This window comes from Lathyrus oleraceus, chromosome 5 (assembly GCF_024323335.1).
Source record: "Lathyrus oleraceus cultivar Zhongwan6 chromosome 5, CAAS_Psat_ZW6_1.0, whole genome shotgun sequence".
NCBI lineage: Eukaryota > Viridiplantae > Streptophyta > Magnoliopsida > Fabales > Fabaceae > Lathyrus > Lathyrus oleraceus.
Genome location: NC_066583.1, coordinates 61,412,286 through 61,484,374, shown reverse-complemented (window position 1 = coordinate 61,484,374; position 72,089 = coordinate 61,412,286). Strand labels below are relative to the sequence as shown.

At 33.9% G+C, this 72,089-nt stretch overlaps 3 protein-coding genes and 1 pseudogene across 5 annotated transcripts; 2 read left to right on the top strand and 2 right to left on the bottom strand.

Moving 5' to 3' along the window:
- The first annotated feature begins 10,553 nt into the window (after positions 1-10,553).
- Positions 10,554-13,249, top strand: LOC127085335 (probable beta-1,4-xylosyltransferase IRX9H). 3 transcript variants are annotated; one of them, XM_051025859.1, is made up of 3 exons: positions 10,554-12,002; positions 12,087-12,323; positions 12,421-12,755. In XM_051025859.1, the coding sequence occupies exons 1-3, from the start codon at positions 11,059-11,061 to the stop codon at positions 12,431-12,433; spliced, it is 1,194 nt and encodes a 397-aa protein (XP_050881816.1). In that variant the 5' UTR covers positions 10,554-11,058; the 3' UTR covers positions 12,434-12,755. The 3 variants fall into 3 exon arrangements, with proteins under 3 accessions (XP_050881816.1, XP_050881815.1, XP_050881814.1); XM_051025858.1 differs by having other exon boundaries at positions 12,087-12,331; positions 12,421-12,564; XM_051025857.1 differs by having other exon boundaries at positions 10,557-12,002; positions 12,087-12,327; positions 12,421-13,249.
- Positions 13,250-29,637: 16,388 nt separating this feature from the next.
- On the bottom strand, positions 29,638-30,539 carry LOC127084225 (uncharacterized). The gene has a single exon (XM_051024639.1). It carries the CDS (start codon positions 30,406-30,408, stop codon positions 29,710-29,712), a length of 699 nt encoding a protein of 232 aa, XP_050880596.1. The 5' UTR covers positions 30,409-30,539; the 3' UTR covers positions 29,638-29,709.
- Positions 30,540-44,555: 14,016 nt separating this feature from the next.
- LOC127084642 (tocopherol cyclase, chloroplastic) lies at positions 44,556-48,243 on the top strand. Its single transcript, XM_051025131.1, has 10 exons — positions 44,556-44,967; positions 45,041-45,285; positions 45,418-45,497; positions 45,798-45,874; positions 45,951-46,120; positions 46,470-46,567; positions 46,848-46,955; positions 47,461-47,577; positions 47,672-47,821; positions 47,909-48,243. The coding sequence occupies exons 1-10, from the start codon at positions 44,714-44,716 to the stop codon at positions 48,083-48,085; spliced, it is 1,476 nt and encodes a 491-aa protein (XP_050881088.1). The 5' UTR covers positions 44,556-44,713; the 3' UTR covers positions 48,086-48,243.
- Positions 48,244-54,595: 6,352 nt separating this feature from the next.
- On the bottom strand, positions 54,596-58,306 carry LOC127087706 (bark storage protein A-like; annotated as a pseudogene).
- Between the last annotated feature and the right edge of the window lie 13,783 nt (positions 58,307-72,089).

The window sequence follows — 72,089 nt, the reverse complement described above, 5'->3', positions numbered from 1 at the left end:
GCCCATTAATATTTTAAGACATTTTTTCAGGGCACTCCGACTCATTTTTATGACACTGATCTCAAAGGAACAAAGGCCCAGCTCACGAATGGCCCAATCCAGAAAATGGCCCAAACTGGCCTGTTCGCTACGCGTTCGCTACACGCTCGCCTAGCGAACGTTCGCTACACGCTCGCCTAGCGAAGCTGACAGACAACAGAAAATTTCGGGCTTCATTCTGAGCCCATTAGGTCATGAAAAAGAGCATTATAAATACCAGCACTTCAAGAACGAAAGAGAACGAAAAAGGACGAAAGGAGAACTCTAGCAAGCAAACCCTGATACTCATTGGAGGCAAACCTGGAAGGAACTCGGCGGCACCAAGTTCTACCTCCGCCCAATTCAATCCGATTTGCCGATTCGAAGTCACAACTCAGCTGCTAACAGGTTTACATTGCTATCATTGTTTTATATTCTTAATTTGCATATGACTTTATGATTAGATTTATGAAATACCTTAAGCTTGGCATGTGAACTTTAATATATACCATGCATACCTTAAATGATTAATCGTGTAATTGCAGTAATGAGATCCATAAGGCATAAAATTGGTTGAGATTATACTGATATCATATTCAAAAACCAGCAGCGCTCGCTAGCACATTGCTAAGCGAGCCAGTAGCGAGTACTCGCTAGGCCTTCGCTAGGCGAAGCAGGGGCGAATGGAACAGCGGCTGTTTCATTTTTTTTTTTGGCTGTTCTATCTTATGTTATTATAATTCTGCATCATTTGGTTTGAGTTCATGATTGTTGTGTTTATTTTATGGTGCAACTTTCAATTATATTTTATCTCGATGCTCTAATCCGTGTGTTGAATTGTGTAAAGGTTTACATGTTTCCAAGGAAATGGCCGGTTAGGCCTTCCACTTTATTTGTGGGATACCCTTGTGAAGAGCTGCCCTAAATTGCTTAATTAATTTTAATGTATTAGTTTTAATGTATTATTTTTAATGTATTGATTTTAATGTGGAGATTCATCCTAATCACCTAATTGACTTTAAAATATGACCTTTAAACATGTGATTTTGGACCTCTCTTTGCTGCCCTACGGTATTACGGTATAACGGTCATGTCCCGCGAATGTGGGGATACCCTTAGCAAAGACCCTTCGATTAAATCATCATGTCCCTTTAAAATAAATCATAGTCCCTCGGATGTTGCCTTCGAATATATGATTTTGTCCCTCGATGACCCTTCGGTGTAGCCTACGGTTAAATGATGATCGTCCCTTCGAATGCTAAGGTATCCTTACAACTGTTGCCTTCAATGACCTATCGATGACCCTACAATGACCCTTAAACATCCAAAGGGTAAAATTACTTACTTCTCAATAGTAAGGACAGTTTTACCCTCATAAGGATAGGAAACGTTCATAACGACCTTAGGAAGGTATAACTCTCAATTACTGGATCATAACCTAAAATATTTTCAACACCTCACACCTTTCAAAACCTCTTTTGGAAAATCACCACTTGGTATACATTCATACTAGAATCATTACCGAGTTATATTTTTTTCAAACAACTTTCAAAATTAAACGAGATAACCACTTTGTATACATTCATACGAGAATCATTACAAAGTTAAACTCTCTTTTCGAAACATTTTTAACAATTCACCAACACTTTTCAAACAAAAATATAAGTGATCCAGCAATTAAGAGCCCATGGATAACCATGGATACAAAGGGTACTAACACCTTCCCTTTGTATAATGTACCTCCCGAACCCAAAATCTATTGAGGTCTTTCCTGTTCTTTTCCACCTTTCCTTATTGGATAAAAGAAAAGTCGGTGGCGACTCTTGCTATCCGCGACATTGCGATAAAAAGCAAAACACCCCAAGTCAGTTCAAGAGGTCACAAAATCAATCCCTCTAATTCATAAAATTCTTGTGCTATTGTTGTTAATCTTTGAATGCTGATGATGTTGAGCTTTGAATCGTGCAATTCCATGCCAAATTAAGTGAGATTCAATGGATTAATGTTTGGTTGATGATTTTTCTTTTCTTCGATTCATGCATGTTGTGTGGTTTCTTGTTAAATTGATTGTGGATTCTTGTTATATGATGAAAGATCTACCTATTGTTATGCTTAATTTTGAAATCTGGGAAAATTGTTCTTGAGTGATACACTGTTCATGATGAACACGATGAAGAAGATGATCCAGGCTTTAGGCAACGCTTTTGATTCCAATTGCCACAGAAAACCGTTGCTCATGTGTTAGGATAGAGCTTGAACGTGATTGGTTCATGCATTTGCCATGAGCGCGTTCTGATTGGTCCATGCTTTGACCACGTGCGTTGACTGCCAGCGTTTAATTGAAACGCTACGTTTTGCAGCTTCAGCACGCCAATCCATTTTGAATGATCCCTGCTTTCGATTCCCAGCGGTGCACATTAGTTCAAATGTTTTGTGATTTTTTCCTTTTCCCTCCATTATAATTCATGCCTTGGCTTCATGTTTTTTTAAATTTTCTCCACCTTACAAAATTCATATCTAATTGAATAATGCTCCAAAAAATATGAGGATTTTTGCATTGCATTCCATTTTGTGTCTAGTATTTTATGAACATTTTTCCATAAATTGTGCATGGCTGGAATTGTTTTTGTGCTAGGGAATGTGAACATGTAGCATATCTTGACATTGCCTTGCCATATCTTTTGTGAAATGATGGTTGTTTATCCAATGGTCATGAAATTTTACATGTGGAAACTAGACTCATTGTTTGACATTTTGGTGTTGATTTGGTATTTTTACCATTTGTGGTTTCTGTTTTATGATCATGTTAAGGTAGGTGTGACAATTGGTGTCACACCTTGTGATGTCCAACTTGACTAATTTGTTTGCCATGCCAAATGAATTCCAAATGCCTTGATTTTTTATATGATGCTTGATATGGATGTTGTGAATGCTCATGATTTTTGGTGGAATTTTTGGATTGATTTCTGATTTGATTGAGATTTTTATTTCTGGATGGTCATATGTGAGCTTTTGAATTGCATTGATTTTCATTTGTTTGTGAAATGCTTGTTCTTTACCCTATGAATGTGAAACTTTGCACACTATTTATAGACATGTTGAATGTTGTTCTGGCTTTGGTTTGAGGTTTTTACCATGATTCATTTCTGTTTTAGGCCTATGCTAAGTTGGTGTGCCATTTTGTGTCACACATGTGCTTGTTATGCTTGCCTTGACTTATACAATATGATTACCATGCCTAATGTTGTCCAATGCTTCTAATTTTTTGTGTGATGATCATGTTGTATGTTCTGTTTACTCATGAATTTTTCCAAGATTATTTGAATCATTTTTGAATTAATGTGCATTTGTTCATTCTAATGTCACAATGTGCTCACAACTTGCATACCTTACCATACTTGGTTCATGAAATGAATTTGGTGAATGATAATGATATGGGACCTTTTGGATTGTGTTCTTGATTTATTGAGGTTGATTCATGTTGAATTTCATGTTCTGTTTTGGATTTTTTCTCCATCTTTGACCCTAGGCCTTGACCTAGTGGTTGGTGACTCACAGTTGAGCTTTGATTTCAGGTTAAGAAGTACATTGCTATGATGGGATTGATTCACTCTCTTGAGTTGATTAAATGATTGATGTTGACTAACCTTGAGTTGTTTTGTAGGTTGATGCTTATGTTGTGCCCATTGGCTTGCGCCCTGCACACTGTTGCATTGCTTGCTTATCTGTCTGATTGTGTGATTGACTGTCTGTTTGGTTGTTTGAATTGTATACTGATTGGGTTAGATTTTTTCAGGTACCTAAGTTGCTTTAAGTTCTTTTGAACTTGATTTTGCTTTGCTTGGTTGCTTAACCATTTGAGGTATAACTCTCTGACTTCATGTAGTCTGGAAGACCTGTCCTGTTACTTGGGCAGACACCTGTCTGAAGTCCTCCTTAAGAGGCAATGCTTGTGTATGTTTACTTTTGTGCCAAGCAGGAAAAGACCTCTATGAGGCAATTGGCAGATACAAGAGATGTGTAACCCATCTCCTGTTATTCAGTGTGTCATCCACTTTGCTCACACCTTGTGTTGATGCATTGTGGATATTAACCCAAGATCCTTGTTGTGTCAGTCATATGTGGATAGAAGAGTTCCTACTTTCTGAACTCCCACACTTTCATTTGTCTGAAGCTCTCCCAGGCCAGGGATAAGAGCTGTGAGGTCTTACCCTCACTTCCCATTTCATCTGCTTCACCCTAACTCTCAATGTTAGGGTTAAGAGCTAACCACACCCGATTCCAGTTGGCTTGTGTCTCACAGCCTAACCTTGTATGAGCCCAATTGTGTGCATTTAGTGTGTGTGCTTGCTTTTTGTGCTTGTATGTTTTTGCCTGTGCTATTTAGGATAGCTTGCTCCCTGTGCAAGTTAGATAGAAACCTCAACCTAGGACCATGGTGAATTTACATGATAACTATTAGGCTCGAGTCAGGCTCCCTTCTAGTTTGTCATTTCCCAATCTTTGGTTAGGTTAGAAGTTTTTTCCCTGCGTAGGGGAACTACGTCGCCCTGATCCTCATACCAGATGAGGTACGTAGGCAGGAGATGAGCTGATCTCTCTGGGCAACTTTTTGTTTTGTTTGTGTGAGTTGTTTCTCCCTTTCTGGTTGGAGTCTGACGTAAGTCCAGCGATTGGCAGTTGGTTTCCTGTGTGTGTTTGTTGGTTCGGAGTCTGATGTAAGTCCAGCGATTGGCATTCGGTTTCCATGTTTGCCTGTTTGTGTGGAGTCTGACGTAAGTCCAGCGATTGGCAGTCGGTTTCTTGTGTGGTTTTGTTTGGCGTGCGTTAGCCGAGCTACGAGTGCTCTGATTCTTCTCCGGTCAGAGAAGATACGTATGCATAGGATGCGACATCCTAGCGAGCACGTTTCCCCTGTCCCGAACTACGTCGACTCTGATGTCTGTGCTTGACAGACTACGTAGGCCCAGGATGCGATATCCTGCCGAGTTCCGTTTCTTTTGTCTTTCTGTGTTTCCTTCCAGCCTTGTGTGTGCAGTTTTTGAGCAGTTTTTAGCAACCTTATCCTTTCTTTTGTGCGTGGATCCCGTCGAGTACGACGGATGCGTAGGGGTGCTAATATCTTCCCTTCGCATAACCGACTCCCGATCCCATCTCTCTCTGGTCGCGAGACCATGTCTTTTCCAGGTTTACTTCGAGCGTTTCCTTTCCCTCTTTTGGGATAAATAACGCACGGTGGCGACTCTGTGGTTTCGTTTTCCCGCCGGTTTTTCGCGTAATGCGACAATTCCCAACTCAAATGTTTGGAGGGATCGAGTTAGCTCATCCACTCTCATATTGCAAATGTCTTGAGATTCTTCTATGGCTGTCACTTTCATGGCAAATCTCTTAGGAAGTGACCTGAGTATTTTCCTCACTAGTTTTTCATCTGACATCTTCTCACCCAGGGCTCCTAAGGCATTAGTAATTTCAAGGATATTCATATGAAAGTCATGAATATTTTCATCTTCTTTCATCCTCATATTTTCAAACTTGGTAGTGAGCAGCTGCAATTTAGACATCTTCACTCTAGATGTTCCTTCATGAGTGGTTTTGAGAATATTCCAAGCATCTTTAGCCACCTCACAGTTGTTCACCAGTCTGAAGATGTTCTTATCAACCCCATTGAATATATCATTCAATGCTTTAGAGTTTCCAAGGGCTAGTTCATCCTCCTCCTTGGTCCATTGTTCCTCAGCCTTCTTATCAGTTGTAACTTCTCCTTCCTTAGTAATAACTAGATGTTCCCAGCCTGTTAGAACAACCTTCCAAGCCTTATTATCCAAAGATTTTAGGAAGGCTACCATTCTAGGTTTCTAGTAGTCATAGTTAGATCCATCCAGAATTGGTGGTCTGTGAACAGATCCTCCATCTTTATCCATAGTACCAGAAAGTAACGTCCCTAGATCTCACCCAGAACCAGAGCAGGATGCCTGCTCTGATACCAATTGAAATTCTGGTATCAGATATAAGATGTCGAAGGTAATGTCACGACACTAATACCTGAACAATATAAACAGGATAAAAGATAAAGAATAGTAATACAAGTGACACAAGCAATTGTTAACCCAGTTCGGTGCAAACTCACCTACGTCTGGGGGCTACCAAGCCAGGAAGGAAATCCACTAAACAAAATTAGTTCAAAGACTCTCAGTAAACAACTTCAAGTTACAGTCTTTTCACCTAATCTCTACCCGTGTGACTTCTATCTAAGAACTCTTAGATATGAGATCCTACTCACTCCCCCTCAATCACAGCAGTGATGTAAAACAAATATTACAATGAAAAGAAGACACTCTTCAAGAACACATACTTGATCTTGCTTAAAAGCTTCAACCAAGTAGACATACACTCATGCTTCAAAGCTTAGAGTGGACAAATTACAACTCAAAAGTCAGTCCAATTCAATCATTTATGGATGAATGAATGACTCACAATACACACGACCACACAAGACTAAAACCCTTATTCTCTCTCAATATTTCGTTCGTTATTTCTTGTGTATTACAACCAGGTTTTCCATGCCCTTTATATATAAGTGTTTGGCTGGGCTTGGACATCACAAAACCCTAAAACTATTTTCCATTCATACCTTCTCATGACAGCTGATAATATCTCGTTGGAAAATAAGTCAATTTGGTTGTAACTACTGATTGAATGGCGCGTTCAATCATCACATCAATCACACAAAGATTAGCATAAAAAACGCAATCACACAATACCTAACATTCAGACTGAATGTTCTGTATACAGATGTCATGACATCGGGTCTGACATCTCAGTAAAATCGTGCATATCCACATTTTAAACACCCTGCAGGAACATGGTATCTCATGTCAAGACAACACTTGTGACAACTTGTGAACACTCTAGGTTTTACCAAAATTGCTGCCAACAAATAGAACCAACAAAGCCAACAGTCGACTTGCATCTACCTTATAGCAGTCGCACAAGCCATAGTTGCTAGTAAGTTTCATACTGCAGCTATCAAACCGTAACCACTTAACAATTCACTGGACACATCATCTGTCAAGCCTTTTAGTACAAACGATAAGCTGATCCTTATCAGTCTACAAGAGTGCCAAAGAAAGATCAGTTATCTAGATAATAATTATTTTGAGAAACTAACAGTTAACTGTCATGACAAGAGACCAAAATTGAACCTTGATGCCATACACAACTCCGTTCATATTTCAGATTTACGACATGCTAAGCCAACGAAATCCAACCATCCTATATCATGATCTGTTCATGATGTGCAAGCCGACAATGGTTAACATCCGAGAACCATTCGGCAGGCCAAGGTTCCTGGCAAAAAATCCAAAAAGCATAAGCCCTGTAAATCCAAAACAAAAAGAACTCTTAACATTTTTTGTCATTTGACATTTGAGTTTCCATTTGTAATAACCTATCGCCTTTCATTTGAATTTGCGATTAATTTGGATCAGAATTTCAAAACAGAACCAACTAACAAATAAACAAACGAAACTAATCGATTATCAAGTTTACACTCAAAAACCTGTTTTAACATAAACTACCAACTACGATAACAGAATTTCCAGCTGTAACAACCTAACTAACTAATCAATCCTAACCAACTCCAAAAACTAACTGATTTTTATTAACCTCCAATTATTTTTTTAACTAACCTTAACCACCTTAACTAACTCCTAACTAACTTTCTAACAGAAGTACCAACTCCTAACAAACTCTCAACCAACCTAACAGAAAATCAATAGAAGGGGTAAAGAGGAGGAGAGGAGGAGAAAAAGGTATAAATATACCTTCACGGTTCAGATTGAGGGGCTGATTTTTCTTCCATCTTCTCCAACCTTCAACAACCAGCTCCAATTACTCCAATCAGACACACGAATTCATTTCTTCACCACCTCCAATCAACCTTCACTTAGAGCACATCCCTATCCTTCTTCGAAGTCCACTTATCAGTCACTTATCACCAGATACCTAATTCTGTGACTTCGGTCACTTTATTCCATTCACCTCCATCATACAGTCATAATCTACCTTCCTTCACTCCATGTGATATATCAGTTATCTTTGAGCCAAATACACTATACCTTTGTGCTCCATCTTGTACCTTCTTGTGAACCAAGAGTTGTTTGGCTCTCATCCCAAACACCTAATTCCTCTCTTTTTGGTTGTTCCAATACAGTGATGTAAGTGCTCTACGCCATCACTTGTCGGTTCACACCTGTTTACTCTTGGGTTCACGTTTTCATCCTCTTTTGGACCTCAAATCACACCATTCTTTGGTTCAAACCATACTTCGATCACGTTTCTTTCCACCTCTTACTTCTAGTTCCTTGAACTACGAAGCTCTGAATTCCTCATTGCACTATGAGGATACGTAGGCATGAGGGCCCTAATCCTCACCGAGCACTTTATCTATTTCACTTCCTTTCCCATTCTTTTACGAGTAATCTTTAGATAACACCTATTCGAGCGAGAACAATCAAAACGGTTCCCATGGAGTACCATGGATGTTTGGGGTGCTAATACCTTCCCCTTGCATAACCGACTTCCTTACCCAGTATATCTCTTTCCCCCAGGTTTTATCGATGTTTTCTCTTCCCTTTGGGATAAATAAAGTTCGATGGCGACTCTATTGTATGTTCGAGCGTGCGATACGTTCGGGTATATTTCCTCTAGCTTCACCTCCATAAAGCCCAACTTGCTTGGTATCTCTCACATCCCAATCTTTATTGGCACCTTCAAAGCCCGATCATACTTGGCACCTCCATAAAGTAACTTGCTTGACATCTCTCAAAGCCCAATCTTTATTGGCACCTTCGAAACCCAGTCTTTATTGGTACCTCCAAGAAAAATAAAAGTCCAACCTTGGTTGACACCCTATAAAGCCCAATCATCAATGTCATACTTAAAAATATGCTTCACCAGTAACTCAAAACCCTGATTTCGATTGATAAACCACAATGGTAATTGGTATTTTAAATTCTCAACCTTCACCCGACCTTGCGTAGCCCATACATACCATAAACCTCGATCCTACATCGATATCTTGCATATAGTAATCATCATTACACATCATTACATCACTAAAACTCGTACCATATCCATTAAGGTAAAACATTACGTCATACAAAATCAAACATGCATACAAAGCATAAGCCAAACTTGATACCTTGCACGAAAGGTCCAAATCAATAATGTACCTTCGAAGAGAATATTACCGACACAAATTTCCAGCTGAAGCAATTCATACGTTCTTTTATGAGTTTGTAACCTCACTTCTTTCACCTTTTTTACGCCTCAAATCATTTTCCATAACTTCTCATGCTTCTTTCGATGATTCAACATCACTAACCTTTTTGAAATTGTCTATATCAACACATTGATGGATCATAAAGAGAGCTTTATAATCTTTCTTCTTCAATTCTTTGTGTGTAGTCTTTTATTCATCTGTCACATTTGCTGCAAGCGGCGTCACTCCTTCCTTCACAAGATCCCAAAGATCTTGATAACAAGTGACAACTTTTATCTGCTTGCACTAATTCTCATAATTCTGATTCTTCAGAATTGAGAGACCCGCCTAAAAATGCCCATTTAGATGATTCATCACCATCGTGTTTTGCTTCCCACGAATTGCTCAACCAGACTCTAGATACCAGATGTTGAAAATTCACCAACTTCCCTTCAAGAAATTCACCAAAACGTATGGAGAATTTCGAACCGAATCTTGATGAACAAGAATCAATCTTTGCGATTGATTACTCCTCTTGTTCTTCACTCGAGTGAATCAACCAACTTTGATTGCAAGATTTCGATGCACATTTGTAAAGGAAGAAGAAAGTAAAATTGAATTTTTGGGAAGAAAATTAAATTTAGGGTTTACGAGAAAAGGAAGAAGAGGAAGAAATTCTGCAGAGTTTTTCTCTGCTCTCAAATTGAGAATTTTATTCTTTGCAACTGAAAATATGTGTTATTACAATCAACGAGGGTTACTCTCTATTTATATATTTTGGGCTTGCTTGCTCCCTAAGCAAAACCCAATACCTAAGTCTGCTAACACTGCAAAATTGAGCACAAGTAAAAATCCATGTTGAGGCTAACTTCTCGACACTTCGACAATTAGGTGTTTCGGCAACAACATATTTCAACATCATGAATTACATTCTCACCAATAACGACCAAATCACGTCATTTTAGGTATAAAATTCATTCACACTCTACAACTAATTTTCGTTCACTCACTCACTTAATTTTGGAGTGTTAACCCTGCAGATCCACCTCCTTTCTACTCCATCAGAAATTCAATCCACGACATTGAAAGAATGAAGGGTTGTATCAATAATGTATTCCATCATTTCACTAAACATTTATGATTCCTCATCTTAACAAAATTTGAAAGTTAAAAATATGTGTGAACATTTGTGGTGTTAAACAATATTCTTTTCCTTAAAAGAAACATTATTCTAAATAGTATGCACATGTTTGAGACAAGGAATCAGGGAAAGAGACATATCATTGTCTGCCCCATTATATTTTCCCTTTTATTTTTATTTTTCTCCACCCGAAGGATTTTAATTTTGAAATTGCATCCTTTTAGATTAGATCTCTTAAAAGTAAGCACAGAATCTCGAATCTAAATCTCATTCTCCTCATATCATATGTCACCACTCATTTCTCTTTTCAATGCCACTTGGTTGCAATGTTGGAATAATCACGCGCCTCCATTCTCCTTCGCTGTCATTTAGGTACTTCATCTTCTTCCATTCTTCATTCCTAACTTGCTATCAAACATTGCTACCTCCAATCTTTAACTCCCAAGAGTTTGAACCTAGCCACTCTTTGGTGACCTCATTGAAGCATTTAGCTTGATATACATTGCTTTCTAGTTAGAATGGAACTTCATGTTTTCCTTTTGCAGTGTCTTTTTATTCTTATATTTGGTACTATAAGTCTATAACATGTTGGTTACCTAAATACATTGGTGAATATGCACTTGTTAGTTGTTAGTTTATGACAAGTTTGGAGTTAAAGTTACTCAACATTGATTTGGAGTTATATGTGAATGGCATGGCATCTATTAGAAAAACATTGTCTCCGGTTTCTCGGGCCAGAAGTGTAACAAATCTAGAAGTCTGTTCAGTAACTTCCCCTTTGTCTAAATCCTCATCAAGTCCTCAGAATTCTCTGCTATCGGAAGGACTGTTACCTTCTTCGGTCACCTCGTTGGACTCGCGTGCTCTTTTGCTTGGTGTTTTCTCACCAAGATCTTTGACGGCTATTGAGAGATCAAATTCAAAGCACAAGGGACAGGTTTGGAGGAAAGTGCTTTTCCATTTTTTCATATGTTTCATGGTTGGTGTTTCTATTGGACTCATCCCGCTCGCATCAACCAACTTGTCGTTGAATCTCATGGCAAACCATCAAGGTTTTTCTTTTGAGGTAATATCCGAAGTCGAAAATTTGAAGATAAATAAGACACCATTAGTTGATGAGGATGTGAAGTTTGATGCTACTTTGATTTCACCATTGCAAGAACAAGAACTAACAAATGGTGTAGCATATAATATCTCAGATAGCGAGTTCACTGACGAAACATATTTGGAGTCTCGAACGCTTCTCATTGTTATCACGCCGACTTTCAATCGTCCATTTCAAGCTTATTACTTGCATCGTTTGTCACAAACTTTGAAATTGGTTCAACCTCCTTTGTTGTGGATTGTTGTTGAGATGAATTCTCAATCTGAAGAAACTTCTGACATCTTGAGGAGTAGCGGGATCATGTATAGGCATCTTGTCTGCAAAATGAATGTAACCAACACAAACCATAAAAGCATTCTTATGAGAAATGTCGCGATAGCTCACGTTGAAACTCACCGTCTCGATGGAATTGTCTATTTTGCAGACGATGATAACGTCTACTCAATTGAACTCTTTCAGCAAATGAGAGAAATAAGGTATGTTTAGTTTCATGATACTACTCGAATTTTGTTATGCAGAGAATCTTTAGCATATCTTCTTTCCTACAATGTTTTTCGCAGGCGATTTGGAACATGGACTGTTGCAAAACTATCAGAGGATAGAAGTGGCATTGTCTTTCAAGGGCCAATTTGTAATGGAAGTGAAGTGATTGGGTGGCACACAGATAATGAATCAGATAGGAAATCTAAAAGATTTCATGCTGAAATATCCGGTTTTGCCTTCAACAGTACGATACTATGGGAACGAAAACCGCTTCTTGAACGTATCAGGAAGTTCGAATCAGCCAAGGAGAATCTGTGGGTTGGTAACAAAAATGCAGCTTACTGATTAATCCAACTTGAAACGATGTTTTGAAATCAATTGTGAAACTTGTTTTGTTTTTGCTATATGTAGGTTAGCATGTTGATTGAGCAGGTTGTTGAAGATGAAAGTCAAATGGAAGGCCTAATGAGCGACTGCTCGAGAGTTATGGTTTGGCGTATCGATCACAAGTCATCTCATTCCTTCTATCCTCGCAAATGGATTGCAGAAAACAACCTAGATGTCATTTGGAATCATCCACTTGTGTGAAGATTTTGATCAAGAAATGGTCAGCACAGTATTTTCCACCCTGTTGTAAGTGAAAACTCGAGTTTCTAAACTAATACTTTTAAAGTAGATTAATGTGATTCATTTTATGTGTCGAGTTTTACTGTGTAGATGTTTAAAACAATGTCAGATTTCCAGTATGTTTGTTGAAGTTAATTTAAGGCCGAATGCCAGAAAATACATGCCACATATTTTTGCAATTTGTGGCTGAACCTACATTCTTACAAGTCGTTTTTTAAGGATAGGTTAAACTCGGTATAAGAACCGAATACATGATTCAATTCAAGATACTTTGCTATATATACTTGAATCATCTCTATGTTCTGAAATCAAGACTCATCATGCTAGTGTCTGTTTATCTTCATTCATCTTCGGCTACTCGGATTCGGATATCCCATTGTCCATGACAGTCCACCGATCAATACTGCATTTTGGATTCATGTACCGATGTAAGAATTAGATCAAACCTCTGACCACTTGTTTAAGTTGCCCAAATCACTTAATCCTTACTACCTAGACGAACCACATGTTGGTGTGTACTGATTTGTAGTTTTTTCATTTGAAACTTTATGTAATATATATATAAAACTTTGACTTTCACATTCTTAAATTTGTACCAATTACTGTATTACAATCTAGTGGTTTGGTTGTTAGGATAAATTATGTGGCGGTCAAGATTCGAACTCTGATCATATTTTATTAAAGTTTGTTGTGAATATGTTGAGATATGCATTAATTTGAGTAATATTATAGTGACTCATATCCAATGAGGATTTGACTGCTAATACTTCCATATAAATGGAATATTTGTCAACGACATTAAAAGATAAGAAAAGGAAAAATGTAATAATTGTTTGATCAGAAAAACAATCCATCAGAGGTCTAAATATGTGAAATTCTGTTTTTTCATGGGATAAGTGTTGGATCAGATGTTGAGACAACTTGTTCAATTTCTAAAATCGGATTAAGAACAATTTAAGAACAATTTGATAGGAATAATAAACAATGCAGAAAGTTGTAAAATAACTCAGGAGATTGGTAATCCAATTCAATGAAACCACACGAACGTTTAAGGGGCACACTACCAAGAAAGGAAATTCACTATTTTGAATTAGAACAATTAATCTTATAAGAACCTTCAAACCCTATGAAGTTTCATGTCTCTCACTAATCACTAATCCTAGTGACTTTCTATTTAGGCATCCCTCTAAATATGAGAAGCCACTCACTTTTTTCAACCACTAACCCCTATTGATCAACCTCAATAACAAGTCTAGTGACTTTCTATTTAGGCATCCCTCTAAATATGAGAAGCCACTCACTTTTTTCAACCACTAACCCCTATTGATCAACCTCAATAACAAGTCTATGTGACTTTCTATTTAGGCATCCCTCTAAATATGAGAAGCCACTCACTTTCTTCAACCACTAACCCCTATTGATCAACCTCAATAACAAGTATATTGATGGTTGAATTTACAACGCAACTAAGACAAACCAACAACTATGCCAAGTTACTGAAACATAGAGTGATGTACATAAAGATTCAACATTAATCCTTATTATGACATTAACATGGAGTATAAGAAATACTTTGTTCTGAGGCTCATAGATTTAGTGTCTTGGAATAAAGCTTTACAACTCAACTAACAAACCTTAAGATATGAAAAAAGGCGATAGAATTGTGCACAAATAAAGACTTAAAAGATAAACCCTAACACTAGATATCTTCAAAAGGTACACACCCAAAAGTGAGGTTTGAGTCTTTTTTAATAGAAATGCAATTTTGGACTTTTTCTTTATGGATCTTTGATTTAAATTCATCCAGAATAATAGAGAATCTTGTTGGCATTGATTGCTCCATAAAACTCTCTAAAAGATATGATTTTTTACATTCAAATTAAAATTAAAATTTTCATTTAAATTTGATCTTCAACAACTGTTGTGTTCCACATGATGTACCGTATATCCAATTTAACTCCTTCCATAATTTATAGATCTTCTATGATAGGAAGAATCTTAGATAGAGAAAAATTGAATCAAATTGCAATATCATCTATATCTTGTTAGAGACAAGATGTTGTAGTCCACATGTTGGAAGTCCCTTCTGCACCAGAATCAGTTTGAATAAACTCCTTGTTGTTTTGCACAATGGAGCCAATCACAAAAGGTCAACAATACATGAACATGTTAAGTAATTAACTTATCATAAAAGTAGCTAAGATGTAGGGGTGTACAAAATATTCCATTGTGAGACCCAAATCCAAATTTGTTTTAAGTATTCATGTATAATTAAATATTTATTAGCAAGTTTAGTTATTAATGGTTGATTATCAAACTATATTTTATTTTTGGATTCGATTATAATCTAAATGTTTCAATTCAATTATAAGTTTTTTAATTTTCAAAAAAAATTACTTTGGATTTGTTTTATTGGAAAAAAATTATTTTTTCAATTTCCAAAATTTCCCCCGAAATAAATAACTTTTTGGTTTTTCATTTTTTCTATTTTCTCAATTTTTTTAAATTTTGAAAAAAAAAACATTTTTAATTATTTTTTGTCTGATTATTTCTTTTAGTTTTCCAAAATAATTTTTAATTTTTTTTTGAGTTGTTTTCAATTCTTTTATTCCCCAAAACAATTTTTTTTAAAGAATTTTTTTGAATTTTTTATTATTTTATTTTTCGAAATAATACATGTTATGCACATGGAAGTTCAGTCACAGTTCAAAAAAATCGGTTTGAAAATATATTAACAAAAAAATTAACATGATTCGATTAAATTTTGTAAAAAATTAAATATTGACTTTTTCTTCTCAGAGATTAATCTAAATTTTCTTGTTTTTGTGAGAGACTAAATTCATTGTCACTCAAAATTTTAAACACTCCATCATAAGTGTCGTCACGTTCTTTTGTAAGAGACTAAATATTGCTATTTTTGTGTTTCATATATTTTAAAAATTCAAATAGCATAATTTGTACCACACACGCTCCATCAGAAGCGCCGTCACGTTCTTTGATTTAAGTTGTTGTGATAGACACATTAAAACTCAAAACACACACCGCCACAATATTTTCAACCAAGTCTTTTGGCTTTAGAAAATATAAGAATAAATGATCGATTTTTTCATTAATATTAATTTTATTCATTTTTTGTGTTTATGTATCACTCAACTTCTTATTATTCTAAAATCATTTTAATTTTTTTTGTTAGAATAATTTTGAATTGAATTGAATGTTTCATAAAAATTTGAATCATATATTTTATGCAAAATTAACTGAAAATATAATTAAACTATTAAAAAACGATTTAGAAAAAAATATAATATGACTGAGTGTCATTACAATTTCAAATCTAAATTATTATTCAAAGAACAAACTTATAAAAAAAGAAATAATATTATAATAACAACTTAATGTACCATTTAATTTAATATTTTTTCATAAGAATTTCATGTTTATGCTCAAAAGTGCTTCAATTCACAAACTTTATATTAGATAAGTTAAAAAAAAAATCTCTCATAACTTATTAGCTTATTCAAATAAAAATTAAGTGATCACTCAATCAATTTTCAACCTTGATTTTACTACTTGAAAAATTAATTAGTAATTAATTAAATTAAAATTAAAACACATATTTTTAAATATTGCTTTGATATATTTAAATGATTAAATATAATTAATATTCATTCATTAAGATAATCATTGCTTTGAAAGATATTTCGGTTTATTAGATCATTCTCTGACACAACTTACATATTTAAATGATTATACATCAATTAATATTGGTTCGTTAAGATAATCATTGTTTTGAATTCATGAAAAATATTGTCTCATTTGTTGATTTCCATTAGAACTAACTTTATTTTTAACAATAAAAAATATAATAACATGCTCATCAACATGAACCTTATAGTTTTGGAAAAATCTTCTATATAATGAGGAAAAAGAAAAGCTTACTAGTTATCCTAAATGTTCTTGAAAGAATAAATTTAATTTAATTAAATTATATATATATATATATATATATATATATATATATATATATATATATATATATATATATATATATATATATATATATATATATATATATAAAGTGTGACAATCTTATAGAGTTTCTATAATAATCATCTTAAGTAATTTTTTAGAGTTATGTATTTATTTAATATTAATATTTTGTATTTTTCGAGAGCTTCTAATACAAATACTGAAATATTTGTTTAAAAATATATTTAAACTTCATATTTAAATATTTCTTTGATAGTAATATATTATATTATTTTATTTGTAGATATCTTTTAAACTTATCTAAGTTATTTGGATATTTGTTTTAAATTTTATAAGCTAACCTCTCAAAATTCCGTTCTTATTAATACTTTTATAGAAATAAAAATAATTTACTTTACTTTAGATAAAATAATTATTTAATTTTTTCTGTTAGATATTGTTAGAAAATTTAGGCAAAATTACATCCGAGATAATTTAAGTAATTTTTTTAATAAATTGGTCATTTAAGTTATTTTTAACAACATGATTCTTTAAGTTATCAAATATGTGTATCGTTTCATTTTTTAGTAGAGTAAAAATGGTAATTATTGATGCAATTATTTTAAGTGATATGAAAATGATAAAATGCAATAAAAAATACAACAATACATATTTTTAAATGTGAAAAATGTGAAAAAAAAAAACTAAAAATCACCTTAAATGATTAAATTGTTATAAAAAAAAACTTAAAATACCATTCAGTTTGATTTTTTTTTAAAAGATCACATGTGTATTTGTTTAATAAATTTAACATTTATCACATTGTAATCTAATTCTTTTTATATTTATAAATTCTTAATTGAAAAATATGTCATAAAACTAATATGAATCATTCACGATCAATAATTTATGATACTTAATATCATATTTTATTCATTTTAGAAAATTTTACCTTATTCCTCAAATGTAATAGATAATATTATTAATAAGAATTTATTAATGAGATATGGGATATTTAATATTATATTTCATTCATTGTGATAACACACTTTTATGTTTAGACATTTATTATCCTATGATATTCATGGTAAAGAACACACAATTTTAACACATATCTATCTTCTATTTATACGTTAGGATTATACAAATACCTTGTGTTCTTTCTTAATTTTAAATTATCCTTATCAAATATGTATTCCCTTCTATTTATTCTTTATAAGGAAAAGAATCCACTTTGGAAAGGTTATAAAAATGGATAAGTTAGATGCAATTTACATACTCTAATATTCTTCATAAAATAAATCAACAATTATCTCTTTTATCGTATAATATTAACTTACTATTATTATAAATAATAATGGTTGGAAAACCACTATAATTTATGGAGAATTTTTATTAATCTTGATGAACAAGATCATTATCACTAATACAATGATAATGAAATAAACAAAAATTGAGAAAGAAAAGAACAACGGAGAAGAAGAATATTTTCTGCAAATCTTTCTATCCATAATTTGTGAAAAACTTCTTTATTCACTTTGCAACGGCAAAATCATGTGAATACAATGTTATAACGTCTCTATTACAAGAACAAGGGTTACTCACTCTATTTATAGATTTAGGTTAATTTACTTCCTAAGTTAAAACCCAAAACTATAAAAGTCCAAAATAGTTAACACTACTAAAAATAAGCCTAAGTCGAAATCCTGTGTGAAACAACATGCTTCGACACTTCGACAAACTAATACAACTCAACACACTAGGTGATTCAACACTTCCTTGCTTATGTCGAGCAACATGCTTCAACACAAAGAATTACAATTCAACACACCACCTAATTCATTGCGTCTAAGTTATCTACATTCATCATAACTCTTAATCTTCTAAACACTTCGACCTGCACTCCCTTCGTCATGATGTCTGCAATCCGATTCTCAGTTCTGTAGTGTTCCACATTCATCTTCCCATCTGCTACCTTCTCTCGAAGATAATAAAACCTTATTTCGATGTGCTTGCTTCGACTATGTGCTATCGGATTCTTCACCAGATTGATAGTTGACATGCTGTCGATCTTCATGGTAATTGCTCCATGACTCTTCGTTGTTATCTCTTCGACCAGATTCACCATCCACGTTGCTTGACATGCACAAAGAGAAGTAGCTATGTATTCTACTTCGCACGACGATAATGTCACTACTGGCTCCTTTCTCGAACTCCAAGCAACTGGTGCACCACTTAGCATAAACACATAGCCATCTGTGGATTTTCGATTCTCAGCATTACTACACCAACTTGAGTCGGTGTATCCCACTAGTTTGCATTCTTTTCCTTCATCAGTTGCAGGAAATAAAATTCCATAGTCGAGAGTTCCTTTCAGATACCCTAGTATCCTCTTCGCTGTTACTAGATGTGATACATTTGGCTTCTGCATAACCCTACTCACCATACCTACACTATATGCTAAGTCAGGCCTTGTGTGACAAAGGTATCAAAGTGACCCAATAAGTCTTCTATATTGGTTTGGCTCTACATCATCTTCATCTAAATCTTTCGACATTTGTAATCTGGGCTCAACTGGAGTCGAAGTTGGGTTGCAATCTTGCATCTCAAATCTCTTGAGTATTTCACTTGCATACCTTCTTTGATGCATCATCAAACCTCTACCACTCTTGTAGAATTTGATGCCAAGAAAATATGAAATGTCACCCAGATCTGACATTTCAAATTCCTTGTTGAGATCACTTTTAAAGTCTTCGATCTCCTTCTTGTAGCTACATGTTATCAACAAGTCATCGACATAGAGACATAGTATAAGCAATTCACTCTTGCTTCTTCTTACATATACTCCATGTTCAGTTGTGCACTTTACAAATTCTTTCTCCCTTAGGAAGCCATCTATCTTCTTGTTCCAAGCTCTTGGAGCTTGTTTAAGTTTGTATAGGGCTTTATGTAGCCTGTATACCTTTCTTTCTTGCCTTGTTTCACAAATCCAACTGGTTGTGCAACATAAACTTCTTCTTCTAAGGGGCCATTTAGGAATGCGCATTTCACATCCACCTGTCAGTTGTTCATGTTTTCTAGACCAACAACCAACCTGATTGTTTCGATCCTAACAAAGGTGCAAAAACTTCATCGAAGTCGATTCCTTCTTTCTGAAGAAATCCTTTCTCCATAAGTCTCACCTTATGTCGATTCAATTTTCCTTTAGGATTCAACTTCACCTTGTATACCCATTTCATATTGATTGCCTTCTTGTCTTGGGGCAATTCGATACATGACCAAATGTTATTGACTTCGACTGACTTCAGTTTTTCGTTCATTGCTTTCACCCACTTCAAACCTGTCAATGCCTCAACTGCATTGACTGGTTCGACATCTACATAGAAAGCATAGTGTACCAGCTTAACTTCTTCATTGACCACATCAACTGATGTAATCACACATTCCTGCAACCTTGCAGGCATGTATCTTGTTCTCTGAGGTCTGCTTGGGCCTGCTTCACCTCTAACTTCTTGTCGAACTTCTCTTTCGACTTCACTAGTTGGTTCATCACATAAGATTCTCACTGAATCCTTCTTAACATTCTCAGTCCAATCCCATTCCTTAAGCTCACCTATGATCATGTCCCTATTGATCACCACTTGCTTATTCACTAGGTCGAATAACGTGTATCCTCCAGTCAAATGATATCCTATCAAGATCATCTGACTCGACTTGTTATCAAGTTTTCTTCTCAACTGATCTGGCACATGTCTATGTGCTATAGATCCAAACATCTTTAGATGACTCAATCTAGGCTTGACGCCATACCAACATTCTTCTGGAATGATTCCTTCTAGCTTTTTCATCAGACATCTGTTCAGGATATATGTTGCAATCTGTAAGACCCCAAATTTGACCCCTAAGATCCCTTACGCCATCTCATAGCTTTGCATTGGCATTGAGATCACACCTTGGTATCATCCTCACCTATCATTCATTGGGTTTACATTGGGATAGATCACGAAGCATTTATGTTTGTATCCTACTTTATTTTCTTTGCTTACTAACAAAAATACAAAAATATATCTAGTATAGCTTTGTTTCTTTTGTAGGTAGTGTGTGTGTCCATATGTGCCTCACCAAGCTCACAACTAGGGTTTGAGTCCCTCAATGTAAGAGATCAAGCAAGAAAAGTTCCACATTGGTTCTAAACATCATTTATGGATCCCCCGTGTTATTCATTTGTCATTTTGATCAAGAATTCATCAAGAGTTTGAAGCTTGTTTGTCAAGGAAGCCCTAAATCATCTTGGTATCTTATGTGCCTTCCTCAATAAGTTTCTTCAACATTTGGTAAAAGATATCAAGGTATAATTCACCTTACATCATCATAAGAATATATGATCCTCCATGATCCCCTAAGAGCAAGGGAACTTCAAGTGTGCAAGTTGATTCAAGGAAGTTAACCAGAAAAGTCAACTGGTCAAATCTAGGGTTTCCTAGACGCTATCTCCTACAATTTTTGTCATATAAAAATTATTTCAAGATAAAATTTACTCTTTATCTCATTATAAACACCTTTCATGTTGACATCAAGAGCTAGTTTTACTTTTAAAGTCATGTTTTATGGTGAACGGCTATAGGTCATTTTGTCTGTGGCCTAGATAGGAGGTCAACTTCCAAGAGCCATAACTTCCTCCATTTTTATGGTATGAAGATTATCTAAGTTTCATGATTAATTTCAATATGTATTCTTAAACTTTTATTCTTTTATAAATATCAAAATCTACTTGCAAAGTCATGTTCCATGAGGAAACATTATAGGTCCATTTTGGTCCTCATCATTGAACAAGCAAATTTCCTCAACTTTTAAAATCCATAACTTCATCATCCAAACTCCAAATGGTGCCAAAATTGTGATCAAGTTGAAGAGAATTGAAATTTCTACAACTTTTTAGAATAGGAAATGTTCATTTTAAGCCCACATCAAAAGTTATTCAAGATGGAAAGAGGGTCCATTTGATTTTTAACTTAGACAGATTTCTAAGTATGTTTGATACCTCCATCTTCAAGGTTAGAATTCTCCATTTTCCAAGATTCAAATTGAAAAGGTCCCAACATCAAAGTTGTTACTCATGATGATAACTTCCCAAAGAGTCTAATATCACTTCATTTGGATAAGAATTGAAAGACTTTCACGTGAGCTCTTTCCATGGCTTAATTTGGCAAGTTTCAAACTTCAAACATGGTACAACTTTGCATGGCCTCATGTGATGACTTCAGCAACCATTTGGCACGGATTTGAGTGGATTCCTATCATGAATTGGGCCTGAACATGCATCCACCCACCCATGCTCCAAGATCACTCATTTGCATTTAAATTTATATAGGTATGGAAATGAATTGATTGGCCTATAAATGAAGTAACATATGCTCAGAATAGAAAGGAACATTGCCCCAACTTTGCTAGCTAATTCTATAACATAAGAACAAAGAATTCCTTGAAGATTTCTCTTGAAGTCAAGTTTTCGTTCAACTCAAGATTGTGAACAAAAACTCCAAGGATTCAATCCCTTTTCCATTCCTTTGGACTTCTGCAAGCAAGAGGAAGAGAAACCATAGAGAATTGCATCAAGGTCAAGGCTCAGAAGCTGCTCACAGAAGGTGATTTTCAATAAACTCCATCTTTTTTATTCTCCTTCAATATTCTAGATCTGGACTCAATTTTGTAATGGCTGAAGTCTTACCAATGTAGGCAATATGACTGAGTTGTTTTGGACTTGATTCGAAGCAACTCAGGTTGGACACCTTGATTTTCATCTCCACTTTTCTGATTATAGAGTGGGAGATGGAACAAATCGAGGTGATATTCGTGATCCTTGCAATTTTCTCTTTAAAATGATGTATGATCCATAAATTTATGGAAGTTTTTGATCCTGCCAGTCCAGTGACCCTCACCGGAGAAGATGACCGGAGCTAGGGCTCCGGTGGTGGCGTGGCTTGTCCCCCACCCTTGGATCTTAATTCCACATTTTAATCTCGGCCCTTGCTTTTAATTACCTTTTGTATAACGCATTGACTAAGGCACATGGTGGAACACACGCTTCTGATCAACAGATCTACCACCTCAATTAATGAGGGAGATCTGATGGATCTTGTTTTTCTGTTTTATTTTATTTTTCTAAAATGATTTTTAAATAGCCTTTTCTTCCAAAATTCATTATAAATTCATTTTTGATCCAAAAATTATGGGACCAATACCAAAAATTCACAAATATTTTTCTCTTCCTATTTTTGATTTAAAATTAATTTTTGGATTAAGTTTAATATTTTTGGTGAATTTTGTGAATTTTATGATTTTTAACTTGTTTTAATTAGTTTTTAATTACTTATGACTTTTGAAAAATGGCAAAAAAATTAGTCAATGGTCCACTGACCTTGTTTGATCTATGGTAAATCCCTTAGCCATTTCTTTGGTGTTTTGAAGGGGTTTTAGGTGTTTGATGTTTGAAAACCTATTTTTCTTCATTTTAAAAATGTTTAAATTTTGTTTAAATTGATTTAATGCTTTATTGAACTTTTGTATTGACTTTGTGTTGACTTTACTTCTGTTTGACCTTGGTTGAATTGGACCTTGATTTGGTCAATACCATTTGATTTAGGGGGTTGATGAAGTTTAAACTTCATCCCTCAAGATGAATGAATGGTATTGATCAAGTGAGGTTCATCCCTTGACCAATTTGGGATCCTTCATTTCATATCTCCATATTCATCTCCTTTCCTCCCCAATCTTCTATTGGCCAATGACTTCTCATGAATCATTAACTTGTTGATTCATCAATGACCTTGTGTTAGATGAATTAATATGAGCTTGATTGAGATAGGCTCATCCCCTCTTATTTTTGGCGTGGTATGCTTTAGAAGCTTGGTCTTGGATACCTTGTATATAGCATACATTAACACCAAAATTATTATTGACCGACCTCAGATAGTTGTGACTTCTACATAAGTCCAATTACAATTGCTTAACATAGCGCTAAATTTGTCCCAAAGGCAATGTCATTTTTATAAGTGAGATTGTAAGTCTCCTATTCCTCATGGTATTGTGTGAAGATTTTGTTCCTTTCCTATTTGTGAGAGCTAGTGGCATACTTGTTGATTTTATCCAAGTTGGAGTCTTTCTCATAAATGATGTATAGGTTCATACTTTCATGCTTGTGAGTGGATAGTTGAGTGTTCTCCAAAAAAATGACTAGAACATCTTTTCTTCATTCACTAACATTTACTAACATCTTATTATATAAACTTTATTTTAGTTTCATTTACTTCATGATTTTATTTCTTGTTATTTACTTTATGCTTTTATTTTAGCATCTCATATCATATTTGATCTTTGCCTACTTAGGCCCATGTTTATGCTTCAGTTATTTTCTTTTTTCTTACTTGAGCCATTACATTTTCTGCTTGTGATCTTATTTTGTTTGTGGTCTTAGGACCTTAAAATACTTAATAAAAACAAAAAAACACTAAAAAAACACATTGGTGGACTATTGGATCTTTGTCTATGACTTGATTTGGACTTATGGACTTAGAGTAGGCAACATTCCTGAGCCATGGAAGAAAACTTGGCCAATTCCATTAATTTGAGACCAATACTTGGCCAATGTCATTCATCTGATACAAGCTTGAGAGACTCCCTTGGGTTTATCTGATACACTTTTTCTCTGTGTCTAATTTGTGATTGTGATCTTATTGTTATTATTTGATGTTTTCTCTTTGAGTATGTTTCAAGGGATTTTTCATCTGATACACATAAACAACATTGAAGATTGATTGCTTTGGAGTGCTATCTTGGATGTTTGGTTATCTTTATTTGATACCACTGGATTTCTTATTAATTGCTTGGATGATTATGACTTTGTTGCTTGCTTGGCAATCCAAAGGAAATGAGTTTCTATATGATACTATTGTCTTGTGGATGCTTCCGATGGGTTATATCTTTTCAACTCAAAACTTTTAATCTTGTCTAGGATAGCCTCTTCATCTCCTCCTTCTTCTTTAATTTCAAAATCTTCTTCTCATTTTCAAAACTTCTCTGCTTGTTATTTTTCAACTTGGACTTGTTTTAATGAGTAGAAACTTTGACCTTATGCCATTGATTTCAAACTATTTTCTTAATCAAACTTGTAAAAAGATTTAATCATATTGACTTTATTTTCAAAAAGACAAAAAAGAACTAATAACCTCATCTGATCATTTTGGCCACTTGGTGCCTTTTTCCTTTTAAACTTTTCAAAAAAAAAAAGAATTTAGATTTGAGTTATCCTTGGTTGAGATGTAATTCTCCCATTCCATGATATGTTGAGTGTAATACTTTCCATTTACTAGGGGCTAGTGGCATGCTTGTTGATCTAATCCAAGTTGGGGCCCTCCCTCTTAAATGTTGTAAAGCCCTCAGTATCGGTGGACGTTTGGTTGAGTATTCTCCTATTGATAACAAAAGATCTTTAAGCTTTTGCTAAAATCAATCCACCCATCTTTGAAATTTTTACCATGAACTACGAGGTTTTGATCCCTCATTTATGTTGGCACGTAGGCATAAGACCAAAAGTCTTATCAAACACAAAATGTAAATAATGAATTCTTTTCTCATCCCCTCATTCTATTTTTAAAACAAACATCTTTTCAACCAAAACAAGTGCACAAAAAAGGGCTCCCTAGGAGTACTTAGGACACTTTGGATGCTAATACCTTCCCTATGTGTAACCAACCCCTTACCTATAATTTGTGACATTTTATTAGTTTTGATTTGAAAACTTCTTATCTTTGGGTTTTGTTCGTACTTTCTCCATTTTCCTTTGGAAATAAAAAAACGCAGTGGCGACTCTAGTTTTATTGACGTTGAGTTAATCAATAGCTCAATGATCATGAATTTACCACTACACAGTCGACACAACTTCTCCTCATAACTCTTTGGGAGATGCTTTCCTTTCAACATACTTCTCACCATATTTATTATGGTTCTATTATTCCTTTCTGCGACTCCATTATGTTGTGGAGTGTAAGGTGGCACCACCTCATGCACAATCCCTTATTTCACACATAATGTGTCGAAGTCTTTCGACACATATTCTCCACCACTATCAGTCCTCAGAATCTTGATCTTTTGACCGCTTTGTCTTTCGACCATAGATTTAAACTTGGAAAATACCTCGATCACTTCACTTTTCTTCTCGATTAGGGAAGCCCGTAGTTTTCTACTAAAATCATCTATGAATGTAACAAAGTATTTGTTACCTCCAATCAATCCACCTGGATAGGACCACATACATCAGAGTATATGACTTCAAGAATTTCCTTCGACCTGATTCCTGCATCCTTACTAAAGTTGTTCTTATGTTGCTTCACCTACGCACATTCTTCACACACTTTGTTTGGAATGTCGATTTCTAGTAATCCTGAAACCATATTTCTTCTCTTCAAATCTCTTATGTCTTTGAAATTGAGATGACCAAGTCTATAATGTCATATCCATTCATTTCTATTGCCTGCTGTTGCAAGACACTTATGCTCCATCACATTAAGCTCAATCTTGAAGGTTCTATTTTGAGACATTAGAGCTTTCAAGATCAACCTTCCATTTGAGTCAAGAACTCTCATCATCTTGTCTTCGATCAACACCTTGTAGTTATTTTTGACTAACAGCCATATGCTGAACAAATTGCTCTTCATGCCTGGTATGTATAACATATTTGAAATTACTTACCTCTTGCCATCTTTCCGCATAATCATAACATCACCAACACCTTCAGCTTCTAGAGTGTTGTCATTTGAAAATTTCACCATGTTCTTCATTTAGGGTTTTATGTTGACCAACCAATTCCTCCTTCCAGACATGTGTGATGAGCATCCTGAGTCCAAGTACCACTGGTCCTTGAATCTTTATTCATCTCTCGTTGTAACCATCAACAACACCTCTTCTTCTTCTTCATGTTTCACCAGTTTTGCATAAGTTTCTTGATTCTTCTGCTTTTATGGAGAATCACTAAAATAGTGACCATGCTTCTAACAATTGTAACACTAAATGTGACTCTTATCTGGCTTTCAACCACCGTTTCTTCCCCTACCTGCAACACCACCTCTTTGGTTGCTTTAGTTCCAGAATTTTCTCTGATTCGACCAGTTTCCTTCTTGCTGATTTCGACCAGTCGAATTGTTGTACCCTCATATGCCTTTGTTCCCATTCCAGCTTCCTTTGTCTTTCCTTTCTTTTGCTGATTGCGCATGCAAAGCCATATCACTATTCAACTTTCCTGCAGCTCTTTCAGTCATTCTTTCTTCGCGCGATTCAAGCGTCCCTTGAAGCTCTTCCTTTGTGATTTTTGACAAATCTTTCGACTCTTCTATGGCTACTACCACGTGATCAAACTTTGGAGCCAACAACCTCAAGATCTTTCCAACAACAGATCTTGATGTCAACACTTCTCCACATACCTTGATTTGATTCACCAATTTCGTAACCTTAGTGAAGAAATCAGTTATGCTTTCATTGTCTTCCATCTGAAGCAATTCATACGTTTTTTATGAGTTTGTAACCTCGTCTCTTTCACCTTCTCCGCACCTCCAAACGACTTCTCATGAATTTCCCATGCTTCTTTCGCTGACTTTACATCACTAGCCTTTTCAAAGTTATCTGAATTAACACATTTATGGATTATAAAGAGAGTTTTATAATCTTTCTTCTTTAATTCTTTATGTGCAACCCTTTCTTGATCCGTCACATTTCTTCAAGCGTTGCTACTCTTTCCTTCACAAGATCCCAAAGGTTTTGATAACATAATACAACCTTTATCTGCTTGCACCAATTCTCATAATTGTTGTTCTTGAGATTTAGAAGATTCATTGGAAAATGCTCGTTTGGATGATTCATTGCCATCGTGATTTTCTTCCCACGGATCGCTTAAACCGGAGCTCTTGATACCAGATGTTGGAAATCCACCACAACCTATGGAGAATTTCTATCAATCTTGATGAACAAGATTGTTGTCACCCATACAATGACAATGAAAGAAACAAAAATTGAGAAAGAAAAGAAAGAACGAAGGAGAAGAAGAAGAATATTTTTTGCAGAGTTTCTCTTTGTCCACAACCCGTGGAAAACTTCTTTATTCACTTTATAACTGCAAAATTTTGTGAATACAATATTATAACTTTTCTATTACAAGAATATGAGTTACTCCCTATATTTATAGATTTAGGTTAGCTTACTCCCTAAGTCAAAACCCCAAAATAGTTAACACTACTAAAAATAGACCTATGTCGAAATCCTGTGTGAAATAACATGCTTTGATACTTCGACATACTAATACAACTCAACACACTAAGTGCTTTGACACTTCCTTGCTTCTGTCGAGCAACCTGGTTCGACACAAGGAATTACAATTCAATAATAATGATATAAAAATAATAATTTTTTATAATGTTATTTATATTATTACTATTACCAAAATTATAATTCATAAACCATACACATAAAATTTAAAAATCCAAAATACTCAAGTTCATTTAAAATTAAAATTCTAAAGTTTTAGATTGAAATATTTTAATTAAATGTTTATAAACAATTTTTAAAACTTGTCAAAAATGATTTTGATTTGAAAAAATTATGTTCAAATATCATTAAGAATAATAGCGACTTTTATAAAATATTAGGTGAGGTTTTGAATAATTTGTGATTTTTAATAACTTTTACTGTTCAAATTGTCGGGGGTTTATAATATACACCCTTTGGTCACTATTATAAATAAATTTGACTTTTTTATTATATTTGACTGTTAATGTATTTAATTTATATATGGACTAGATACATTAACAGTCAAATATATCAAAAAAAGACAAATTTACTTATAATAGTGACAAAGGATGTAGGGGTTAATAACCTCCCTCATTAATTATTATTATTATTATTAGGGTAATGTTAATTTATGCCTTAGGGACACAAGTTAAGAATCCCATTCATTGGAAAAATCAATAAAAAATTTAATTATATATTTTTATTGCACAATTTCCAAAATACTATTTCTATATTTAATTCTTAACTTATCTTTCTATAACACAAATTACCATTACCATTATTATTATTATTATTATTATTATTATTATTATTATTATTATTATTATATTGAGTTTTTTACTATCCTATAACAGTTATTTTTGTTAAAAACTTTTTGTTTCACATATAACAATAACCACTATGATAAAAAAGTTCTAAAAATAAGTGGCTTAAGTCTTTTTCTTTAAACTTCCATTCCTTTAGTTTATAACTTATTCTCTAAATTCAAAAGCAAGAAAATGTTAAGACAGTTTTATATTTTAAAACTTCTATTAATTAAAATATGCTACATTAATCAAATTATTATCCACATAATACTCATATTGCAATATTGTGTTTGCAAGTGGTTTTATAGTCCTAAAAGAAAGTTGTGACTATTAAAAAATCAATGTTAATTTATATTATTTATATGAAAAAATTTAAAAATATTTTTCAAAATAAGAATTATATAAACATTTTACATAGAAAAAATATCTTTCTATATAGGAGTCCATGCTCTATGGCATTTTAGGTGTTACTTCTCAATATAGTTATCATTATTGATCAATAATATAATAACTAAATTTGGTTATTAGGTAATCCGAGAAAATTCTACCTAACAATTTATAAGTTATAAATAAGTTTTTCACTCCAATAAAAATAATAACATTTTAGCTTGTATTTTTAACATTACTATTTTAAAATTTCATTAACTCATTAATCAATGCTTTTACACCTTACTAAGATCTCAAAATTAATAATTGAACTGAATAAATAAATATGGTATTTTTTAAAATATATATATATTGTTGATATATTAGTTTAGGGCATTTCTTCCTCTACAAGCAAAAGTGACAGAATTACCTACATTCACCATATTTCTATTTCCAATTTCAACAAATCCAACGTGAAACAAGCAATTCAATATATATAGAAACATACAGAAACAGTTGTTGAAGTTCAAAAGTGGATTGCACTCAAAATCTGTACATTAATGAATGAATGATAACATACAGAAAGAGTTGTTGAAGTTCAAAAGACAACAAGAAGCGAGAACAAAGAATAAATAAGAAAACAAACATATGCAAGTAACCCAGGATGTTGGTCCCACCCAGCCACATGTACCAATAACATAGTACAAGCCTTGGTAGACCATGCAACAAAAAACATAGCAATAACAGAGATATATAACCCACCCTGAGGAAGAAACAAGGAAATTGCAGACAAAATAACCATAGGCAACATGCAATAACCAATTAAACTAACACATCGATAAAGATCCAAATTTCCATTACGTCCCGCGAGCATGTTGGAAACAACGTAAAGAAACATCGCCGAAACCGTTACCCAACCGAGAATAATCCCGAAGTGAATCTTCCCTGCCAAAAGCTGGAAAAGACCAAACGCCATTATGAGCATGACCGGTCCTGAAAGGTCGGCGTCTTCGTGGAGATCCAGGTTTTTGACGCGGAGTGGGTTAAGGAGCGATGTGGTTTTGTTCCAGATCTGTTTCGTGTTGATTCCTAGTTCTTCTAAGAGAGGTGGCTCTTGGTCGAAACTGAAATTGTTCGGAGCTGGTGGGAAGGACGAGGTTGTTGCGGAGCCTATTTCGAAGGACATGAAGGGGATTGGGTTTGCGGTTGGACGAGGCTGGAATGGTGCCGTTGGACGATGTTGATTTGTGGATGTCGGGAAAATCACCGGAGGGACGTTGAATTGCTTGTTCGACATTGGATTTCTTGAAATTGGAAACTGAAGTGATTGGAAAGTAGATCAATCAATGTGTTTCTTGAAATTGAAACACAAGATCGCCAATATTCTATGCTTTGCTTTCTCTTAAAATTTAATAGAGTTAACATTTGGTCTTGTTGTAAGCTTTTTTTTTTTTTTAAATAATTTTTTTGTTAATAATACCTTGTTACATTAAAGCGTTTTTATTTATTAATTAAGGCTTATAATTTTTCCATAATTAATATAATTTTTTTTTGCAATACTTATAAAAAGATATTATTCAAAATAAAAGTTAAAAATACACAATTTTCTAACCACTTTTCAAAATTAATCAAAAATAATTTGTAATTAATCAACAAAGAACCATAATATCCGACACTTAAAGTGTCACTATAGATATTCCCTTACGCATCAAATTCCAAAGTATGTGTTCTCCTTAGACAAAGTTCTTAGCTTTGATCTTCTTAATTAGAATTTTAAAAATAAAAAGACTTATATAGTTAAAAGAAAAAATTAAATTGTTTAAATTATGTCCCCATTTCAAAAACCATTTTTTTTATCCTTCTAAGCCCATTTAGTTTTATCATGAGCCTAATACTTAGGTGATAATAACGAATTAAGATCATTAACTTGACAACCCTCTGATTAGACCTGGCATCCCTATTTAGAGCAAAATGATCAAGATATTCCTTTAAAAATTATGGAATTTTTATAATTTTCAGTTTCGTACTAGAAATTTTAAACAAATACCGAAAATTTTGTGTATTTACATGTTTTTACTGCTGTTGTAGGACAGGTATCAAAAATTTCAAATTTTCAAAAAGCATGTATTAGAAATTTCAAGATTTCCAGAAGAATTTTGCGTAAAATGGTTAAAAGTCTCGAAATTTTTTGAAATAATTCCGGTATACTCCTAGAAATCTCAAAAACATGAAATTTCAATATTCTTTTTGGGCAACAGCCTGCATAAATGGTTCGATTAAAAAGTCATCATATATAATAGATAATATTTATCATAAAATTTATTCTCCGTACAAGATTACAACACTACTTATGATGATTTCTCAACTTCATCTTCCTAGTGCCTAATTCGTCCTACATATGCTGATTCTCATGCTTTTGCATCTTCAATATAGTTCTGTCTCCAACGGTCAATGACGGATGACAATGGACTACCAGGTTTCAATTTTACCTGAATCCAATGCTTGTCATTGATAAAACCAAGAACAATGATTTTATGCTTGCTCGTATACATAGGTGAAGCCAATGTAAGAGGGGAAAAAGTAATGTTAAGTCTCTTTGACAAGGAGACAAATACAATATTGTACATACTAGCAATATGGTAACCCATATCAGGAATCGTCATCCATTTTTCTCGACCCTGCACACCCAAGTGTTATACTTTTAAGGCATTTCTAACTTCAAAGACCGTGTCATAGAACAAATTGAAAAACAATTTAGGGTGTTGATGAACTTCAATATATAACTGCGTCCGGACCAATGGTCATGATTGTTCACCCCATCCAAGTAAAGCTGCAATAACCCAAAAACCACAATTTCCTTCGTCACCCCCATCAACAATGTCATCAATGTATGGATGCAAGAAACCAGGAAATTGAGACAAGTAAAGATACCTCAAAGATGCAGTGGCCAATTGACTTTGACCTGGCAGACTTGAAGGTTGACTTCTTGTTGGTTTCGTGCATGATCACTTTGTAGTTTGACTCCCCTCCGAGCCCTCACCATACTCCCACTATGAAGGATCACGATGCACATCACTCTCTTCACCCTTTATGCTCTTCTTAACTTTCCTATTTGGCTTCTACTTCACCAGAGGTGGACACATCGAAGTTGTGGATGAATGTGTTAGTTCCCTAACCTTTTTCTTCAACACCATCTGGCCTGCAATATCCAAATAATTGAAATATGTCTTCAACTCTTCACACTCTGCTTCTAAATCCAGCTTTGTACTCGTATCTTCATGATTGACACCATGCTCTTCAATGTGTAATTTCTTCCAAAAAACATGAATTGGATTTAAAGGAACATGCTTGCCTTGTATTTGGAAACCGACAAGTTGACACACATAACCCATGTGTTATTCTAATGAAGCAACCACAATCATCTTTGCTTGTACCAACAAATTTTACCCTTTCTAGTTCCTTCCTTATATGTAGTATACACTGCCTTGAAACAAAATCGTGCAAGTTCATATAAAATGGAGTGTTATCCGATGCCCAATGTTAGCAGTACTTTTTTTGGAATAAGACCCCGATTGAACCAAGATACAACTTCAATGTCGTGTTCACATCATCCCAACTTTGACATAAATCTCCCTAACTTGTAGTCAACATGTTTTTTAGTCTCCAATGAGAAGACTCCACCATGTTCATTATTGTGTTACCTAAATGAGTGACTTTGTTAGTCCATGCTGCAATAAATCTTTCTTTATAAGGTGTCAACCATGCTTCAATCACATACCTAACAAACAACGGAATATCAACACAAACAGTCTAAAAGTGCTCCAAGGGTGTGACAAACTCAGTTTCTCTATTAGCATACATGATGTTGTTCCATAGATCCATGACATGCTAGTGTCTTTATGATTTAATATACTCTTTACATTTCATGCTAATATTTTTTGAAATATGGAACAAACATAACAGATGAGTTGAATTTGTAAATACAACTTCAATTGCATTCATCAATGCAAGTTCTCGATCCGCCACGAAAACATTTGGTAGCAATTTCTATGAAGAGAACAACTCTTTGAGCTTCCCTAGTGCCCATTTGAAGGCTTCCTTCCTTTCATGCTCCAAATAGGCAAAGCCTACCGAAAACGTCAATTTTGTTGACGTAACACCAACAATATCAAGCAGTGGCAGCCGACACTTGTATGATCACGATGCAAATAATCAAAAGTCTGATAAATCAAAGTATGTTGAAATAATATCAAGGCATGATTGCTGCACCTCGAAAAAATGAGAACACGACTTAGCGAAGAACAATCACACACTCGCAACGATGGACTAAATATAATCATCACCGAACTTTATTTATTCCTATAAAAAGGAAAGGGGAAATATCGATAAAACCCAAGAAAGAATGACAATGATGTTGGTCGTCGCAACCAAATCAGGATTCAGGAGTCGATTACGTAAGGAGAAGGTATTAATATCATTCACGTCCATTGTACTCAACGGGAACCATTAGGTTAGTTGTGCGCATTAGTGTTATCTTAAAAAGTTGGGCTTCTCGAGTTATTAAGAGGGAAAGAAGAAAAGAAAATAGGAAATGTTTTTGGTTTTTGCAACGTAGGGGGCTAAACCTAAGTTTTTTATTAATGGGCCTGCCGGGATTTACAAATCTCGCTCCTATGTATCTTTGGGGGCAATATAGAACTCAAGGCTTACGTGGTTCTGGGTAGAAAATGCTTCTTTGTTGGTTGACTTTTAGCGAAAGCTACTTTGTGTCAATCGACGAAAACATTGTTGGCTACCCTAAACAAGTGGAGAAGGGAACATTTTCATCACGGCCGAATGGATTTACAAATCAACATTCATGGGCAACGTCACAAGCTTACTCACATGTTCAAGTGGATGAAACAATGTTTTGCATCATCTTGAAACAAAGTACATTTCGTTTGAGAAAATGGTTTAAGGATCAATCGCACGAAGACGAGAAAAGAGTTTAATTGGTTTGAATGCATTTTGAGTAATTGCGAGAACTTGGATGGGCGAGGTATTCATATCGAGTCCTAGCCTCAGAAGTGCGTGGTATCCACCAAGTTCCGTTTCCATCTTATTTGCAAAAGTGTTTGATATTTTTAGGTGTTTTTAAGATTTGATTGAGAAAGGGTTTGAAGTAACCGCATTGACAATTTTGAATGATGGCGAGATATCCATCTCAAATCTTAGTCTCAGGAGCTCGTGGTATCCACTCCGTTCTGTTTCCATCTTTTATTGAAAAGTGTTTAATATGAATTAAGTAATTTTTTATATTTAGAAAATGGCTTGACATTGGATCAAGCATTTGATGAATGGTTGAGAAAGAGTTTGAATATATTGGCTTGCAAGGTTTGGAACGAATAGAAATGGATTGCGTTTGAAACAAATTGATTTGTTAGTGGGGAAATACTCGACTGCAAGACCCCAATTTTGACCCTAAGATCCCTCATGCAAATTCATCATAAGCATTAACATTGGGATCATACCTTGGCATCCTCCTTACCCTCCTTCATTGGGTTTGTTTTGGGAGAGATCACCAAGCACTTTGTGATTGTATCATATTTTTATTTTATCATTTTACTAACCAAAATACCAAAAATATGTCTTTGTATTTGCCTAACTCTTTTGTAGGTAGGGCATGACATCCAAGTTTATATCTAGGGTTTGAGACCCTCATGACAAAGAGTCCAACCATGAATTGATACAATAATGGTTACAAGCATCATATACGAGTCCCAATGATTTCTGCATGTTATATTGATCAAGTTTTCTTCAAGAGTTTGAGGGTGATTTTCCTTGGAAACCCTAGTTTGACTGGGTATTTTAAGTAACTTCTCCAACAAGCTATCTCACAAATTGATCAAATTTCTTAAGGTACATTTCAAAATTCATCATCTTATGCATATATGATCTACCATGAGCCTATAAAGTCAATAGAATTGAAGGTTAGCAAGTTGGTTGATGGTGGTTGGCCAGATGAATTCATCTAATCAAAACTGGGTCTCCCTAGACCCTATCTCCTACAATTTTCACCATATGAAAATGATTCCAAGAGAAAACTTACTCTAAATGACATTACAAACAACTTTCATGTTGATACCTAGATCTAGTTTTGCTTTAAAAATCATTTTCTATGTTGAAACATTATAGGTCATTTTGTCTAAACCCTAATTTGAAAGTAATCTTCCCAAGACCATAACTTGCTCAATTTTTATGATATGAAATATTTACAAGCTGCATAATCAAATTCAAGATGTCTACTTAAACTTTGATGTTTGGAGTGAGATCTAATTCAACTTTTATGAGCATGTGATATGAGGCTACATTATAGGTCACTTTTGGTCTATACCATTGAACAAGTGATTTTTCCAAACTTAAAAAATGCATAACTCTATCAGTTCAAATCCAAATGACATGAAATTGGTGACAATTTTTAAGGTATTTGAAAGAGCTACAACTTTTATGAAGACACTTTTCTCATTTGAATCTCACATGAAAAGTTAAGCAAGGTGGAATATTGAGATATATGGCTTGACACTTAGAAAATTTTTCAACATGTTGAAATTTCCAAACTTCCACCTCAAAATTCATCATGATACAAGCTTCAAATGGAAAAGTGTTGAACATGAAAGTTGTTCCTCTTGATCTAACCTTTCCAAAAAGTCTAAGTTCATCCATTTTGGACAAGAATTACTAGGGTTGCGCATGGCATGAACATGGTATCATCATTTTGCAAACATCAAACTTCAAATCTTCACACACACTTGCCTTGCAATCCAAGTTGATTTCAGACCCTCTCATACTCATTTGTGGACCTTAAGCAATGATCTCACGGGCCTGTACACGCCCATGCACCCATGCATCATCAATTGCCAATTTTGGAAAGTGAATTTGAAGGTGCAATTATCACTTGCTTCAACTATAAATAAAGCCCCTTCTGCTCAGAATTGAGACACCTTGCGCGCCAACTTTTCTCCCCATTGAAACCCTCTCATTCCAAAGGAAAACCTGATAAATTTCAACTTAAAATTTGAGTTTGAATCTCAATTGTTGGAGATTCAAAAACTCCAGGATCCAAAGCCTTGCAACCTCATCAATCACTTCCTGCTAGCTTCTCAAGTGTGATCAGATCGTGTTTGGAGCAAGCAACATCAAGAATTGCACTGCATTGAAGGTAATTTTCAGAAAACTTCATCTCTTCGATTCTCTCTCAATCTTGCTCATTTCTCTTGATTCTTTGATTGTCTGAAGTCCTAGCAATGTAGGCAAGAAAATTGAGTTGCTTAGAGGTCAAATCGAAGCAACTCAGTTGACATACCTCAAATTTCAACTCCTCATATCTTTCTATATGTGAGGAGTTAGTCAAAATTGAGGTGATATTCGTGATCTACGCCATTTTTCCTTTCAGATCATGTCCTCCTTTTTTATTCTAGTGATGGTTAAAGGTGGACCAGTCTGGTGAGGTCCGCCGAAGAAGAAGCCCAGAGCTACAACTCCGACTGTGTGTTGGCACGTCTCCAACCATAGGATCCATTTAAATTGTTTTAATCCTGAGCGTTGTTTCTAATTACCACACGTGTTGCTCAGTTGACTAGAGACCACATTGGACGCGTGTTGGTGGGCACTTGATCTGCCACCTCAATTAATGAGGGAGATCAAGTGGTCCACGTTTTTTCTGATTATTTGAATTTTATTTTAATTGCTTTATTTTCATTAATTCATATTAATGTTAATATTGATCCAAAAATATGAGAGTTTCACCAAAAAATTTCAAATATTTTCCTCTTTCATATTCTGAATTAAAATTATTTTTTGGATCATTATTAATATTTTTCATGATTTAATTGATTTTTCATTTGCTTTAATTGTTTAAAAATACTTTTAAGTCTATTAAAATTCTGAAATTTTTTCTCCAAGGTCCTTTGACCTTGTTTGACCTATGATAAATCTCATGGTCATTTATTTGGTGTTTTGATGAGGTTTTAGGAATTTGGCAAACCATATTTAATTTAAATGCATTATTTTAGTATTTTTAATTGGAATAAATGCCAAATAATTTTGTTGACTAATTGTGATGACTTGTTTATGTTTGAATCTTGTTGTTGGGCCTTGGTCAAGGTTGATTTGACTTTGTCAAATTAATATCATTAGATTTAGGGGATTTATGAAATGTACATTCCATCTCCCAAAATGAATGAATGATATTAATTTGGTAAAAGTCCTCCTTTGATCAATTTGAGATTTCATTTATTCCCCTCCCTCTTCATCTCATTCCCCTTCTTTATGCATTCATCTCATTTGGCCTATGATATCTCAAAGTCCTAAAATTAGTTGATTGAAAAATTAACATGAGTATGGATGAGTTTAGGCCACACCTTTTTGCATATTCTTTTTGTGTGTGGTATGTTTCATGAGCATAGTTCATAATACTATGTCTCTAACATGCATTAACACCAAAATTCTATTGCCCGACCTCAAATAGTTGTGACTTCTACATAAGTCCAATTACGATTGCTTAACATAGCGCTAAATTTGTGACATAAAAGGCATATCATTCTAGTTAGTGAGATTGTAAGTCTCATCTCTTTCATGGTATTGTGTGGAAACTTGGCCTTCTTTCCTTCCTTTGGAAGATGTTTTGGCTCAAGGATTCATGCTTGTGATAAGTGGGTTGAGTGTTCTCCAAAGAATGTCTAAAAAGAATGAAAAGCAAAAGCAAAACAATACTAACTTCTAACCTATTAACTACTAACTTTTAATTTCATGCCATTTACTTTAATGCCATTTAATTCTAGCTTTTATACATTTGCCATTGTTCATATCATTCTAATTGTTTATATTAATGCAATTTTCACTTTGTCCACTTGGACCATATTGTGTGATATATTTTGTTTATGTATACTATGTTTGTTTGTGTGGTCTTTGACCATTAATGTACATAATAACAACAAAAACCCTAAAAAACTTTTGTGTGGACTGTTGGCTTGATCTTGGACAAATGGACTTAGAACTTAGGCAACATTCCTATGCTAAAGGACTTGGCCAATGCCAACTTGTTGAGAAACCAAGTGCTTGCAATTTGAAACTTCATCTGATACGTCATTTAAGATCCTTCTGAGTTCATCTGCAACATGATCATTATGAAGCTGTTATTTTGAACCTGTGACTTGTGAAATTCATCTGTTATATGGGCTACCTTGAAGAAGATCATGGAATGGATAAGCTTGGATGTGGCCATCTTTATTTGATGCCTTGCTCTTCAAGATAATATAATTGTGCATCTGTGTGTTGCTTGATTCTAAAAGTCCAAAGGGAATTCTGGGTTTCTATTGACATTCTTGTCTATTGGATTGCTACCCATTTGATCAGATCTTTTCAACTTTAAACTTTTAATTTTATACATAGGATAGTCTCTTCATCTTCTCCCCATTTCTTTAATTTCAAAATCTCTCTCTCTCTTTTTCAAAACCTTATTTGATTGAACTTATTTTGTTCTAAACTTTGACCACTTTTGCAAAAAGGATAGAAACTTTGGCCTTATGCCATTGAATTTTCAAACTTATTTTCTTAAATCAAATTTGTAAATAAACTTAACTATACTTGACTTAAACTTTCAAAAAGCTAAAAAGAACTAACTCATTCAAACCATTTTTGGACCTTTGTGCCTTTCAAATTTAATTTTTTTTGTTAAAAGTAATGCATCCACTTTGAAATTTGTATCACGAACTACGAGGTTTTGATCCCTCATTTTTATGTTGGTACATAGGCACAAGACCGAAGATCTTATCAAACACAAAAGTATAATTAATGAATTCTTTTCTCATCCCCCCATTCTATTTGTTTGTAAACATCATTTTTGTACCAAATACATATGCACACAAAAAGGGCTCCCTAGGAGTACCTAGGACACTTTGGGTGCTAACACCTTCCCTCTGTGTAACCAACCCCCTTACCTGTAATCTCTGACATTTTATTAGTTTTGATTTGAAAACTTCTTACTTTTTGGATTTTGTTCGTACTTTTTCCCTTTTCCCTTGGAAACAATAAAAACGCGGTGGCGACTCTTGTTATTTGATCTCTAGCTTATCCATAGCTTGATGATCATGATTTTACAGCTACATCGACGTTGGATCGATTTTTTTATTTTTAATCTTTTTGAAAATGGGTTGATTTTATTCTTGTGTTAGAACTAGCTAAAAAAACAAGCAAATATAGAAATAAAAGCGGTAAAAAATATTACACGCCATGGGGATGGGCGTACATTTTTTTCGAATGGGGATACACGACAATGAAACAATTAAATTAAGCCCAACCAACCAACAATAATAAATGAGTGTAAGTGCAAGAGAATGGTCTCATTGTAAGAAGACCCAAGAGTAAGCCATGTGAAGAAAGTAGTAACACAAAAGTTATATTTACAACACGTTCAAAAATCAAACATTTTATTTCACACGTCCTTTCTTTCTTACTTTGAAGCTTCAAGACTTGTCAATTAAACCAATCATGTGGACGCATTCTTGAGTCTTCTTAGAGATGAGGCTTGAGATTTATTTCAGTTATGTACCATCATCAGAAGATCAACCTTAACTTGTCTTCTTGTATGTTTAACCATTTTATTACATTTGAGGTTGTATCAAAGACTTCTCCTTGTCATTAACAAGTTATCATCATAAAAAGCCCAATGACAAAGGCAAGCCATAAATATCTCGGGCTTTGATCACTTGCCTTGCATATCCTATAAAACATGTTTCCACAAATGTTGCAAACTTCAACATACATATGTAGAAATTCACGTTTGAGGATGACTAGGACCCGAAGAGACCTCTTCACGTCGAGTCTAGGATGATAACTCCAAGGCTATTTCTTGATGGCGACTATGTGTATGTTCAACTCGACAAAAATCCAGCAAGCATCGTAAAGATTAAGGTGAATCTTCTGATGTTCATGGAGGACAAAACCATTATATGCCTCAAATCTAATGCAAATTTGTTTGTAATTTCCTCCAATGATATGTAGGGCATTGGCCCTAGTGTGGCATGCTACCAGCTGAACATGGACCTTGCCTCCAAGTACATTGCCTAGAGAAGACACCTGAGAAACCTGAAGCCACCAAGAACACCGTTGACAAAATCATAAAGGAAAATTCCATTTCCGATTTGAATTATGCATAATGGTTATACAATGTGGTGTTAGTGTGGAAGGAAATTGTCAAGTGGCACATGTGCATTAATTACACTGACTTCAATAAAACTTATCCCTAAGAGTCAAACCCTCTCTCCTGAAGGAGAAGGGCGATCCAAAATGCAGCGGAATTTAAAATTTCTCCTTTAATGATCCTTACGAATGGGCATGATCAGTGATAGAATCGTTACCTCTTGTGGAGATTGTAACCTTTGATGCAGATCTACGAAGCGATCACGAACGTCGAACGATGATAACGCCTCTACTCAGTCCACACGAACGGATTCCTTCAATCTCAGTGCTAGCTGCTACGAATGAAGGCTTTGAGTGAGAGAGAAAGAGAAACAAAATTGCAACCGCAATGAATGCTTCTGCACAAGGGTTCTATTTATAGAATCACTTGTGTGGGCTTCGAGCTAAAAAGCCCACTTAAGTGTATTTTGGCCCATATCTTATAATATGCCAAAAATCACTTAAGCGTGTGGTACCTTACCATATTTCGTATTCTACTTAAGTACACCGTACCTTACGATGTTCTATAATTCACTTAAGTGCACCGTACCTTACGGTGTTCCTTAGTTACTCTATCTCTCATCAATCCGTCCTTTGTGTGTGACCCTGTAGGTTTTCGCGACGTTGGTAATTATATTAAATCACGCATTTAACACAATAAACAGTGAGCGGTATCTAGCAACACATCACTGCTACCCAAGACACGAAAATTTCATGTGATCTGACAAATCCTTATGTGATAATACTTATGTGTATAATTACCCTTTTTCCCTTATGTCTATATTGAACACAAGGCGTAAACCGTGTCATCCTTGTCCAGTTCAATATTAGGCCCATAGACATTTATCCTGTTAGGCAGGATGGGCAAATTCCATCTAGGTCACTCATGTCCCTCAGCATGCTTCGTGGAGTACCCATCAACTGTCTTTATGGTTATCCAGTTACGGACAACGTTTGATCAGTAATAAAGCACTCGACTCTACATCTAGGGTCCATAGTGGTTTCAGGTCGAAGAGTGGTATACACCATTATCACCATGAGAATAACTTATGACACTTTGCATAACTTTCTATATAGTATTCTCATAGCGGGTCAATCCGGTATAAATATTACTCTTAATATTCATACCTATGTTTAAGACTTGATAACTCCTTATCCATGATCCATGAGATGTGATCATCAGTCTATATACATAATAGTCTTAATGCTTTAATGTTATCCCACTTCACAATAAAGCTCGACTATGGATACTTTAAGAATAGTGCCCTTATGTTTAATGTGATCTCATGATCAAGTTATACTTGATCCATTAAACGGACTAGCTATTCTAGGGACTTTATTAAACAAACATAATAAAGAAAAAGCTTTTTATTATTAATAAATAATTCGATACAAGTACCAAAAGTATTGGCCTCTAGAGCTTACACCAACATCTCCAACATTGATAAGTTAGGGGATAACCCAATTGGATACAAGCTTTTGTTATTCATAAACGCCTATTTTGGGCACCTCTAGCACCACAGTGAGAAAAATGTGTTTTCCCCTTTTGATGGACATTATCACATCATCACTATTCATATCATCTGAAAAAATAACATAATCATATCACAAGAACACAAAAGGATGATAAAACCTAAACTCAAAAGAATAAATGGTGGGGTCACTCCTCACGAAAAATATTATTCCTTTCTTCTTTGCTACTTGAGCAGGAGACATGTACCAATATAGCGGCTCGCTAACCTTGTTTTCTCTAGATCATTGAAAAACTTGGTAAGTCTCATTTTCAACCTAGACTTCTCCTTAGAAAGGTCATTCTCCTTATAAGCATACTTCTATAGGCCTTGTAGAAAGTGATCCCACTTCCAAAACTTTGGGAACCTATTTGTACACGAAGAAGAAGGATGGGAAGTATCAACGAGAGATGGGGAATACCCTTGAGAATTGTCTACTTCCCTCTTCAGGATCAACATAGTCATGAAGGAATTATCACAAGTTGTACATACCCATCAGTTCACCTTGCTATTAGCAAGAAGCTCATAACAAAATATCACAAAGACTCTCGTGGGAGGTAATATTGAGGTTGACAATAAAGTAGTACTTATCCTTAAAATATTTGAAGCTAATCCATGTATACTTTAAACATCTTGCGTCCATGCTTGAAGGATATAAATCACAGGGAATGGTAAAGACCAACATGCTTCCTTAACACATGAAACATATGAAAGACACAAGGTCACCATAGGAGAACTGTTCTTGTACTCACACTAGTGTTATAACACTTTTACATATGTCAAATTTATGGGATGTACCCGGGAAGGAGAAATCCCCATATGATTTGGAATTTCGAGTTTAAAATCATTAAAAGGACGGGTGAATCCCAACCTAGAAAACAAACATTCATTAAAAGGAAATACACTTACCTTAAAGTGATTGTAAGTGCAATTTTCATTGTCGAGGAATGTCATATGCAAGTCCAACGACAACCCGAGATCCCGTGAGCTAACTCCTTTTTATCTTCACTAGTGTAGAAGTATCAAATTCCTAGCAATTCTTCACTCAGCCAAGGGTAGTGTGTAACATCATCAAGTAGTTCTAGCGTCGATGGTGACACCCTCTTCTCCTTGTCCTATTCACAGTTCGTAGGTGAAAAATGCTTGCTGTAAGTCATACATCTCGACCTCTGATTAAACCACCACTTCACATCATTCTCAAAAACCTCACGATTGAACAAATGTTCTAAACTTCTAGCTACACTTTATGTCTAATAGTCATCCATGAGATTTAGCATATGAGTTGGGATTGTCATATAGATTTCCCCTAAGGTAAACCTATCACGATCTTGCCTCATTTCTACCATAGTGGGGGCAAACTTCTTATCTCAAAGATTAATCATCTCCTATTCGATTCGTGAATCATTATCCCTAATATCTCTGTCACTAAGGTCAATAATGGGGATATCTAATTATGGATTCCCCTAGGTTTTCCATATTTAAGAACTAGTAAAAACTTAGAGATGTCCCAAGGAAAAAGGAGAAACTACTTGTTTGAAATGAAGTTTTTTGGAGAATTCAAGAGGAATGCAACTTGATTCGAGAAAGATGATTTGGACATAAAAGTTTCAGCAACAAATGATTTACAAGTGAAACTCTCTATGAAAGCGCTCAAGAAACAAATAAGAATTCGAAAAATGGAAATGATGTTTAAGTTTCCGCTTTATAAGTGTCAAAGGCGCACAGATCAATGAACACGTTTCAACAAAAGATCAAAAATCACATCTAACAGCTCAAAGAGAATTACGTAATATGCCTACTCTACACGCGTCATATGCCTACTCTATCCACGCGGGTGTATATGAAGGTCTTATATGAGACAATTTTATATTTGCACGAAGTGTAAAAAATGCATTAAAAATGAGTGTGGTTTTAATGCCAACTATCCCAATTCAATGCCACAACAAAGCTCCGTTTTCTCGGAGCATATTCTCAACGAAACAATTCCCTTAATAGACTCGTCCTTGAATCAGTCTCGACTATTTCTACATCAAACAACACTCGCTCCAGAGATGATAACAAGTACTGGGGGGGGGGGGGGGTGTTTCAAGACTCTCTAGAGGTCCAATAAGACCGACTAAATCCATAAGGTCAATCTTGTAAGGGCATTTCCCTAACTTGCGTACATCTAGACTTTCATTTTTGAGCATCACATAGATGTATAACTTCAACGTTCATCTCAACTATTGATACACATCCAACACTTTCCCACATTCCACGACGGACCAACCAAAAATTGCTCTAACTGTGTCCTTTATATAAGTGTGACCCAAAGTCACACCATATATTCTTTTTACGCACATTTGCATATTCCTACCTCATTCAAACAATAACTTAAGTGTCAGAGTGCTAACCTTACATATGCATCCTCTAATCACCATATAATCATAAACACTATATCAAAAGACTCATAGAGCCATAAACACCCTATCAAAAAAACTCATCATCATCGTCAACTTTTCTCTATTTCAAATCTAAAACACGATAAGATATCATTTTATACTTAAAACAATCACATCCTTAATCTTAACCCACACTATTCATAATAAAATCAATTTTGTTTAGAATTTTTCAACTCTATGAAAGATTAAAAACACAAAATGAATGAAACCAAAAAAGGGCTGAAATAACAACATGTATATAACATTACTACAAAAAATTTAGAGTCTAATAAACTAAACCAAACATCTCATTTAAACCACAAAAAATAAAAAATAAAACTAAGCATGTCACGTGGATTGAATTGAACTGAAGACGAAGATGAGTTGACACGGAAGACAATAAACTCACACACAGTCGCTTCTTCTTCTCCAAACAAGAATCACACTCTCATCCATGGAAACCAAGCTTTTTGAACCCCCTCCTCTTTCTCTTCACCTCCCCTCCCTTTCTTCATCCACCGCCAATTTCACAACACGCACATTCATCTCCTTTCCCCTTCGTAACAATCACGCTTCTTTCAAATCACTCGCTCACAATTCCGGTTCTCCACACACCGATCCCGTTGAAGATAATCAACATTCTCAATCTTCCAAACCTATTTACTCCCCTACACCTCCCAATCGGCAGCTTCGTACTCCTCACAGCGGGTATGCATTTTTTTTGTTTACATTATTCATTCAAATTGAAATTGAAATTGGTATTTTTTGTTTGTGTGTTTAGGTATCACTTTGATGGAACTGCTCGGAAATTCTTTGAGGGTTGGTACTTCAAAGTTTCCATTCCGGAAAAAAGGCAAAGCTTTTGCTTCATGTATTCCGTTGAGAATCCTGCGTTTCGCAAACCATTGACGACTTTCGAATTGGCTCAATATGGACCTAGGTTTACTGGTGTTGGGGCTCAAATTCTTGGTGCTGATGATAAATACATTTGCCAATACACTCCGGAATCACACAACTTCTGGGGAAGTAAGCAACTAGTTGTTGTGTATTCTTGCATAATTTGTGTTTTTTTTTTGTGTGGAGTTGTTAAGTGGATGATGATCACATTGTTATTTTATTTTAACTTTTACAAGACAATGTTTGTTTTTGGATGCTTAGGTAGGAATGAACTGATGCTGGGTAACACTTTTGCGGCCAAACCAAATTCGAAACCTCCAAACAAGGAGGTTCATCCTAAGGTAGGTTTATATATATTCTTTCAATCTATTTTTCTATGTTTTGTTAAGCACTTAAAGCATAAGCGTTCATCATATAAGTGATTATGTATAAATTATTTCTATAATAAAAGATAAAATAAAGCTGTAACTGTTTTCATGTATCTTATAATTTATAAGGTGTTTTCTTATTTCGTAGGTAATCCTTGATACCCTTGCAATGGTGACTTTTTCCTTAAATTTCAACACTTTTTGACTAGTTTGACAAATGGTTTATATCATGTCACCATCATATTGTTGATTACAATTGGTCACTTTGCTTAGGAATTTAATGATAGAGTATTGGAAGGTTTTCAAGTCACTCCTCTTTGGCATCAAGGTTCTATTTGCGATGACGGAAGGTAGGGGTTACATTGCCTTTTAAATTTGTCTTCTTTGGTTGATTACATTTGTTATTTGACACTAATTTAATTATAGGTCGGATTACGTAGAAACAGTAAAGATGGCTCGCTGGGAGTATAGTACACGTCCTGTATATGGATGGGGTGATGTCGGGTCCACACAAAAGTCAACTGCTGGCTGGCTTGCAGCTTTTCCTGTTTTTGAACCGCATTGGCAAATATGCATGGGTGGTGGACTTTCAACAGGCATGTGCTATCATGGTCTAGTATCCTCATTTTTTTATGTCTGAACTGAAACAGATTGGTTTGATCAATTGATGTGAAGCTATTATGGCGTATAATTTGCCAATGTGATCGACATTTAGCCACTTGCTATTTACAAAATGTTACAGATGACTAAGATTGTGGTGTTGAAGATATATATATAGTTATTGCTAGAGCCATGCGGTGAGTCAGGAATAGGAAAGATAGTGTATGACAATGATCATTTACATGATCAATTTTGAACAAAAATTGGAATGCTACGACAATGATTACTCATATTTGTAACATGTGTGTTCTCTTTCATTTTTCTTATATTAATATTCAATCTCAGGTTGGATAGAGTGGGATGGCGAGAGGATTGAGTTTGAAAATGCCCCATCTTATTCAGAAAAGAACTGGGGTGGAGCATTCCCAAGAAAATGGTTTTGGGTAAAGCTCTCTTTCTTCACTGTAGCATATGTCATAGAGTTTATCAGCACACCAGTTTCATGGTTTGTTATGAAACTTCAGCTCTAGCTTGTTGTATGCAATCTATTTCAAACCTTGTATTTTGATTTAACATTATGGTCAGAGTGTTGTATTTCCTTGTTTTATGGTTAATTGACTTTTTCCAGTATTGTAGATTAATATCTTGTGTTATTATATTAATGTTTCTCACCAATATTTGGATATATATTTTTGTATCTCATATCGTTGATTTCTCATGCAGGCTCAGTGTAATGTTTTCGAAGGTGCTAGTGGAGAGGTTGCACTTACAGCAGCAGGCGGATTGAGACAAATTCCCGGATTAACTGAGACATTTGAAAATGCTGCATTGGTAACTTCATACAACATTCAACTTTCAATTTGACCCATTTCATAGATCTACACAAACTATATGTAGTATGAAGATTACATTTGAAGTAAATGTTGGTGGTAATAAGAATGGCTAAAGGACAAGGATGTAAAGCTAATCTGATTGTTCTTTTATTTTGGGGATTAGAATAACATGTCTCTGCTCTTGTTAGCTGTTCTCTTTGAGTTGACAAAATCTAAAGCAATAATGAGTTTTTAGTATTTTCAATTATGCATCAATTGCATTAAGGACACTTCAGGAAAGCGATGAGGATTTCTGTTGATTTTATTGTCAAGTGGCTCATGTAGGTTGATATTTAATGACAGTTAGTGATTTCTTTTGTTTCAATTTATGGTAAAAATAGTGTTGCTCTTGTTAGTTTTGGTCACGGCATGCAGCAACCCTTTCTATTATATTATATAGTTGTTATTATTATTATTATTGATTTGTCCTAACTTTTAATATTTACTATGTTGCAAATTGACAGATTGGAGTTCACTTTGGTGGAAAGTTTTATGAATTTGTGCCTTGGAATGGTGTTGTAACCTGGGAAGTTGCTACATGGGGTTATTGGTTTATGTCTGCAGACAATGGCAATTATTTGGTAAATATTTGTTTCCAATCACATTTTTTTTTTATGTTGGTGATTAATATTACAACTAGTATAGTTGGCAGACTCAATTGTGATATTCTTGCAGGTTGAAATCGAAGCAACAGCAGATGATCCAGGTACTACATTGCGCGCTCCAACCTCAGAAGCTGGCCTTTCCCAAGCTTGTAAAGACACATGCTTTGGAAATCTAAAATTAAAATTGTGGGAACGAAGATACGATGGAAGCAAGGGAAAGGTGTTTTTCTTATTCCTGCATAAGTTCACATACTGTGTCTGATTTGATTATTGGAACATGCTCATGAATGTTATGTGAAAATGGCAGATTATATTGGACGTGACAAGTGACATGGCAGCTCTAGAAGTTGGAGGAGGTCCATGGTTTAACACATGGAAGGGAAAGACATCAACTCCACCTGTTCTTCAGCGTGCTATTGGATTGCCTATAGATGTAGATAGCATCTATAATCTGTTTCCTCTGTTTAAACCACCTGGATTGTAGTAAGTGGTTTTAATATCCTTGTAAAACTTCTCTTGGTGCATGCAAATATTCTCTGAGTTTCATGGTAAGTACAAAATTTTGAAAGGGATTCATGATTAGAAGAGTACAATGTTAATACATAGAAAAGATCGAATGAAAATAATCGAATGTTTACTTTATGAGAATGCTTATGGAATTCTTGACATGTGTTTGGTTGGAGGAGTGAGAAGAATGTTTAAAGTTAATTAATAATCTTGGGTCCTCTACAAATTGTTAAACATGAATCAAACATAGATTTTTCTTTGATGAACAACTGAATTCATTATACAACCAAATTAGTTGCAATAAAGGAAATAATACAAGAAGCATATTTCTCAATCCAAACAATATTAGAAGAAAATAAAGCAAATCTAGATAAATGACAAGCTGCTACAACAGCATCACGTCTAGCATTTTCCCAAGATAAAGCATTTTAGTTACACTCTATCATTTTTCTATAAATACACAGTCTATATGGTTCTATGACCACTGAATATGGTTCATGACAATTCTAATATTTGAAGGGACAATTGAGTAGTACTTTGACCAATTTTAATTATAAAAGAGCCAAACATTTCTTTGAAGAGACAACTTTTTTTAAGAGATAATTTTTTTCGGAAGAGATAAATTTTCAAAGGGAGGAAAAAAGAGGGAAGAAAAGAATTGTTCATAATTCAATAGCTGTGTTGGAAATTAACCAAAATGTGTAATCTAAGTAATAACCAGTGTGTAAACTAAGTAATGTGAGATTTTAAATTTTTATTTATTTTAATTTACACACAAACACATATACACAAACACCACCGATCCTTCATCGATACTAAATGTATAACCACTCGTTGCTTTGAAATCATCTAAGAAAGTATTCCAATATACATTAGTGTGATACTAAATGTATAACCACTCGTTGCTTTGAAATCATCTAAGAAAGTATTCCAATATACATTAGTGTATCTTTCAAGGACAACATGAAACCTCTGACAATCCTCTGACAATGTAATATAAGATTTATTCTTTTTTGGTATCTAAGACCTTATTAATAGTTTTATGGGGCTAATTACTAAGTCTATTGACAAACTTGGACAATAGTCCCACAACATATGCAAGATTGAGTCTAGTGCAATAAGTGGTATACCTAAGGCCGCAAATGATGCTTGCATATTCTGAGTGTCTTGTACTTTTACTAGTATTCTAAAATAGTTTCGCACTTGGATCATATGGTATGCAAGCAAGTTTGAAGTCAAATTAATTATATTTCTTTAGGATCTTTTCAACATAGTGAAATTGATTCAAGAAAATTCCCTTTTCCGACATATTAATTTTAATATCAAGAATTACATTAGCCTTTCCAAGATCTTTTATATCTAAGCGGTTAGATTTCACAACATCTACAACATTACTGTTTAAACAATGAAGAACTTAGAGACTATAAGGAAGTTATGAGGAGTCAAAATAAGACTGAATGGCTGAAGGTCATGGATGATGAGATGAAGTCTCTTCATGATAACCACTGTATGCAGTTGATAAAGTTGCATGAAGAAAGCTAGTTTATTCCCTTGATGTTATAGAGTTTGTTCCAACGTGGAGATTTGTGAGATATTGGATCGAACTCTAGTATTGTCGAAGGGTAACTTCTTGGTTCGACAATCTGACAGGATCATTAGCATGTTGTCCAAGTCTACTCACATGCTGTAATCGAAGTATGCTAGGATTGTTAGCATGTCGAATTGAGCCTGTTTGTTATGCTCAATTGTTTAAGTTAACTTGTTCTCTAAGTTAGCTTGTGTAATGAGCATGTGTGTAAAAGCCCATTAGTGTGTTAGTTTTTTTATAAATAGCATACTAGTCTCTCATCATTGGATAAGCCAAATCCTAATTAGGGTGAGAAAAGTTATTTTTCTATTCTGTCACACTTGTAATCTTGTTTCAAAGAGAAAGTAAAGAATATCAGTTTATAACCATATTCATTGTGTTCTTATTGTTTTCTTCTTTTCTACCCTTGTGGATTTCTTACCGATGAAGAAACCAATTATACTTTGTAATTCCGACATCGTTTTCACAATAAATTGGTGCGGTGAGCATGAAGAAGATGTCGTCAACAAAGTATGAGATTAAAAAGTTCACCGGAGTGAACGATTTTGGCATGTGGCGCTTGAAGATGAAAGTCCTACTAGTTCAACAGGGTTGTTTAGAAGCGTTGAAGGGAGCCACAACCATGGACGCTGCGCTAAAGGACGAGGTTGTAAGTGACTCCACATATTTTGCATCCACGAAACCTGTGTCGAAGACAAAGTTATGGCACATGAGATTGGGTCATGTCAGTGAAAGAGGCCTGGTCGAACTGGGAAACAGAACCTGTTAGGTGGTGACAAAGTCGAGAAGTTGGAGTTTTGTGAATCTTGTGTATTTGGTAAATCCTGTAGGGTGAAGTTTAACAAAGGTAAACAAAGAACACATGGATCCATTGATTATATTCATGCTAATCTTTAGGGGTCTGCAAGGAATCCTTCACATTCAGGTGGAAGGTATTTTCTATCCATAGTTGATGACTATTTCAGAAAGTTATGTGTATACATTCAGAAGACTAAGGATGAAACTTTTGAAAATTTCAAGAGTTGTAAGGTTCTAGTCGAAACTCAGACTGGCAGAAAGGTTAAGAGGTTGAGAACCGACAATGGCCTTGAGTTATGCAATGAAGCTTTCGACAATTACCGTGTCGAGTATGGGATTGCAAGGCATAAGACTGTAGCAGGTACTCCTCAACAAAATGGCTTAGCTGAGAGATTCAATAAAATAATCCTTGAAAGGGTTATATGCATGTTGGTTAGTGCTGGATTGAAGAAGGTGTTTTTGGCAGATGTTATTTCGACAACTACATATCTGATAAATAAATATCCTTCGATTACGTTAGATATGAAGACACCTGGAGAAGTTTGGTCGGGACATCCACCAGATCTCAACAAACTTAAAGTATTTGGCTGCATAGCCTATGCTTACATTAGGCAAAACAAGGTCGAACATAGAGCTCTGAGATGCATGTTCATGGGATACCCTGAACGAGTCAAAGCTTATAAGCTATGATGCCTAGAGCCATTTCGCAGGAGGTGTATCACCAGTCGAGATGTAGTTTTTGTAGATGTTTTTGATTGGCTGCATTTTGTGTTAAAACACTAACTGTACTCTGATGTCTTGACTGATGTCATGACATGCTTGAGTAGTATGCTGCAGGATTAGCTAATACAGGATTTACTGAATGTCAAACTGAATGTTATGACATTCATCCCTGACAGCAGATACTGAATTATAGGCCAGTTAGTTTTTCTGGTATAGTTCAGTATTTATTTCAGGCTGTTGTTTCAGGAAACTAACAGCTGAGTAAGAGACCTAGCATATAGCCTATTGTCTGGATGTCAAACTGAATGTTATGACATACATTCCTGACAGCATATGCTAAAGTGTAGGCTAGTTAGTTTTTCTGGTATGATTCAGTATTTATCTCAGGCTATTTTTCAGGAATCTAACAACTATGCTAAAATCCAGGAAACTAACAACTGTGCTAAAATTAAGAGGCCTAACATATAGCCTATTTGTTAGCACCCTAATATGTGGAAATTAGGTTAACTTGCTTAACCTTAATTTTAGGAAATTCAAGTACAAGGCCCAAGTGCTACATTATAAAAGGATGACAATCCTACTTTCAGCAATTCAGGGGTTTTGAAGTGTGAAGAATTAAATATATCATTGTATTTCCGTGATGTACGTTTATTGTGTTTTGTATTAGGTGTTACTTGTGAGCCAAGCAATTATCACTTAGAGGATTGCATTGGACTATGGTGTTTATTGAGTTGTAATTGTTGTGTCACTCTAAGCTTTTAAGCGTGAGTGTTGTGTTTTTTGATTAAAGCTTTTAAGCACAATCAAGAGTTGTTTGAAGTATAACTTCACCACTGACTTTAACATTATTAAAGGTTGTAATCACTGTTGTGATTGAGGGGGAGTGAGTAGGAACTCGGGTCTTAGTTGAGATTGAAATTGAATTGGGTAGGTCTTAAGTGATAGGATTAAACAGTTGGTTTAAGTCCTGAATTAATACATCTTATAGTGGATTTCCTCCCTGACTTGGTAGCCCCCAGACGTAGGTGTGTTTGTCACCGAACTGGGTAAACAATTCTCTATGTTATTTACTGCCCTTTATATTTACTTTCTGCATCATTCCTGTCTGCGCAGAATTGGATGTCATAACATCCAGTGTGACATCGATAGTCTGTTACTAGAATTTCAATTGGCATCAGAGCAGGCACCCTGCCTGTTAATTTCTGGGTGAGATCTAGGGACGCTACTTTCTAGTACCATGGACAGGGATGCAGGATTCTCAAATAGACCACCCATGCTGGATGGTTCTAACTATGATGACTGGAAACCTCGTATGATAGCCTTCTTGAGGTCTCTAGATAGCAAGGTCTGGAGAGTTGTCAACAAAGGATGGGAACATCCAACGAAGACAGGTAAAGATGGAATCATTATGCAAATTCCTGAAGAAGAGTGGGACAAGGAGCAAGAGGCATTAGCCCTTGAAAACTCTAAGGCCTTGAATGCACTGTTCAATGGAATAAATAAGAACATCTTCAGACTAGTGCATCACTGTGAGCTGGCTAAAGAAGTTTGGGATACTCTCAAAACAACTCATGAAGGTACCTCCAAGGTAAGGATGTCTAAACTCCAGATGCTGACTACTAATTTGAAAATCTGAGGATGAAAGAGGATGAGACTATTCATGACTTCCACATGAATGTTCTTGAAATTGCCAACACTTCTGGAGGCTTAGGAGAGAAAATGTTTGAAGAAAAACTTATAAGAAAGATTCTCAGATCATTGCCCAAGAGATTTGCCATGAAGGTTACTGCTATAGAAGAGGCTCAAGATATCTGCAATATGAAGGTTGATGAGCTTATTGGTTCTATCCAAACTTTTGAAATGGGCTTGTGTGAGAATGTGGAAAAGAAAAACAAAAACATAGCTTTTGTATCAAATACTGAAGAGGATTCAGAAGAAGGAAGTAGTGGAGGTGATGAAAGCATATCAGAAGCTATAGCCATGGTTGGAAGACAGTTCAACAAGTTCATAAAGAAGGTTGATCAAAAAGGTAGACCAAATGTCAAGAACTCTTCATCTGACATCAGTAGAAGATCAAAATCTGAAGAAAAGTTCAACCAAGGCAAGGGAATCCAGTGTCATGGATGTGAAGGTTTTGGACACATTAGAGCTGAATGTCCTACCTTCCTCAAGATGCAAAAGAAGGGACTATCTGTCACCTGGTCTGAGGGAGACTCTGAGAGTGAGTCTGAAGGAGAATCTACTAAACATGTCACTGCACTAACTAGTGTCTGTGTCTCTGATGATGACTCAAGTGGATATGAACTTACATTTGATGAACTTGCTGCTTCATATAAAGAGCTATGTGTCAAAAGTGCAGAAGTGTGTACACAAGGAGAAAAGCAGAAGAAACTCATCAAGGAGCTGGAAGCTGAGAAGAAGAAGCATCTGACAGTCATAGATGGTCTAAATGGTGAGATAACCTTGCTGACCTCTAAGTTAGATCAAATGACAAAATCCATCAGAATGCTGAATAAAGGAACTGACACTTTGGAAGAGATTTTAAAGGTGGGACAGAAATCAAGAACCATGTCTGGTTTAGGCTTTGTTAAGGAATCCTCAACTGAACTCAAAAGCTCAAAGGCTGAAGTTCAGAAAATCAAACAGAAGTCACAACCAATATCACAACATCAGGGAAACAGGAGGATTAACCATCAAAAGAAGAAATTTCAAAGATGGAGATGTCACTACTGTGGTAGATTTGGTCACATAAAACCCTTCTGTTACAGGCTGCATGGTTATCCTAACCAGACCCCTCAAGTCAGACCTAAGCAGAAGGCATCTAAGCATAATGCCCCCATTAAGAAATATAGGAATCAAAGAGTTGTCTCCTTGTCCCATGAGCATCACAAAACTCATTAAAATAAGTAGAAGTATATTCACCTTATCTATCAGTTCTCAACCACATGAACTTTAAACTCTTGAAACACTTCAAATGCTTGTGATTTTTCACTTAAAAGATAAATTCATATTTTCCTACTAAAATCATTTACACTCCCATTTGACTCAGGAGTGACAGGACCATATATGTATGAGTGCACCAGATGCAACTTGTTTGTTTTTGTCCAAAAACTCCTTTTACCTTTGTTATAACCTCTCTTGCGACCATAGTCTCTTCTTGCATTGGAAACCTTTAAGACTTGATCTTCATCTATATTGCCACACATTCGTTGCTCTTGAACAAGCAAAATACTTTGAAGTTCTTCCACTCTCATATTGGTATAAAAATTCTCTGACTAAAAGCCAACAAACTAACTAAACTAGTTATTAGATTTTTTATTATATTCCGAACAACCAACCAAGAACAAAGCTGTTGTCTCCATGTGCATAATTGCACTTATTACAGAATATTTAAAACATCACAAAAACAAGATCACCACTGGGAGTGTCCTGACAAGAGTTTCACAAACTCAATGACCACAGCGACAGAGTTAGTGGCGGCGAGCGACACAAACGTATCGGCCTCATTCGACTCCGCGGTGCCACCACCAGCCAAATCAGAGAGAGCCCTAATAGCAATGAAAGGAATCCTTTGCTGCAAGCAAACAAGAGCAACTGATGCACTTTCCATATCCACAGGACTAACGTTAAACTTATTATGAATAAATGTTCGGTACGCTGCATTATCTAAATAGAATCCTGCCTGAACTTGTTCCTCGTTCCACAAGCAGTACCTTTGGTGTTGTTGTCAAACATGTGTCTGAATCTATGCACGCTTCTAGCTTCATATTCTCGAGTTTTTTTGGCGATGAGGTAGTAGTTTGAATCAACGGGAACCCAAAGAGCATGTTGTCTTTGTTCAGGAATGCCATCAATGGGAAAAATCTCTTCAGGTTGATACCAAAGAGTGTTGAGATGGTTATCAACTGTAACACTATCAGCAGCACTTATATTTGAGGTGAAATCTGAAAACTTGATGAACCCTACATCCCTTGTGTAGTCTCCAAAGTTTTCTAATGGTAACGTATCATCAGCACCTAATCCAAATCTCTGCATATATTAATATTAGTATATTAATATTAAAATTAATAAATCTCTGCATATATTAATATTAAAATTAATAATTGATTATTTCACATCGATTAAAAAAATATAATAGATATTTTTAACAATATTTAAAAGAGAGAATAGTATTTTTAACAAATTATCTTTGTCTATTATTGGTCTATTTGATTTCTCATAAAAACATAATGAAAAAATAATAAATTGAGAAAGGAGAAGTAATAGAGATGTTTGACTCTTATTTGGTATGTTTATAAATTTATTTCTAAAACATCTAATCAAATATTTAAATTAAGTCATGCTAATAAGTACTTCAAGAATACTTTTTAAGAATTTCAAATAAAAAATATTGGATTGAATATAAGTTCTTTTTTTTTAAAATTATACCTTTTGTTCTTTAAAAAGGTTAATTGTTTTAATTTTTAATACATTAAATACAAATACTTTCAAAGAAAAAATATATTTTTAAACTCTTAATGAGTACTCTAGAATACTAGAAATTTCTCTAAATTTAATTATTATAAATTTAACTATGAATAAATGTAATTAATGAATTAATAGTCATAATTTTTTTATAAAAATTATCATGAAATTTAATTGTTATTACATGATATTAATTAGAAAATAATATTACCATAAATTAATTAATAATACTTTTAAAAAGTAAAATGTCTTCGTTTTGAAACAATTTATATTAAGATAATAATTTATTTCGAACCAAAGGAGTGTTAGTGTGTTTATAAAATCTTTGTTATTTTTATTCAAATAATCAACATTTACAAGTAATAACTATGGTTTTCACCTATTTTCTAAATTAATTGATTTTTTTATTTATTTAAAAAATAGAGTTAAGAGATGTCACTAATCTAATTGACAACTACATCTAATTGACAACTACATGCATTTTATAAAAGGTATCACCAATTGAATTGGTGTTAGTGTATAAGATTTAGATGAAGACACCTCTTACTTTTTAAATAGAAGCGTTAATTTAATTGACGACACATCTTACGAAATACATGTAGAATACATGTAGTCGCCAATTGAATTTATGACACCTCTTACTTCTAATTTTTTGTAAATAGGTTAGTTTGAGAAATAGTGAAAATCGTGATTACTTAAAAATTTAATCAAAAATATTAATTATTTGGATAAAATATATTCTCTTTGCGAATATTGGTTTAGCCCAAACAAATATATTATTAATTACTATAAATCTGAATCATTGTTCATCCAATCGAGTCTAATTATTAGGTTATTAGTCTCATCATAAGTCATTGGTTGGACAACATGATTAATAATTTGGATTATATAAATTTTAAATAAAAAATATTTATAAAATAAAATTCTTGATATAAATTTCATAATTATAAAACTTAAAAAAATATCTATAAAATCATTTACACAAATAATAATGTTCCAACTTTCAAAAACACAACAAATTCTAAATTTTTAAAAATAGAAATCTAACAAATTTATAAAATAGATTAAGTCCTAAAGATAGTCGGCATAGTACAAACTCATATAAATTACTATAACAATACATTAAAATAGATTTTTTAAAAAATTAATATGAGAGAGAAGCATTTTTTTAATTTCATTAATTTTCAAAAAAAAAATATTCCCACCCAAATTTCGTTTTGATGAATTTAAAAATATACATAAAAGTATCAACTCCCTTTCTAAGAAATCCATCGATTCAATAACCTGAGCGGTGGATTGGTTGAGTCACACTGATTTTCTTCGGACCAATTATAATTCTGATTTTATTCCCTTATCGGATCAACATACCCTCTGATGATTCTCAGTCTGTCCAACTAATATGATCCACCTATCCCGGCTATGTTTTAAAATACTAATTACTACTATTTTTTTATGAATCATGATTCATTGTAGTTAGGGATGAAAATAGATTGAGTCAATTTAAGCTTTCTCAAGTTAAATCTATCATACTAAAAAATATCAAAGTTTAAGTTTGATTTGTAACTTATTATAGATGTTAAAAGTCTCATATCAGATAACATATGACATGAATATGTGTTTATAAGCAAGAACAATCTTCATCCTACAAATCGATTTGAATATGTATTTAAAGGATAAATGCTTGAATATGTATTTGAAAGATGGACGGTATCAGATTGTTTAAATTTTAAATAATAAAAATGTTAATAACTTTCAACCATCAAATCTTAATATAATGAATGTTTTGAATGATGAAATCTGAGACATTAATTTAACATATATGGCTACGAAATCATTTTTGTCTCGTGTATAGTATTTTACTATGTAAAGTAAAGGTTGGTATCATATTTCTCACTATATATCATATAAAATAATATTCCAATATAATACCTGCCAGCTCCAAAGTCTCAAATGAGCCCAATAAAGAGGAATAGCAACATCTCCAATATGCAATGAAGGATTTGCATTTCCAGCAATACCATAATGAACAACTCCATCTATATTAAAAATGCTTAATAGAAGCTGTGTTGTTATAGCTGCATTTATCTACATTTCATATATTTATACAGAAATATTAGACTAATTAATTATATATAACTTTTAATTAACTCCAAAAATGAAACCTTACCACACTCAATCCAGTCATGACCAATACAACAGGTTTGTCGCCTATGGATCCAAAACGAAATCTCCTTCCTTTATTATTAGCCATAAATAAAATATATTAGGCGAATCACAAAGTATACATTATTGATATTTTTCCATGCAAAGCTTTATGATTATTTATTTCTTGTTAATGATAGCTGGTTTTTTGTCCTTTTAAATGGAAATAGATGTATGCAGTTACTTACCTGCAAAATCTATGATGGTGTCAGTAGGAGTATAGCTTGGATTTTGAAGAAGAGGATTCAGTTCAAAAGAATTTGGTATGACTAAACCCAAGTAAGGACCCTCTTGGTTGATTTTAGAAATTTTGCTTTGTAATTCAGATGTTAAAGCACAACTCACAAATGCATTTTGGGCATTAAACCATATAAATGTTGCAACAAACATGAACAAGACTGTTCTCCCATGAGTACCTGCCATTTTTATCCACTAAACTTAGACACACAAAATATAGAGAGACAAGAATGGTGGGATTTGAGAGACCAAGAATTTGGTTTTATAGAGAAAAAAAGAAGAGTAACCCACACGAGTGAGAAGGGTAAAAATTGAATCAATGATTCAATAAATTACACCAAGTCAATAATTATTGGTTTAAATGTTGACTTCACCCATCAGTCCTTTATATATATATATATATATATATATATATATATATATATATATATATATATATATATATATATATATATATATATATATATATATATATATTTCATTGAAAATTGATATTTATGGTGAGAAATAAGAACTAATAATATCAACAGTGAGATTAATTAATGTTTAAGATTTATTTATTCTATATAAAGAATACTAAATTTTTTCTATTATGTTTAATATTTAAATTTTTTATAAAAAGAGAATCTTATCATAAATATTTTTCTATTTGTTATATTAATATTTAGTAAAATTTAAAAACTAATACTTTTCTATTTATTTTAATTGAAAAAAATAAATATATAATAAGATTTAAATTTTTAGTTTGTCAATATCTAATATGAGCCACAATTATTATAATACTGTCACAATATAGTTTATTTAAAATGGTGACAATAGTAGAACATTCAAAATTAAAAAGTTGATTTTATTTATAATATAATCATTTTATACTTTAATATTATAGAACAATCTATTGAAACGTTCAACTTTTTTTCATAAAAATAAATTTTAGATCAATATATTTATAACTGTGTAATGAATAAAAATATTAGAGAATGTGAAATTATTATCTATATTGCTTGCCTTATTTGTTTGCAAGTTTGAAAATTTAATAAAAATTCTATTTTTGTGAAAATATTATAATGAAAGTGGCACGATATTGACAAATCAGAAATTTAAATCTTATTTAATATTTAATTTTTTTAAAACAAAATAAATAAAAAAATATTATTATTTAATTTATACTAAATATTAGTAAACAAATAAAAAAATATTTATGGTAAGATTTTCTTATTATGGAATTTTAAAACTTTGAACATAATAGAAAAAAAATCAATAAAATTCTTTTTATATAGGATAAATAAATCTTAATCATTAATTAAATCTAACACTTGATATCATTAGTTCTCGTTTTAGTTCTCACTTATTACATTCTTTTATATATATATATATATATATATATATATATATATATATATATATATATATATATATATATATATATATATATATATATATATAATTTTTTATAACTGTTGGAATAAAATCTTGTTTGAACAAGATCAATCTTCACAACATTCCTCACTCAAGTGATACACACAAAGTTTCAATGTTCAATTTGTTCCTCACATTTTTGCAATTGAAAATAAAAATAAAGATGGAATAGAAGGAGAATATGGAAGAAAAAAGAGTATTATATTATATCAATTTTTACAAAGTTAGGAGTCTCTTATATTGAAATTACACGAGTCAAGTAATCTCATTTTGCTTAACTAACTTTTAAAATAGAATTCTGTTTTATAACAAATTTTCTACAACTAACTAACTTGTTATTTGTTTCCTAAGTAACATAAAAGGACATTATGAATTACACTTTCAATCCACCTTTATTTCATTATATATAGACTCTATACATTTATCATATTTCTCAATTTTTTGAACAATTCAACATGTACAACTTTGGTCATGATGTCAGCTATTTGATTCTCACTTCTATAATGCTCTAAGCACCACCTTCCATTCCTTACTTGTTCTCTAAGTAGAATCTCTTTTCAATATGTTTACTCCTCCCATGTGCTATCGGGTTCTTGGTCAAGTTGATAACAAGCATGTTACCAATTATCATAATCATAGCTCCATGATCATTGCTTTCAATCTCATCAATAAAATTCACCATTCATGTTGCTTGATAGACATAAACGGAAGCAACTATGTATTATGTGTCACATGATGACAATGCTACAACTAATTCATTTCTTGAGCTCCAAGCAACCGATGCAACACTTAACATGAATACATAACCACTTGTAGATTTTATATCCTCAGCTTTACCATACAAACTTGAGTCAGTATATCCCACAGGTCTGCATTCTTTTCCTTCATATGTTATTGGAAACAATATCAATAGTCTAGTATTCCTTTGAGATAACTTATTATCCTTTTGGTGGCTGCAAGATGTGACAACTTTGACTTCTGCATGAATCTATTTGTCGTGCCTACATTGTATACTAGACCAGGCATTGTGTGCCAAAGATATCTCAATGATCCAACAAGTCTTTTATAATATTGTGTTGGATCTGTTGGACAAGTGACTTCAAGCACAAGAGGGGGGAGGGTGAATTGTGGTATTTTAAATTCATGATTAGTTTTATTCTTTTCTCGATTAAGATCGTATTAGTACTTTTGGTAGAGTAAATTACAACGGAAATACAATAAAGAAAGTAAATTGCATAAACTAAAATGTTGGGGTTAGAGAGATTTCACCATTGATTTATACAAGTTTGGCCGAATGTTGCTCTAGTCCTGTCCCTAAGAGGCATTCTTAAGAGTTTTACTATAAATATTGACTATAAACATTAAGCTTTTCTAGGTTCTAGGAATGCTAAGCCATTTGAAATGTCTATTGCTCATAATAGACCTCATGGTAAGTCTCCTTTAGCTGAGACCTCGTTTAATTCTATTCATACTATCAACACTACTTCATCTACTCCTCTTGAGGACAATAAGTTATCTTAAAGGATATATGAAATGAAGCTTAAGCTGAAACAAAAGTTACTCTTCCTCCTCCAGAAATTGAGATTGCAACTATTTTCTGGAACGAAGCCAATGGTAGAAGCTGAACCAACTCCTCTTGTGTTGAAGACTCTGGAAGAACTCAAGCAAGAGAATGAGGTTGTTAGGACTCTCACGGAAAAGAAATACGACATGTTCAAGGAACACGCTCAAACTAACACAAAGATTGAATGACTGCTTCAAGTCATTTTACCAAGACTGCCACCCCCAACTTAGAACCCAAAATGTTTTTAAAATGTTGCTTTCTTTTGTTTTTGATTAAATGTTTATATTTTGATTCTGTATCTTTGTCCTTCTAAATTAAATGAAGTTTATTTTATCTTTATCCTTTGTCTTTATTCTTTTATTATCTTTTTGATTGATGTCAAATGAGGGAGAAAAGTGTACACAATTTTGATATATTTATGTCCCTTCTAATCCCAAACCTTTATGACTCTGATACTTCTGTCTAACATTTCTGATTATGATTACTAGTCTGGGAACTTTGATAAAGTTCACCAGTATTTTTAAGAAGATCTTTCTCAGTCATGTTAACCCGGTCTTTTAGAAGTTAAGTTAACCAGACCTTTAAGAAGTTCAGTTATTCAGACTATCAAGTTTTAACTTCATAGGTAAACAAGCGTTAACCAGGCTTATATGGTTTTTTAAACCAAGTTCTGATTCAAGCCAGCTTCCAACCATGTCTTGATACAAGAAATTGAGAATTTCTAATCAAACTCTGATACAAGGAATATGTCCCATCAAGATCGGGTAAAAGTTTAACCAAGACTCTTATACAAGACATACTCTTGATAACCAAACTTCCTGATATAATACATTCTGATACATGAAGTCAAGAAAGTTCAAATATGAAGATATTTCAACCAGGATTCCTCGTACAGGGAAGTTATTTCTTTCATGTTGATTGAAATGTTTTAGGTGTTAAAATTATTTTAAGTCTAAAGCCCAGGGGGAACTTGCAAAACTAACTTTGAAGTTTTAAGTTAAGAAATAATTTTAATAATATAAAACTCATGGGGAGATTTCAAACCTCACTCTGATGGTTTTGTGATAAAACCAAGTAAAAATTGTTCATCAAAATTCATGGTTTTGTCATCATAAAAAAGGGGGATATTGTTAGAACAAGATTTGCTTTTGCATCTGACCTTATGTTTTGAGTATCACAAAGAGAACAATTTTGTATCCTAATGGTTTTTTTAGTTTGCAGATACTAGATATAAGTTTTGACTATGAAAAAGTGACACGTGACGTCATCATATTCTGAACCTAGTGCACTATGACTCCGATATGTGGGATCTATAAGATAATCAAGCTCTAGACTACTTTACTCAACGCTTATGAACATTGTCTATCCAAAGCTTTATGACTCTGAAGCTTATGATGATGTCAAACTCTGAAGTCTTTTGCCCAAATAACTCTGATGAACTGTCTCACCAGACTCTAAAGACCAGGTTCTGAGGAACTGGATCAAGACTCTGAAGACCAAGTTTATGAAGCTTCTCTCAACCAGACTCTTACTCTTCTTCTATGCATGCCTCATCATATATTTATCAGAAGCCTATGAATATTGAAGATAAGATCAAAAAACTTTTACGTGAGAAAATACTACACAATAGAAGATCAAATATTCCTTCCACTACATTGATTTTGTGGGCTAAGGACTGTACTATTGTACCATTGTGTCTCCCATTTTTAGAGAAAATTATGCAAGGATACAACTACATTTATGTATTCCACTTCTACTCTCCAACAAATCTCTTCATTGCCTATATAAAGGATTCTTGGAAGAATGGAACAGTAACTAAGTGCTAAGAATATAATTACGTGAATATTTCATACTGTTCATATAATATATTTTTCTGTGAAACATTTTGTAACTCATTTGTGTGTTCTGCTTTCTTAGAAGAATTTTATAAACACACTTTGTATCTCAACCTTTGTGATTGTATCTCCTTGATTGACTAGGGTTTAGTCAGAGTTACTCAAGAAAGACATTGGCAGTCGGTCTTTGTGTTGTGATCAAGTTCAGTTATAATGGATTAAGTCATTGTGATAAGGAGAAATCACCTTGGTGGGTGGACTGGAGGTAGATTTGTTAATAGTGAACCAGAATAAAAATAATTGTCTTCATTATTTTTGTTCATAGTTTCAGTTTGTCTCTTTGGGTTGCAAATTTTTTTGTTCTTGAAACCCAATTCAAACCCCCTTTTCTTGTGTTTTCATTACCTTCATACCTGACGAGGTTTCACACTTTATCCGAGGCTTCAAGATTCTTTGCTATATTGCTTATAATTATATAAGAACTTTGATCTTGAATCTATTTTTGTTGGTTAGGAATGAAATATTTCTTTGGATATATATTTGTCTTCAAAGTTGAAAGTTATTGCCATCGACTTTAATCATCGTTGTCATCATCAAAACTTCAGATAAATCTTTGGCAGTATTTTAAACTTTATACCTGCAAGCACATAGGTCCAAATTCCCCCCGTTTTGATGATGACAACATATCTCAGGGAAGTGGTAAAAGAGATAACATATATGTGTTTAGAGTGATTAACTCCCCCTAAATTAAGTATAGAGTATACTCTACTCGCTTTAAGAGTATACTCCCCCCATTTATTGAAATAAAAAAGGTGGATAAAACTATATATTTGATAAGTAAAATGTATAAGCACATAGATCCCATGTAAAAGTAATAAGTTACCTTATATAGATGGACAAAAGCAATCTAGATTAAGGCATAAAGAATATGATCTAAGATCTTATTTCTTCCCACGGATGGTAGCATCCAACTTTGATTTTATTCGGTATTTATACTTTAGAGAGCTTCTTCCCCTTGATTCTTTCTCGAATAGAACTCAAAATTCTTTGAAGCTTTTTAAACCGATAGGAAATTATGGAGTCTACTTCTTTCTTTCTCAAATTCTTTCAAATGGATAATAATTTCATTTTAGGAAAACATCTTTTTATCCTCCTTAGGCCCTAAACTAATATTGGAAAATAGGCATACTGTATTTGGCACCTCTTTTCTCCCAAATAACTTATAGTTCAACCATAGGTTAGTAGAAAAAAGTGATTGACTAAACAGCTAATAAATCACTCACTAGAGAATCAATCAGAGTTTTCCGGTTTTTCAAACTCTACTAAGTGTACTACCTTAAAATCTCAAGGTAACTTGAGAAGCTTTCCCTTTCGAGGAAACAAAAAATCATCTTCGATTTCCCTTATTTATAAATCATTTGATACAATAGTTTGTCAAAACGTAGGACCGATAAATCTATTACCAATTTATCATCTTAACTGTTTAATAGGTTTCGTGATGCAGGCGTTGAATGATACCATCAATGTTAAGAGCATCGTGATATACAAACACCATTAGGTAACCACTTCTTCTTGTACACCTAATATATTTCAAAAAGCTCTCATATATTTTTATTTTAATCTTGCTAAGGGAGTGTTGAGATGCAACTTCTTTAGAAATACCTCCATTAACATTCTGAATGAGACGATCCTTAATTGTCCTTCATTCTTTAGTTAGTCATTGATTTTCTTAAGTTGACTTCTTTAACTTGAATCTCTCCATTTGGACTTTGGACTTCTTGTCTTTGAAATTTTTCCTTTCCTTGTTTGTCATCTTCCAATTATGTTCTTTAAGGGATACCTACAAAAGTAACAACTTCTACTTCTACCTACTAGGTGTTAGTTCACCAAAGGTAATATGCATGAGCTCTTCCATATTCATGGTACTTTTGAAAATATGTTTTAAAGGATTTCACATTAAGCTTTTTATAGACCGTGCATATAGAGGAATTAAACATAATCGCTTTTCTTTATTACACAACTTACTTAATATTAAGTAACTTATGAAATAAAGCTATAACTAAATAGAACAGCCAAAGGGTAAGATTCAGGATCTTAACAAAAATTTAAGGATCTAATGATTTTGTATCATTGTTATTAGACAAATAAATTTCTTCCCGCGTAGGAGTCGAACAATATAACTTATTAATTTCTTCACTTTAAGAGCAACTGTTGGTATCATCATCTGCATCACAATTTAACTTTTCTAGTTTTATTACCCAAATATTTTAGGGTCATTTGATGTTAGTAGAATACATATTGTGAGCATGCATCTTTCTCTTTTTAATTTCACAGTGCTCTTTATAAAAGTATGAAGGAGGATGTCCTTCTTTACTCTCATTACTCTTTTTGATAAAGCAAAACATGGAAATATGGTCGTCTATGTAGAGTAATTACATCATAGGATTTTGTGTTTAGATTTTTGTTAGGCATTACAAATATTACTAAAACTGTTAGTATTGTTCTTAGGTTCATAACCAAGATCAGCCTTATTATAATATACCCTTTGGTTACCCAACAAAAGATTCAAGTTGTCTCTTCCTTTAGTGAATTTATCAAGCATGTTTTGAATATCTTCAATTTTGTTTTTCAAATTGTCACATTGATCGCACTTGATAGATTACTCTAAAACTTTATGAGATAAGGAAAAGTTTTGAATTTAATCATATTGTCTCTCCATAAGACTTTCTATTTCTTCTAGCAGGTTTGTATTCATCAATTCAAGGGAAGATATAGTTTTTTTTTAGGTAGATATGATTTGTTCTAATTTACTTGTTTCTTTTGTTAGTTTCGTACAAATTCCAAATAAATCTTGATACTAAAAGTGATAGATTACCTCATTGTTTTGATGATTTTCCGCTAGATAAATGTTTGTTTCTTCCTTATCATCATTTCATTCCAAGATATGTTGGCTCTCTTAGCTTCCTTTTGAAATTTATTAGATCATTCTCCGATTCTTCAACTTTATACCTTCAAGCACATAGATCCATAGGATCAACATCATCTTCATTTGAATCCTTTGTCAATTTTAATCTTCGTTCAGCTGGTGTTGAAGCAAAATTACAATCCTCCATCTAAAATCTCTTGAATATCTCACTAGAATATCTTTTTTGGTGCATCATTAGTCCTCTACCACACTTGTAGAACTCAATTCCAAGGAAGTATGAGATGTTTCCAAGATCAGACATCTCAAATTCCTTTCTCAAGTCAACTTTGAAATCTTCAATCTTCTTCTTGTAGTTGTTTGTGATTAACAGATCATCTACAAAGAGCAAAGTATTATCAAATAACCTTTTCTTATTCTTAAATACACACCCTGATAAGTTGTACACTTCAAAATCTCCTTTTCTCTTAGAAAGCCATCTATCTTCTTATTCCAAGATCTTGAAACTTGTTTGAGTCCATACAATGCCTTATGTAGTTCGTACACCTTGCTCTCTTGGTCTTCCTTCTCAAAACCAACTGGTTGTAACACATAAACTTCTTCATCTAAAGGTCCATTCATAAATGCACATTTTATATCCATCTGACACATTGACCAGTTGTTCATATTTGTTAAACCAACAACCAACCTGATTGTCTCAATCCTAACAACTGGTACAAAAACCTCATCAAAGCCAATTCATTCTCTTTGAAGAAATTGTTTGACCATAAGTCTTTCTTTCTGCTTGGTCATTTATCCTTTAGGATTAAGTTTCACCTTGTACACTCATTTCATATCAATTTCTTTCTTTCCTTGTGGTAATTCAACTAATGACCAAGTTCTGTTGACCTCTATGAATTTCAGCCTCTCTAGCATAACATTCATCCACTTTGAATCCTTCAATTGTTCAATTACATTTATATGGTCAATATCTACATAGAAAGTATAATGTACCAATTCACCTTCATCATTGACGACATCATCTGATATGATCACACAACCTTGCGACCTTGCTGGCATGTTTCTAGTCCTTTGAGGTCTGTTTGTACCTACTTGAACTTTGTTGTCTTCTGATTGAATCTAAATGTCAACTTCACTACTTGTTTTTATCACACATCAATCTTATTTTGAACCCTTCTTGACTTTACCATTCCATTCCCACTCTTTCAATTTATCACTAATCACATCTCTGCAGATCACAATCTTTGAATGTGTGAAAAACACAAGAAATGAGGGGTTTGAATTGGGTTTTACAAGCAATTTTTTTCCAAAACAAGAACACCACAAACAGATTAATAACAAAGAGATAAAAAAACAAAAGTATTTTTATCTTGGTTCACTTGAAACTCAAAGTTACTTCAGTCCACCCGCCAAGGTGATTTTGTCTTATACACAATGACTTAATCCACTATAATAAAAAAATTACAATAATCATAAAGAATAATCTTCTTTGTCTTCTCAAGGATCTAACTATACCCTAGTCTCCTTAAGGACTCACAAAGAATAACCTTCTTTGTCTTCTTAAGGATAAACTTCTCAAAGAATCAAACAAACAATTTGAATACTATTTTGTGTGTTATAAGTTGCTTCTATGCAAGCAAGTTTTACACAAATGATAAACAAACACTTAAAGAAAACCTGTGTACAAACAAATGATAACTTTTCACAAATAAATAGACTCTTCAAAATATTGTGTCACACGGCATTTTCTTCAAGTCTCCAATTCTCACTTATATAGCATAAGAAGAAGAGCGTTGGAGGGAAAAAAAGGGAAAAGCTCATAGAGCGGATGCCCACTGTTGGATGGGAGAGGAATGATATTGTGTACTGTCCTTCACCCATAAAATCAGTGACAAGTGCGATGTATAGTACTATTCTTGTCCACGGAATCAGGTAGTGGAGAGGATGTTCGATTTGTACTATGTACTATTTGATCATATTCCCATTTGATCTTATCTTCAAGTTCATTGGCTTCTAATGAAAGTTGATGCAACATGAAATTAAGAAACATAAAGTTGGATTCAAAAACTTCAGAATCTTTGGTCAGAACCTTGACAGCGTCAGTAGTCTGGCTTGAGATCTTCAGTATCTTCAGAGTCTTCAGAATCTACAGTCAGAACCTTGATAACCTCAATCGTCTGGCTTGAGATCTTCAAAATCTTTATCTACGTAACACAACTTTAAAAGCTTTCCATTCTTCAGAAGTTTGGTGATCATAGTCACGTCTAGAAGCATGAACTGAGAGAATATTGCAACAACACCGTATTGTCTCCTCAGAAGCTTCTTAAGAGTGAATCATCACAATAGCAGAAAGATTATTGCAACAACAATATTGAACATCTTTTAGAACTTCTACTAACTGGCGCATAAGCGGATTTGGAACACATTAATCAGAAATTGATGATGTTGCATGTCATATATTCAGAATCAGAACTGGCTGTTAAAGCTACACAATAACAAACCACTAGGGTGCCAAAATTGTTCTCACACAAATACAACATTGTTATCATAAAAACTCAAGGTATATATGCAGAACCAAATCTTGTTCTAACAATCTCCCCCTTTTTGATGATGACAAAACATGTATTTTGATGAACAATTTTGTAGAAGGTAATCGTAGAAGAATACATCTTACAGAAGCACAAAGCTCCCCCTGAGATGTATAATCCTTAAAAGATAAAATCAGAATGAAAGAAAACTTTCATGATTAACCTTTTTGAAGTACCAGAGTAAATTTTTCAGTCAAAATCTGGTTTATTTTCAGAAGTTGATTGATGTTATCCAGAGCACTGGTTTGTTAACATCAACATTCTGATAAGCTTCACTTCAAAAGATTTGTTGGTTTCTTTTGAATATGCGTTGGTTATCTTCTTAAAGAAACTCTAGAATAAACTCTTCCTCATAGCTAGATGCTAATGCCACAGTTTTAAAAAAAAGTACTATCAGAAGAACTTTGATGCCAAGTACTTATTATTCTAGGTTCAGAACATGTGTACTAATTCCTTGAAGATTCATGCACTTTAATCTGACTCTCAATCATCAGCATGAAGGTTGTACAGACTCATATAAAAGACCATTTCATCAGAAATTAGTAACTTGTATTATGATCTTTGAGACTTCATAAGAACTTCTGATGTTTGATCATAACCATTCTGATTCTTGAATTATAACCCTGCAAATCATTTAACAAACTATTCTTCGAAGTAGCTGTTAGCAGAAAACATTATCCAATGTTTGGGTTCTTACTTAAGGAATTTAGGTATATCAAAATAACTACGAATCTTGCCCTTAGATATGTTTCTCCCTCATTGTCATCAATAAAAAAGACAGAGAAAAAATAATAAAAGAAATAAGGAGAAAGAAACAAAATGATTTTCATTGATAATGCCAAAAAGGCAGAAAAGATACAACTTAATTAAAAAATACGGAAATACAAAGAACCATACTAGAAATGCATCAAGTATAAACAAACATAAAAGGGTACACACATATTTAGATAGAATAAGTAGTTGTTAGCAGGAATTGAAGAAGATGAAGAACAGTTGCAGAAAGGGGTGTTTTAGGTTTGAAAGATGAAAGTGTGGGAATATTGTGCGTGTAGTGTGAGAATGTGAGTGAAATGGGTTTATATAAAAAAATTGCAATGATGATAAGATGGAAATACGCAGTCATAGGCGGAAGAGTAAGAGTTTAACCTAATTCCAAAAATTACGAAACCCAATATGTCACGCTTTTATCACGCATGCTCAGAAAGTGGGACAACTGTCACCACTTAGAACCATATGAAATCAAACAATATGATAACTATTTAATGCAACGACTGTTCAGAATCAGGAAGACAAATCGATAGGATTGCTTCTCAGAAACTTTCTGATTCATGAAAACTTCCTTACTTCAGAAAGCTCATGTTTCAGAGTCAACAAAAAAAAACATTCTCAGAATCTAATCTGGAGTTTTAAAGACTTAAACATTCTGAAATACATATTTTCATTCTGGACATAAATCCATAAATAAGTTTTTCAGAATGAACACGAATCTATCTTCATCAAGGGGTTTCGTAAAGATATCCACCCATTGATGGTCTGTATCAACAAATTTTAGATGAAAAATACCCTTATTAACATAGTCACGTAAAAAGTGATGTTTAGTTTCAATATGCTTAGCCATATAATGCAAGATAGGATTCTTAGATAAACAAATAACAGAAGTATTATCACAAAAGATAAGAATGCTACTCTCAGATATTTGATAATCTTCTAGCTGACTCTTCATCCAGAGTATCTGAGTGCTGCATCCAGAAGCTGCAGTATATTCAGCTTCGGCTGTTGAAAGCGCTATTATTGACTGTCTCTTGCTGGACCATGAGATCAGGTTATCTCCCAGAAATTGGCAACTTCCAGAAGTACTTTTCCTTTCTATTCTGTCTCTCGCATAGTCAGCATCACAATAGCCTACTAATTTGTATTCACTTGATTTTCTATAAAACAAACCAAGGTTAATAGTACCTTTCAGATACCTAAAGATTCTCTTAACAACAATTAAGTGAGTTTCCCTAGGATCTGATTGGAAGAGAGCATATAAGCAGACAGTGAAGAAAATATCAGGTCTAAAAACGGTTAGATAAAGGAGAGACCCTATGATACCTCTAAATAGCTTCTGATTTACCTTACTGCTTACATCTTCTTTCTCCAGAATACATGTAAGGTGCATTGGAGTCTTTGCTTACTTACATTCTGATAAGTTAAACTTCTTCAGAAGTTCCTTTGTATATTTGCTTTGATAAATGTATGTTCCTTCTGATCGTTGATTAATCTAGATTCCCAAAAAGAACTTGAGTTCTCCCATCAAACTCATTTCAAATTCTGCTTAGGGAACACTTTTCTTATGAATCCATAATTCACTATTTACTTGAGTCGCCGCTTGAAACCACAAGAACATCAAATGAGTCGAAATCATCTTGAACAATGGATGTGTTGCCATTATCCTTACCTCTATGATCTTTCAGGCGCTCACTTTTCTTGTGACCATCCTTCTTATAGTGATAACATTGAATACCAAATGCATCACCACTATAAGACTTCTACTGACTTTTATCCTTCTTCTTGTTGAACTTTCCATCTCTGTTTGTGAATTTCACCTTAACCAACAGACCTTCACCAGTCGAAGATGGTCTGTGCTAATTCCGTTTGTTCAAATCCTTAGAAAACAAGGTTGATTTAACTTCTTCAAAGTTCAGAGACTCTCATCCGTACAAGAGAGTTTCTTTTAAGTGAGCATGTGTTCTGGGAAAAACACACAACAATAATAATGTTTGATCTTCACCCTCGATTTTTACATCGATATTTTCAAGATCAAGAATCAGCTTGTTGAACACATCCAACTGCTCAGCCAGAACTTTGTCTTCACTCATCTTGAATGAATGCAGAGCTTGCTTCAGGTAGAGGAGATTGACCAATGATTTGGTCATGTACAAACTTTTGAGTTTCACCTTAAGACCCGACATCGTTGTCTCCTTCGAAACCTATCAAAGAATCTTATCACCAAGGCTCAATAAGATGGTGTTGTGGGTTTTCTCTACCATAGTCAATTTTTCTTTATCCTTTAATGCGACGTCCATAATTGTGGATCCCTTTAACGCTTCTAAATAACCCTGATGAATCAGTAGGGCTTTCATCTTCAAGCGCCACAGACCAAAATCGTTCACTCCAGTGAACTTTTCAATCTCATACTTTGTTGACAACATCTTCTCCATGCTCACCACACCAATTTGTTGTGAAAACGATGTCGGAATTACAAAGTATGATTGGTTTCTTGATCGGTAAGAAACCCACAAGGGTAAAAAAGAAGAAAACAATAAGAACATAATAAAATTGGTTATAAACTTTTATTCTTTACTTTTTCTCTGAAATAAGATTACAAGTGTTAAAGAATAACAAATAACCTCTCTCAGCCTAATTAGGATTTGCATTATGCAATAATAAGAGGCTAGTATGTTATTTATAAGAAATATAACATACTAAACCAATGGAGTTTTACACACAAGCCCATTACACAAGTTAACTTAGATAACAAACTAACTTAAACAATTGGGCATAACAAACAGACCGAATGCGACATGCTAACAATCCTAGCATACTTCGACTGCAACATGTGAACAAACTTCGATGGTATGCTAAGGTCCTGTCGAATTGT

Coding starts and splice junctions, on each gene's coding strand:
- LOC127085335 (XM_051025857.1), top strand. CDS start 11,059: ATGACAAGTTTGGAGTTAAAGTTACTCAACATTGATTTGGAGTTATAT. Junction 12,003..12,086: donor CAGCAAATGAGAGAAATAAG/GTATGTTTAGTT, acceptor TGTTTTTCGCAG/GCGATTTGGAACATGGACTG. Junction 12,328..12,420: donor CAGCCAAGGAGAATCTGTGG/GTTGGTAACAAA, acceptor TGCTATATGTAG/GTTAGCATGTTGATTGAGCA.
- LOC127084225 (XM_051024639.1), bottom strand. CDS start 30,408: ATGTCGAACAAGCAATTCAACGTCCCTCCGGTGATTTTCCCGACATCC.
- LOC127084642 (XM_051025131.1), top strand. CDS start 44,714: ATGGAAACCAAGCTTTTTGAACCCCCTCCTCTTTCTCTTCACCTCCCC. Junction 45,498..45,797: donor ACAAGGAGGTTCATCCTAAG/GTAGGTTTATAT, acceptor CACTTTGCTTAG/GAATTTAATGATAGAGTATT. Junction 46,121..46,469: donor GGGTGGTGGACTTTCAACAG/GCATGTGCTATC, acceptor ATTCAATCTCAG/GTTGGATAGAGTGGGATGGC.